This window comes from Pipistrellus kuhlii, unplaced genomic scaffold, assembly GCF_014108245.1.
Source record: "Pipistrellus kuhlii isolate mPipKuh1 unplaced genomic scaffold, mPipKuh1.p scaffold_m20_p_2, whole genome shotgun sequence".
NCBI lineage: Eukaryota > Metazoa > Chordata > Mammalia > Chiroptera > Vespertilionidae > Pipistrellus > Pipistrellus kuhlii.
The window spans coordinates 176,831,876-176,903,964 of NW_023425515.1; the positions used below are offsets into that span (position 1 = coordinate 176,831,876).

At 42.2% G+C, this 72,089-nt stretch overlaps 1 protein-coding gene across 2 annotated transcripts; it reads left to right on the forward strand.

Moving 5' to 3' along the window:
* Positions 1 to 11,692: 11,692 nt before the first annotated feature.
* On the forward strand, positions 11,693 to 41,874 carry PTP4A2 (protein tyrosine phosphatase 4A2). 2 transcript variants are annotated; one of them, XM_036446442.2, is made up of 6 exons: positions 11,914 to 12,306; positions 31,203 to 31,907; positions 34,158 to 34,250; positions 39,104 to 39,234; positions 40,487 to 40,561; positions 41,557 to 41,874. In XM_036446442.2, the coding sequence occupies exons 2-6, from the start codon at positions 31,812 to 31,814 to the stop codon at positions 41,663 to 41,665; spliced, it is 504 nt and encodes a 167-aa protein (XP_036302335.1). In that variant the 5' UTR covers positions 11,914 to 12,306; positions 31,203 to 31,811; the 3' UTR covers positions 41,666 to 41,874. The 2 variants fall into 2 exon arrangements, 1 of the variants encoding a protein (XP_036302335.1); XR_006742224.1 differs by lacking the exons at positions 34,158 to 34,250; positions 39,104 to 39,234; positions 40,487 to 40,561; positions 41,557 to 41,874 and having other exon boundaries at positions 11,693 to 12,306; positions 31,203 to 31,430.
* Positions 41,875 to 72,089: the final 30,215 nt, after the last annotated feature.

The window sequence follows — 72,089 nt, forward strand, 5'->3', positions numbered from 1 at the left end:
TAATAGTTAGTGAGTTCTTTTATCATTGTCAGGCCCTGCTCTGTGGGGTTTTATCTCTGACATTAAGTGCTCTTATCCCATTTGACATGAGAAAGTCGAGAGTTAGAGAGGTGACATGACTTCCAGAAACTAAAAGAGCTGAGAATGGACTGCCACAAGCCCATGTTATTTTTTTAAACTTATTACTATTTTTTACTTATTGATCTTAGAGAGAGGAAGGAAGAGAGAAACATGGATTTGTTGTTCCACTTATTGAAGCATTTATTGGTTGATTCTAGAATGTGCCCTGATCAGGGGATTGAACTCACAACCGTGGTAGATAGGGGCAATGCTCTAACCAACTGTGCTGTCTGGCCAGGACACAAGCCCATGTTCTTTACCACTGTGCCACACTGCCCACTCAGGATGTCTCCTGGTGACCCAGCAAGGCTGTGGAATTGATGAAGATCCCAGGCAAATGGCTGGAAAACACGGTTGTTAAAAGAACCTTCTCTCCAGTTAGGACTCCTACTGGGAAGTAAGGGACAGGATCCTCTGAGCTTGTTCCGAGGCTCCTGGTTACCTGAGACCCCTTCCATGGCTCCCTCCCTTGAGCTTCTAAACTAAGTGATAAAGGGCCTATTCATCGGGCTGGGTCTGGAAGCTGGCCCTGGCACCAATCAGCCAGTGGTTCGTCCCTCCCTCCCTCCTTGAGCCTGCTTCCCCCGCCCCTCCTTCTGGACTCAACACCTGGTATCTCTTTCTTCTGTCCCCGAGCCCAGGGCGCGTGAGGCCCAGGTAGGTACAGTATCACTTTCTTCCTAAACTGTCCCCAAAGCAGGGACAACTTGGTGTGCTGCCCGCTCCTGCCGTTGGTGCATACTTCCAAGGGTTCCTGCGGAATCCAATCTCCCATAAACACCCAACGAGGAGGAAGTGGGCCAAGCAATGAGCCTGCGATTGCATCAGGGCTGACGCACTCCCATTGCCTTTTCCCCTATCTCAGTCTCCTGACGAGCCCCTTAGGACCGAGCCCAGGCCCTCTCCCCTTCATTCAGCCTCGCAGAGAGTCTAAGGTTGAGGCGAAAAAGTAATATTTACACAGTGCCAACCAGGCGCCATGTAACAATAATTAATATCTGACTCAGGACCCCGTAGGCACTGGATCAGCAGGCTTTCATTCTGTAATAAGAAGCAACTAGCATTTTATTGCACACTGGTGCTATGTGGTTTACATGAGCTATCTCAGCGAATTCCAGCAACACTCTTAAGAGTTAGTATGATTTGATTACCTTTTGACAGGTGAGGAAACTCAGACTCAGAGAGGTTCAAGCTCAGAATTATTTAAGATCCCTCCGTTGGGCATTGGAGAGTCAGGTTTTTGGATCTGGGGTGATTTGCTCTTTGCAGCATTCATTAATGTAATTATTAGCTTTGGTTTGTAGATGGGGAAACTGAGGCGCGGGAAAGGGAATCCATTTGCCTGAAGTCAAAGTGCAAGTCTCAGTTCTTGTCACCTTCAATGTGATGCATTCACGCTGAACTATAGTGGGCTCAAGAGGAAGGAATCATTACTGGAGTTTCCTGAGAATGTCCTCAGTGCAGCGTGGGTTTCACATCATTTCTCCCCTCTCCTATCTCTAGGCATCGATAGAATCAACACTTGCCTCTGGGAAGTCCCTTTTCATATTGGCTTGTGGTGGATCATCTGCTGTCCCAGCCTTCCCTCTACACTGCCAGCTCTCTGAGGGCCAACTCTGGCTCTTCGGTCTTCTGTCAGTACTCACTAGCGCCTGACTCAGAGGAGGGCTTAGGTGAATGAGGAAATGGATTCATTAGGAGCTGGGGTTGGAACCTAAGTCTTTTGGGCTCTGCCAGGGCTATTTCCGCTCCCTCACCTGCTTCAGGGCCCTCTCACCCAGGGAGGCCTAGTTACACAAGCTGAGAAACAAATGGCCCAGGCGGCAGGCAAACTGTTTTTAGAATCCTTCCCTCACCTCCCCTTTGCTTGTTCAGAAGCCAAGGGGAAACATGAAAACGCAAAGGTGCCCCAACCAGTCTCAACCCCCAAGTCAAGGAATGCAAAAGGTGAGGAGTCGCCATGGTAACAGCAGCACCAGGTGTGTTGGTGAATACTCAGTTCCTGCAGCAGGCGGGGAGAGCCTGCCCAGAGCCTGTTTGCTGGCTGCAGGGAACTGCATTTCATTTGTTCCTCTTAATGGGACATTACAGGAGGCTTTGCTTTTCATTGCTTCCATTTTCTTATAAGTGAAAGGAGAGGGAAACGACCACTTTCCTTCCCCTCCAACCCACTCAGAGAAAGGCCAGAAAAACACCCGCCTTCCCATCACAGGCTCTGTTGCCGCTGGTCACGAAACCCCATCATCGCTGAAATCACTCCTCTGTTTTAAAGGTCTGTGAAAACGGCACCAAATTGATTTTTCCCATATCACCTCTATCTGTTATTTCTGTGGTTTCTCTCTTTCGCTGCTGCATTTCCCAGGGGGCAGGAGAACAAGTCTATATGGAAACTTGAGGTACTCTTATGTGGTTTGGGAACCAAAAAAATAAAAGTATTTGAGAGGATAGTAAGTTGTTTTCTTTCTTCTACTTATACAGACACACACATATCTATTTTATTTTTTTGGTTAATCCTCACCAGAGGATATCTTTCCATTGATTTTTTAGAGAGAGCGAAAGGGAAGAGAAGAGAGACACACACACACACATCAATGTGAGAGAGACACATATTGGTTACCTTCCACATGCACCCAGACCAAGGTCAGGATTGAGCCTGCAACCAAGGTACATGCCCTTGATCACAGCATGTGCCCTTGACAGAAATCAATCCTGGGACACTTCAGTCTGAAGGTTGACACTCTATCCATTGAGCCAAACTGGCTAGAGTCATACATATTTATTTTTACCCCAAGGTCTGTTGAAAAGGATTTGGCTCACAGATTCCAAACTCAATTTAGCTTCAGCCTTAATCACTTTTTAAAAAACAAGTTTTGTATTCATTTTTAGAGAGAGAGGAATAGAGAAATAGAAACATGGATGAAAGAGGAACATGCCTCCTACATGCACTCCTGCTGGAGGGATCCAGCCCACAATCCTGGCATGTGCCCTGGCAGGGAATTGAACTGGATACCGCTTGGATCAATGCTCAACCAATGAGTCACACAGGCCAGGGTGTCTTAATCATTTTTGAGCAAAGGATCTTATGGCCATACGGATGGGAAGAACTTTAGAAGCTAGCTGGCTCAGAGGTCCTCTGACTTTTAGACACCATCAGCAGTCAAAACTTCAAAAAATGCATAAGGGGCACTGAGATATAGTTGTCAGCTTTTAGTTTGGCCAAACAACATCATGAAAGAAAACAACTATCATGTTGCAACCACTGCTTCATAAAAGGAAGGATATTTTAATACCAAAGAAAGTAAGAAGGGTATACTCTCAAAATGAAAGACTGTCCCTTAAACGGAATAAACTAGTCTATGAAAAGTCACCTCTGCATCCTTACTCTTCTCCTTTCCCCAGTCTGTGGGTGAACATTTGAGAACCACTGGTTTGGTTTCCTGTTCTTACCAGTATTTCTTGGGGATGGTGTCTTGGCCTCTGCTTAGATACCTCTGATGGCCGGGGTGCTCACTAGTTATCTCTTTGGATAACTCAGACTGTTGCTTCTTTTTCATTGCCCCTTTCTTGCCTGCTCCCTCCTTCAGGCTGGTTAATGTCCTTTTCTCTGCTTTCTTATCTCCCTCCGGTGATCATTTTTTAGTGCTTATCTCACAATGTTGTCATTGTCAGGTAACACATTCATCAACAATTAGACTCTCAGCTTCTCGAGGGCAGGGTCTACATCTTTGCACTGTTGGATTCTCAGGCTTCATCACATGGCAGAAGCTCACCAATAACTGTTGACTGAAGGAATGGACTTCTACCCACCAGTCTAATAATATTGTGAAATAACTGTCCCAATAATCATGAAAATAACTAACATATACTTAATGTGTACTAAATTCTAGGCACTTTACATGCGATTTTGATCAGGAATGGGCTTTACGTCAGGCTGTTTAGAATAGTATGCAAATGATAATTTATGAAGCATGTTATTTATTTATTTATTTTTTATTAAAAAAAAGCAGTGGGTTATGGGTAGAGCCGAATCTTGAATGCACCCAAGCCTCCGCCTCCGTGCATCTCTGTGGCGGCAGGGAAAAAGTGAAGCATGTTATTTTAAAAGGAACAGTTTATCTGGGGACTTATCCTACAGAACTCCCCTAAAAGAGTTCCATCATGTATATGCAAATATGTCTACTGCAGTATAGTATTGCTTATAATAGCAAAATATGAAACAATCCAAATATCTATCACTACAGAACCTATTAAATAAATTATAGTTCAGCCAATCTATGTAGGCAGCCTTTAAAAGAATAAGGTAGCTCTGGTAGGTGGTTCAGTTGGTTGGAGCCCTTGAGTGTGGCTCTTCCACAAAATACCACATGCGGGCATGCATGTACAATGAGATTGGAACTTCGTGGCCCATGCGCAGAAGTTGGTTTTCGGCTCTCAAAAGAAATTTCAACTGTTGTACTGTTGATTAGTGAGTTTGCCAACCACTGGGTTAGAGCATCTTTCCAATATGCTAAGGTTGTGGATTTGATCCCTAGTTAGGGCACATACACGAATGAACCAATGGTTCTAGCTGGTTTGGCTCAGGGGATAGAGGGTCCCAGGTTCATTTCTGGTCAAGACAACATACCTTGGTTGCAGACTCCATCCTTGCAGGAAGTGACCAATCAATGATTCTCTCTCATCATTGATGTTTCTATATCTCTCTCCCTCTTCTTTCCTCTCTGGAATCAATATCTATCTACCTACCTATCTATCTAAAAGCATAAGCAACTGAATGACCAGAACGACTGGAACAACCGGCCACTATGATGTGCACTGACCACCAGGGGGCAGACGCTCAATGCAGAAGCTGCCCCTTGGTGGTCAGTGCTCTCCCACAGTGGGAGAGCAGCTCAGCTGAGACCCATCCTGGCGGCCTACCAGCCTGGCAGCAGCCACTAACTCCCTCAGTATCCCTGCAGGTTCAATGGCCAGAGAATGGGCCAGGCACAGAGGGATCCCAACAGCCACCAGCCTCCTGGAAGTTGGCCTTGGGCACTGTGGCTGCTTCCCCTCCCTGGACATACCGCAAGGAAGAAACAATATAAGAGTGGCCACCAGGTGGCTCCTAACAACCTGCTCGAATGTCAGCAGGTGGATCTGAATCCTGCCTGGAGGCTGATTGAGTGTAGGCCCGCCCCCACCCATGCATGAATTTGTGCACTGGGTCTCTAGGATATATATAAAAGGAATCAACCAATAAATGCATAAATAGTGAACAACATATTGATATTTCTCTCAAATCAATCAATAAAAAACTCATTTTTTAATAGATTAAACTATAATTTACATAACATAAAATGCACACACCATTTTTTAAGGCTGGGAGCAGGGGAAATTTTTAAAACACAACTAGAAGGAAAGCCTTCTGACATTGAAGCTAATCTAATCTTTTGTCCCTCTGCCTGCCTTCTGTTCCCTTCCCACAGTGGATTTCCCCTCCCCCCTTCTCAATAGCTCTGCCTGGAAAACTCTTTTGCTTTATCTGGTCCTATAAAAGGAGGGGTTGCACTAACTGACTTCTCAAGTTCTTTTAGACATTACTGATAAGTTGGGTAAGTTCATAGTCCTTCTGCTCTTCTTCCTACCAAATTCGTTTTGGGGGAGGATCTGATCATCTCATTCTCACTACAAAAAAATGACTGTTGAGGCCCAGTTTTATTTTTTCTCTCTCGTGATGTTTGCATTTGAACAAAAGATGAAATATTTTTTGTCTTTAAACCAAGAAAGAAACCTTCAACTTCAGTTTTATATGCACACGAAGCTGAGGACTTTTTTTGGGGGGCAGGGCAACCTTTTCAGTATCCTTGAAAAACATAGCAGTAGGCAAGTTAGGATCATTGGTGTGGAGATGGTTGAGGTTCTATTAGGTAACATGGAACCCACTGTGGAGGAAAAGTCAAGATTCTGGCCATAGCACCTGCCAGAATTAAGACAACTGTGCACCTGCCAGGGAAGGAGTGCTCTCAGTTTCACAATGTGACCTTGATTGCCCCATTTAGCCTGGTGCTTTGAAGTCTCAGTGTGTAGAAACATTATCACAGGCAGAGAGCATATATTAAACATTTATACACAAACAGATCATCTAAGTCACTCTGAGACAGGTTGCCACAATGAAAAGAGCTTAGACTGTTAAGCTAACAACATCCAGGATGTAGGTAGATTGTAACCACATTCTCATTTGAGAAGTAGCAGGGCACAGTGGTTGAGGCTGCGAGTGTGTTTGGGGGGGGGGGGGGTAAGGAAATGGTCCTGGATAAATGCTCCCTGAGATCAAATCCTGCCTCTATCATCTTACTATTTGAGTGACCTTGGTCAAGTTCGCTTAACTGGCTCTCATTTGTCTTCCCATTAGAAAAACGAGGATAATAATTTCCACCTCCTAGGATTATTGTGAACATTATGTTAGTTAATACACATATAGTGCTTAGAACAGAGCTTGGCACGTAGTAAAATGTTAGCTGCAAACATCACTACCTCCTAATCTAGAGGTGTCGAACTCAATCAGAGAAGGAGCCAAAATCTAAAATCCAGCCTAAATCGCGGGCCGAATGGTTTACTGAACAGTCATAAACTGTCATTGTGATGGAAACGCAGTGGAGTGCAGTGATGACAGCGCGGTGCGGGCCACATTGCAAGGCCTGGCAGGACGGATTTGGCCCGCGGGCCTTGTGTTTGACACAAGTGTCCTAATCCCTTCATTGTGTAGGGAGATTTTCTGCTTCACTTCCAAAGGCTTTTGTTTCCGTTGTTAGTAAATTATCTGATATTTTCCAACTTCCAGATGGGGAAACTAAGTCTGGAGGTCCCTCACCAAGCTGTGCACTGAGCTCAGGAGGCAGCCTAGCGCCAGACAAGGAGTTTGCTGCTAATTCTCAGTGCCTCCTAGAGCGGATCCCGCACTCTCCAGCCTCAGCTGCCTTATCGGTAGAGGTAAGACAGGAAGCTGAGCCAGGTTTCTCAACTTTTCCCCTTCCCTCGCTCCCAGTTCCTGAGGTCGTTTCCTTTCTGGATTTCTGGCTGACATCCAGTCGCACCTGACGGAGGTGGAGATGGGATCCCAGTAGCCGATTGGCCGCGGGAAGCATCTCAAAAGAGGTCGCGGCCTTCCCAGAGCACTCAGGCCCTTCGGAGGTGCAGCCGCAGCTTTCCAGCTCCATCCGCACCCGGAGAGGGAACTCTCCGCCCGCGGCCCCACCCCGGAGCGAGCGAGCGCGGAGTCTCCCGGAATTCCAGCTCCTTTCCATCCCCCGCCGGGCTCCCCACCAATTTCGTGCTGGGAGGTTGCTAGGAGCTAACTGCCAGGGTGTGTGCGCGACTCCCAGGGGTTCCCCGCAGAAGCTGATTGGCGAGGGGGGCTTCCTGCAGCTGGCGGCAACCGACGCCCGGCCCCCTCCGCCTCCACCCGGGGAGAGAGGGCTGTAAAATTCCGGAAGAGAGATTAGAGGCAGGGGATGGGTGGGGCGGTGAATCAGAACATTCCTTCCTCCTTGCCTCCTCCTCTCTGGCTATCACTATCACGTTGGGAGGGTTGGGTCCGTTCAGGGCCTTCTCCTGACCACTCCGCTGGCACGGTCCCGGGAAAGCTAAGTAGCTAGCACTGGGCGGGACCCTCGTAGGGGTCTTCCGAGCTCAGCTGAACTTTGTAGAATCTGGATCCCCTATTTTGCAGCTCATGACCCCATTTGGTTTCGGATTGGGGAATTTTGGGTCGTTGCTTCCAACTGGCTCTTTTCCTTGAGAGTGGATCCCACATATCTGAGCAAGCCCCTCCTGGGAGGTAAGGTCTGTGCTGGGTCAGTCAATCTTATCTGCCTAAAACTTTGCAATGTAGGCATGCCCTGTCTCAAGTTGGAGGCAAGGAATCTGAAAGATGAGAGATGTGAGGTAACTTGCCCAAGGTCACACAGTAGCAGAAATCCCTTCATTTCCCACCGTGGCCTCCTTTACTGTAGCACACTGAAAAACAACACTAACCAGGGGTAGGGAAGTGACATGTATGGACCCCCTCCCACGGTGCTAGGTACTTTAAATATATTGTCTTTAATTACTTAGTCCCCCCCCCCCCCAACATCCCCCTGAGATAGATGTGATCACCTTGCCCATATTACACAAGAGGAAACTTTAGAAGCCTGGAATGTAAGGGGCAGACCTGGAATTCCTGTACAGTCGCAGTACAAACCAAGTTAATGTTTGTCTAGTGCTTGACAGTTTATAAAGCACTGTGAAGACCTTCATCTTAGAGCAGTCCTGTTTCACAGATGAGAATAGAGGTTCAATCACGAAGTGAAGCAATCTGTTTGTCCAAGGTCACAAAACTAAAAGTAGCAGAGCCTACAATTTTGAAATAAACTCTATACTGCTAATAGCAAAACTCGTCCCATGTATTTATTTGACAATGCCAGATACCGTTCTAATAATTGTATTAATAGTTAACACTTATTGAACATTTACTCTGTCCAGTATAGTGCTGAGTTACACACTCAAAACTGCATGATGAGCTAAGTTGTGTTACCTTTTTCAGTTTACAGATGGGGAAATTAAGACTGGATTGCCAAAACCGGTTTGGCTCAGTGGATAGAGCACATGTGTCAAACACAAGGCCCTCGGGCCAAATCCGTCCCGCCAGGCCTTGCAATGTGGCCTGCACCGCGCTGTCATCACTGCACTCCGCTGCATTTCCATCACAATGACAGTTTATGACTGTTCAGTAAACCATTCGGCCCGCGATTTAGGCTGGATTTTAGATTTTGGCCCCTTCTCTGATTGAGTTCGACACCCCTAGAGAGCGTCAGCCTGCGGACTGAAAGGTCCTAGGTTCCATTCTGGTCAAGGGCATGTACCTCAGTTTGGTTGCGGGCACATCCCCAGTAGGGGTGTGCAGAAGGCAGCTGATCGATGTCTCTCTCTCATCGATGTTTCTAACTCTCTATCCCTCTACTTTCCTCTCTGTAAAAAATCAATACAAAAAAAAAATATATATATATATATATATATAAAAGACTGGATTAAGTAACTTCCCAAGGTTACCCAGCAAATAAATGGCAATGCCAGGAGGCCAGATGAAACAGTCTGGAGCCCCAGGGTATGAACCAGGGAGCTGGGTTGTGTCCCCACTTCTGCATCAAACCACTTCCCCCAGGATTTTGGTTTCTTTGTCACACCACCATCACTTCTTTCTCTAACTCCTGTGTGCGGCAGGCCCACACAGCTCCTGCCTTAAAGAGCTAAGGCTCTGCTCTATAAAACCAGTCAGGAATACCACCAGTTTGCCTCACATGGGAAGATTGATAAGCTAATGCACATGTGTCAAACACAAGGCCCGCTGGCCAAATCCGTCCCGCCAGGCCTTGCAATGTGGCCCGCACCGTGCTGTCATCACTGCACTCCGCTGCGTTTCCATCACAATGACAGTTTATGACTGTTCAGTAAACCATTCGGCCCGAGATTTAGGCTGGATTTTAGATTTTGGCCCCTTCTCTGATTGAGTTCGACACCCCTAAGCTAATGGCACTTGGAATGCTTCAGCAAAGGCAGTAGATAAGCTCAGGGCACTTATTACGTATAAAACTCACTACTAAGAGTAGTTCACGCTGTAACTAGGCACCTGTTGCCCAACTCCAGATCTGTTTGTGGTGTGCAGTCTTCCTCGGAGACCATTTGGTCATTCATGGTGTGGGGAGTTGGTGATGCCATGATCTCAGGCCTTTTGCTGTCAGAGGAGGGTATTTTCAACATCTCAAAAGGGATTCCAGGTGAATCTGAGGGGCACCAGTGATTGACTGGAGTCAGAGACGAACATCATGTTTATTTGAGCTTTAGAGGAAGACGGCTGGGCTGAATGAATCCTGCTTCTGTCACTTCACTTCTCCGAGTCTCAATCCCTTTTAAAATGAGGATAATAATACCTTTTTCATAGGGTTATTTTGAAGCATACACTGGATAATATATTTTAAAACATCTCACCCATGGCTTAGAATAGGGCAGATGCTTCGTAAATGGTGGCCATTATCGTAGCCATTATTGTTGCCCTTATGTTATTATATTATTTACTGACATTTTAGGGCCAGGCTGACAGCTTAGTTGGACTAGTCATCCGTCAGTCATTAGTTCAACAGTCTACCAGACTGTGCCAAGTAGGTCAGTTTAAGTAGGGGAGAATCAGGAAAATAGGCATTTATAAATGCTATGATAGGAGATTGCATAAGGTGTTTTGAGATTTTAGCGGAAGGATGAATAATAACCAAGAGAGTCAGCAAAAAATTTTTGCAGAGGAGATAGTTGTCTGTTTCAAGTCTGTGCTTGGAGGAAGTGGAAAATGATGCCTGCTGGAGGCAGGTAGAGTGCACACGGCAGCTGAGCCCGAGCTCCTCACCCAAGGGCGGCGAATCTGATCTTCAGTCCCTCTTGCTTCAAGGCCTCTCTACTCCCACACAGCCCTGCCAGCCAGCCTTGCCCTGGAATACCCCCTCCTGGGCCACCTGCTGGTGGTGAACACCCCGGTCCTGTGCTGTGGCTTGATGTGGCTGAGTCATAAGACCTTTCTTTTCACTGCTAAGCTGAATGGAAGCCTTCTGGTCAGAAGCAATGCCCCCACCTTGTGTGGGAGGCCTCAGGATGACTACTGACCCGTGTTTCTCCCCCACCCCCCCAGGGCCAGGTGAAGAGGTGTGCGCTGGAAACCGGAGGAGGGGAGAGGCAGGGACAGCAGTCCCTTCTACATTGGTGCTAGTTCTGGGAAGGGGAGACTTCCCAGGTGGAAAGGAAGGACAGAGCAGCCCCTTCCCCGCAAAGCTTATGAGTGAGCCTCCTCTCTTCGTCCCAACCAACCAGCTTCCATGCCTCTTTCTGGCTGCCACCTGGCAGGAGCCCAGAACCCAGTCTCTCAACTCACCGGTGACCACATTTTCCATAGTCTGACAAAGAATTAAATAATTTCTGGCCGCCTTTCACATGCAGGAGAGAATGGTTTAATCTCGAGGGTAATCAATCCCCATCGTTACAGGGGACATTAGGTTAGAAACCTTGAAATTCTGGATCTCCTCTTTATCAAGCATCTCCCCCCTCCCCCCATAGTTACATCGTTGATATGTGGAAAGAGCCCCGCGAGGTAGCTGATAACGATTTCTATTTAATGTTTGAGAATACTCAGAAGTAACTTGCCCACGATGCCACATCCCGGAAGTTTGAACTTTGGCCCGTCAGGGAGGGCTCTTAGGTCTGGGTGTGCTTGGCGGCAGGGCTGTGGGGGGAGGCGCGGAAACATCCTTTGCAATTGTAGACGCACACGCCATGTATGTGGGGCCTCGAGGAAGGGCAGCCAAGAACTGAGCTGTCCGGGAGTTGGAAATCCCCAAGCAAAGGGCTCGGTCGCTGCCTCACCCCAGAAGGATCCGGCCGCAGCCCCGCCGCCCGGGACGCAGGAAAAAGCCCTTCGACCTTGCAGGTCACCCGGCGGCCTTCGGCCTTCTCTCCGGCCCAGGTGCGGAAGGGCGGGCCGGGGCGTGGGCGGTCGGCTCGCTCGGCCTCCTCCCACGCTCCCCCGGGTCACATGGAAGCGCTTCCGCAGCCAGCGGAGCAGAGCGGAACGAAGGCCGAGAAGCCGCGGGCGAGGCGCCGAGGGCAGTGGGTTAGCGCCCGGCGGGGGCAGTGGGCGGGCCCAGCCGCCCCGCGCCGGCCGGCCAGCCAATCAGCGGGCGCGGTGGGCGGGCCGCCGGGCCCGCGCCGCGCCCCGCAGCGCCCCCTGAGGGGCGGCGGCGGGAGCTGGTTCCGGCTGCGCGCGCAGCGGTGGTGGCGGAGGCGCGATCGTGGGGCTGTAACCGTCGTCCGTCCGGTAGCGGCTGGAGCGGCAGCGGCGGCCGGGCACGGCACCAGGCGACGCCACAGCGTAGCGGCGGCAGCGGGGGCAGCGGCGGCAGCAGGAGACGCAGCGGCGGCCGCAGCAGCAGCAGCAAGACGGACTCGTGGACACGCGCCGCCGCCGCCGCCGCCGCCGGGCCGGGCCGGGTGTCGCGCGCCGAGGCTGGGGGGGAGTCGTCGCCGCCGCCACCGCTACCGCCGCCGCCGCCGCCGCCGAGGTGACTGAGGAGAGAGGCGCCTCCTCGCTCCCGCCTCCGCCGGACGTCAATGCCCAGGCCCCAGCTCGCCAGCGTGAGTGCGCCGCTGCCGGGCGGCCCCCGCGCCGGCCCCCGGGGCCTCGGGGAGGGGAGGGCGGGAGGCGCCGCAGCCATTAGCGCAGGCCCGAGACACGTCCCCGGAAGGAGGGCGGCCGGGCGGGGGAGCGCGGCCGGGAAGCGTGGAGAGGGAGGGTGGGTGCGGAAGGCGGGGGAATGGTGTGTGTAAGAATGCGGGGCGTGTGGGCGGGGGGAGTGTGCGTGCGCGGAGGGGCTGAGGGTGCATGCGGGGGTGCGGGAGGGGAGGCCGGGGTGCCCGGGTGGGAGGGAGGGAGAGTGGGGTGTGTGTACAGGAGGGTGTGCGGGCGGTGGTGTCTGCGTGGACGGTGTGGGGAGAACATGAGTGTCGGAGGAGAGTGACTTGGGGGGCAGCGTGCGGGGACCAGTGAGTGTGGGAGAAGGGAGTGCAGCGTGAGGGGTTGGGGAGAAGGTGAGTGTGGGGAGGGTGTGCTGCGGCCGTCCAGAGGGAGTGTGAGCAGCACCCCGAGGCTCGACCCGGTGGAGGTGTAAGGCGACCGTGAGTCCTGGTGTTCCGAGTTAGGGAGTTCTTTCCAGGAGCGTCTTGTCCCTGGCTTCTTGGGTTCAAGGGTGAGGAAAAGTGTATTCCAGTGGCACTGTCATTTTCTAGTTCTGGGATTTTTGAAAAGAGTGTGCCTTTTCCCCTCCCCTTTTCATGCCATCTACCATAAATTTCTAAATTTGTCAAGGATGTGGTTGTCATCCCATTTTAGTCCGGGGATGTGAGAGCTAACTAAAACTTGTCCATTGCCCAGGATCCTAGGCTTCTGCCTTTATTCAGCAGCAGAGACTCTTGTAAAATATTGTTAGCTTTTCAGGGGAGGTGAAAGGTATTTTATTTTTAGGTAAATTTGAAGTCATATTTTTTAGATTGTGGCTCTTTCCTAATCTTCTGGAGAAGAGCTCTTAGGAAATAATGCTGCTGCTGCTGCTATGATGTAATGATGATGGACAAGAACCGTAGGCTAGTTCTTTATTTTCTGGAATTTGTGAAGAGACATATAAAGTGTCTAGCAGTTCTAGCATCACTGTAGGCGTTCAACAAATGCTGCTTGTTTGTTTGGAGTCACCAAACGACAACCACTGCTGGATTAGGAGATGGTAGTTATTTGCTGCCATACTCTCTATTACAGTAGTTTCAGATAGGAAGTTATGCTTCGTTACATGTGCAAAAAGAAATGAAGGCTATAAAAGGATACTTTATTAAGGTTTCAGAATCTCTTGTCAGTATACCATTGTGTTGGTGAAGATGGTGAGAAGTTGTTTGCCAGTATTCTGATCTTGACATTTTAAAAGTTGTTTCTTATTGGATTGTGAATGAACTAATCACTATCATGGACTTTTCCCAGATTCTTGTATTGTAGAAGTTAGGGGTTCTTCATAAAGAGTGCCTTATATGGGTTTTATACCTTAATGATGAGACTTTTATCAGAAGTTGGGAGTTTTTCAATATGATAACCGAAGAGTTAGATAGTAGACATAATAGAATCACAGGCAAAAGCAGTGATGTGTCAAATTATATTTTTCTTAGAGCATTCTTTTTCTTAATCACTGTCATGCCCTCTGTTTTTGAAAATAGTAAATAATGTTACTATTCAGTGGGGACCTGGATTAATTAGTATTAAATGCCTACTATATACCAGGTGCTTTTTATATTCATTTAATTCTCACGGCTATTAAAAGGTGGTAAGTGTCTTCATTTATATTTATTTGGCACATATTGGTGGCTTCTATTTGCCAGGCGGATACAATGATGAGCCCTCATTGACTTAAAGTGATGAAGAGACTCAAAGAAATAACTTGTTCTAGGTCAAAAGATAATAGGAATTGGATTAAAAACTCAGGTCTTTCTGACTCCAAAGTGCTTGATTTTTCCACCACATAATTACTATCTTCACATTAGGTTGTCTCACGTTGGGGTATTTTACCACACAGTGTCAGCTTGTACAGGTGAGAGATGTTGAAGTTATAGCAGAAGAGTAAATGGATGGAGGCAAGGGGATCATTTAGGAGATGCTGACTCGGAGGCTTTTCAGAATCTAACTAAGCAAGGGTTTTATGTGGGTGGAGCTTATGCCTTGAAACTCTCCTGGGGCCCCAGGATGTGTGCTTTGAGACAGAGTTTTTATGAGGCACCTGGAATATGTCTGGGAGAGGAAAGTCTGGTTAAAGGAACTCAGCAGCCTTTTATGTTTTTTATTTTGGGGGGCTAAGAGTCAGCTAGTAGTAGTCACTTTTTTGTTAAAGTCTTTGTTCAGCTTGTGGGGTATTTTCCTCCCTGAGATTGTGAACAGCAAGTGAGAAAATACATATGAAAGCAGTTTGTTAATTACACATTGAAATACAGATTCAAAGTATTAGTACCATTAAGACTTTTCTACTAAGACAATAGTTTAATTTTACATTTAGTACCTGGAAAAGGCTAGCAATTTAGAATACCTATACAAATGAGAAATTGTTTAGAACTGTTGGACCTGGTATATTCTGACTCAAAATAGCAAAAGTCAAACCACTCCCTCCGTGAGTCAGTCAAGTAATATTTAATTTGAACGAACCAAACTTATAGGCAGAAAACATTTATATCAGTGAACTTTCATGGCATTAGGGAAGAGTAAATGATTTTTGAATACTTATGTACGGTATATAATTTTCTTAAAAGGTCTTGAAAACCCCATATTTATATTTTACTTGAAAAGACATTTGTGTGTACAAAGTAAAAAAGATTTATGTTTCTTAAGAATTTTTGCTGTCTTTCAAAGGTAATATTTCTACAGTAATTACAGAATGCTATGATTTTGAGGCACAAAATTAGAATTTATTTTACAGGATTTGAGTGTACTTTCTTTTTGTTGGAAGTTGTGATTGGTAACTAGTGGAGCCTTGAGAAAAAGCATTACAAATAAGTTGCAGAGGAACAGTACATAAATTTTTAACTGTTGCACTTGGAAGAGTGAAACCTAAGTTAGGCAGATTTCTTTCAGTGCTATACTATTAGTTGTACTATTCATAGAAGTTGGGGATCTTTAAAAATTTTTGGTGACTTGAAATCAGGATCCATAGTTTAATATGGTAGAAGAAGAAGAGTAGTGGTAGAATTCTTGAGGTCTTAACTACTTGTAAAGTCCCAACATTATGTTTAGGTTTCAATATTCCCTTCTTGAGATAATTTCTTTTGTGCTGAATCACAAATCATCTCATTTACAGTTCATAATAATCCTGTAAGTGGCATTCTTTCAGTTTTATAGATAAGGAAATTGGTTTGTAGATGAATTGTTGAATCCCAAGTTTTGGAATTCAATTTAAACAGCATCAGTAAATAAATGGTAGAGAATAAAATAAATTTCCCCTTGGGGCTTAAAGTACTTAATGTAGGCGTTAAGTAGAAGTTAAGGACAGACCCCCCTTATTTTGGCTTGAATTTTATTTTATTTTTTAAAATACATTTTATTGATTTTTTACAGACAGGAAGGGAGAGAGATAGAGAGCTAGAAACGTCCGATGAGAGAGAATCATCGACCAGCTGCCTCTCGCACACCCCCTACCAGGGATGTGCCCACAACCAATGTACATGCCCCTGACCGGAATCGAACCCGGGACCTTTCAGTCCGAAGACCGACGCTCTGTCGCTGAGCCAAACCGGTTTCGGCTGAATTTTATTTTTTTAATGTAAAATTAAAAAATACATATTTTTAATTTTACATTAAAAATATAACCTAGGCATGTACCCTGACCTGAATTGAACCGAGACTTCCTGGTTCATAGGTCAACACTCAAATACCTAGGCATACCCACCAGGCTATTTTTTTTTAAAGGGTACTTCAGGTACTTGCATACATTTTTTACTCTTTTGGGGATGTATTGCTTTGAGATTTTTTCTCAGGACACTGGTTGGGTTACACAGAAACTGATGATTCTCTAAGTTTAAAAAGTAAGAACCTTTGATGTTACAATTCAGTTTTGTACTGGGAATGGTTAAATGAACAGTGGATGCCACCAGTTATAATTATTTTGGGAAGTGGTGATTTGAGTCTATTAATCTGGGATATTAGAAGAGCCTTTTTTCCATTTTCAACTTCAGAACTAATTTATGTGTAGAGGTGTCTGTTAGCTTTTTTTTAGTTATCTTTTTTTTTAATATATAATAAATCTTTATTGTTCAGATTATTACAGGTGTTCTCCCCCCACCCCCCCCATAGCTCTCTTCCACCTGATTTCCCACTCCACCCCATGCCCTTACCCATGCCCATACACCCGCCACTGTCTTCATCCATTGGTGTAAAATTTTTGTCCATTCTCTTCCCAAACCCCTCAGTATCTTTTGTTTTATTGACTAAACATTCTCTAGCTCCTTTGACTTCCTGCCTACTGTAGGGATTTAAAGCCTTGCTGGGTTGCCTGGTGTAGCGTTCTAGTGGTTGTTGTATGTAAATTTGTTGTTCCTTAGAGTTATAGAGGTTTATGCTGTACCAGAAACTGTCACTACTCTATCTAGCACTTCCATTCTATGAAAAAGCTTCACAGCACTGTAGGCTTTATCTACTTTCCACAGTTACCCTGTGGAGTACAGGACCCAGGTGAGAAAGTGACTCTCCTGCAATGTCTTAGGTGGTTTTTCCTGCATTATCTGTTCAATCAGTGTAGATATACTGGCACAAAATCTTTTCCAGAAAAATGACTATGAGGAATTGACACATTATACTACCAGTTAAGTGACTGTAATACAAATGGTTTTTGTTTCCCCGAACAGATTTCTGTCCTATAGTTCCTGTAACACAGCATCCACTCTATCTTAAGTAGCTTAGAAACTAAACTTCATCATTTTAATATAAATTTACATTGCATGGCATTGCCGTTTTAAGCTGTAGAGAATTTTAAGACTAACCTTTTTTTTTTGCTAGTTGAGTCTGTTTTGGAAAAATATTTTGAACATTAGAACAGTCTTTACCTTTAGGGAATTGTGTATTTAATTCCTTTCATAGTATTTTTGGGTTGAAATTTCATTCTTCTCAGAAAATGTTAATTCTTTTGGCATAAAATACACACATGATATATTTGCTTTAGCAGATCAGATAAATTACTTTATATTTTTATTTCTGCAGTGGTAAAAAATGTTGGCTCTGTACTAATGTATCATTTGACAGGAGTTCAAATTTTACAATTAGGTCTGCTTTCTTCTAGTCATCCTTTAGTCTTAGTTGAGATTTAAGCATAGCTTTTTTTCTTGCACTCTTTTATAGGAAATATTCACTAGGTGGTTCCACCACAATGTTTGTAAGTTGTATTTATATACATATATGGATATTTACTGTTTTTTAGTAGCAAAACAAATTGATGTATTTTCTGCTTTCCATTATTGGTGAAAAGCATATCATGAGGGAACAGAGTGACTGGTTAGTGCAGAAGGATATGAGTCATCAGCAGGATTTGTCAGCAAATTGGGAAGGATATGATGGAGAAACAATAGATTCTAGTGACATTATTCTTTCCCACACGAGTGGTTACAAACAAGTTTCCTTTTGGCGATTGGTTTAAATTAAAATAATTTAGGTCTTTCTGGACACAAAGCACTTCAAATTTAAGTCATAGACTATACTTTGAGTTGTTTTTCTTTTCTTTAAAAAAATATTTTTTATTGTTTTCAGAGAGGGAAGGGGGAGAGAGAAAGAGAGAGAGAGAGAGAGAGAGAGAGAGAGAGAGAGAGAGAGAGAGAGAGAGAGAGAGAGAGAGAGAGAGAGAGAAATAGAGATCTAGAAACATGAATGGTGAGAGAGAATTATTGATTGGCTGCCTCCTGCATGACCCCTACTGGGGATTGAGCCCAAAGCCCAGGCATGTGCCCTTGACTGGAATTGAACCTGGGACCCTTCATTCTGCAGGCTGACTCTCTATCCACTGAGCCAAACCAGCTAGGGCTGAATTGTTTTTCTAGTGAGATGCGATTTTCATTTGGAGGTCATACACAAGTAGAATCCTATATAATAAAGAGCTAATATGCTAATTAGACCGAACAGCAGAACAACTGTCTGTACCTGGCGGATGAAGCCCCTTGCACAAATTTCATGCATCAGGTCACTATTTTAGTTAATAAACTCATCTGTTTACAAGGAAGAAGAATTTATCAAGTAGGATTTAATAAGTTGAGAGATTCTTTGTGAGACTTGTTGGTAATTATGGAGTTATTCAGTAGATCAGAAATGCTCACCAATATGACAATACATTTTGATCCTTGAACAACTTGGGTTTGAACTGCCCAGATCCACTTATACAAGGACTTTTAAAAATAAATACCTCACTCTGGCTGGGTGCCTCAGTTGGTTGGAGCATTGTCCCTACACCAAAAGGTTGTGGATTTGATTGCCTGTCAGGGCACATGCCTAAGTTCTTGGTTTGATCCCTGGTCAGGGAACATATGGGAGGCAGCCAGTTGATGTTTCTCTCTTACATCAATGCTTCTCTATAAAAAAATCAATAAAAATGTATAAGCTTGGGTGATGATTAAAATAATAACAAATAATAATAAATAAATGCCTGTACTGTTTTTGATTAATGGTTGGGAGTCTGCAGATGTAGAGGGCTGACTGTGCGTTGATCTACATTTTATATAGGGGACTTGAGCATCTGAGGATTTTGGTATTTGTGAGAGTTGGAGGGCTGGAACCAATCTCCTTCGGATACCGAGGGGCAACTTAAGTTTTTGGGGAGCCAAAAAGTATATACAGATTTTCAACTGCGTATATGTGTGTGTGTGTGTGTGTGGGGGCGGTGGGGGAATATGCCTCTAGCTCCTTGTTCAAGGCTCAACTGTGTTAGCTTTCTCTCAAGGAGCAAAGAGTTGCTTCCTGATTACTATTACACTTTTAATTTCCTAAGAGCTTTTATTGCATCTGAACTGATCTGAAATTCTCAGCATGGTCAAGTCCTCACCAAGATATGTAACCAGAGACTTGAGTCTTTTCCTAAGTTATGCTATGTCCCTTCACTGTTTCTACCAATCTTGTTATAAAAGTTTTACCTTTCCTCAGAAGTCTTAATTAATCCTACTTCATTCGACTCACACTCACTTTGTTTCTTCTAAATATGTAGTATCAGTATGAAATTTTAATGTCCATCATAAAATATTTTTCATCCGTATTAATTGTTTTAGGATCTTGATACTGGATGTTTGTATGGTATGCGCACAGAACTCCACAAATATTTGTAAGACCGATGTGCTGCATTTTAGTATTATTTAGAAATGGTTTGTTGCCTTTCACCTCATTGGTATTTGGAGGAAGAGGACAAAAATGATTAAATTTTGCATTAAACTTTTTTTTATATATATATTTTATTGATTTTTTTACAAAGAGGAAGAGAGAGAGATAGAGTTAGAAACATAGATGAGAGAGAATCATCAATCAACTGCCTCTTGCACACCGCCTACTGGGGATGTGCCCGCAACTAAGGTACGTGCCCTTGATCGGAATCGAACCTGGGACCTTTCAGTCCACAGGCCAACGCTCTATCTACTGAGCCAAACCGGTTTCGGCTGCATTAAAGTTTTTATTTTGCATTCTTTAAGAGGAAAGAGAAAAGGAATACATGTTGAAATTGAATTAAGGTAGTGAGCAAAGGATAATAACCCCTTGACATGGCATTATAGAGTATTTCACCATTTTTGCTTCACATTAACATATAAAACAACTTTATAGTTTTTAAAGATTGTGAATGTTGTGTTTTACGAAATTAAACATCAAGCTATTATTGGGCAAATAATGGGTAGACAGTATATTTTAAAAGGCCACTAGCAGCCCCAAATAGAATGATTTAGGTTCTTGCCTATTTATCTTGTACTATACTCAGTACACAGAGAGATGGCTGTGAAGTATAATGTGATTTATAAGAAGTAAATTTAGGAGAGGAAGTGAAGTGTAATTTTGCCCGGCTTTTGGGGAAACTTGAACCAAAATATCCTAACAGCAGACAAATTTCTGGGGCTTAAACAAAAGAATTTGTGCTGACAAGATGTTATTTGTAATTTTTTTATTTCATATCCTGACATAGAGAGCTTCCTTCCTCCTCTTTTGGTGGTAGATACTTGAACAGGACCAATACATTTTACAAAATAGGGAAATGAAAGAATTAAGCTGACCCTTAAACTGCTAAGTTCTGAAACATATTTTAAATAATGCTAACAATAGCCTGGAAGTTTTTGCTTTGCATGCTGCTCCTGTGCTGTAGGTTATTTTGAAAGGTGACTCAAGTAACCTTTAACCAAGTAGCTATTTTGCAACCTCAGGAAACTTGCAGCTGTTATAGTCATTCAAACTGGCCTGATATAGGTCAGAAAACATTTCAAAGTGGTGTTGACATGGTGAATTCAGGAGCCCTTTTGAATTTTTCCTACTGAATTTGCTTTATTGCAGTTGCATTAAAATTTTTTTTGCATTGAAGTTTAGAATCTCAAATACATTTTTTAATTAAAGAAGTAATTGGTTCAATGGTTCTTGGGATTATGTATAGCGATGTTGGAAACTAAGATGATTAAGACCTAAATTGTTCTCTAAGAAAGTTATATAGCCTTTTGAGATTGAAGACAGAAAGATGGAAGGAAAGAAGAAAACAAACACTAGTGGATTTAATTTTATGGGAATGCAGCTGAGTTCGAGATAATTTGTATTGTATAAAGGAGGCTTATCACAATTAAATTTAAAACAATAATAAAGAAGCTTGGGAGTCTTAAAACAACTAAAGTCTATGGAGAGGATATCATGATACCTTTATCTGGAAATGAATATAACAATTTAATAGAGTCAAAGAGCTTAATTTTTAGAAGAGTCACTGAAAACAATAATATTAATGCCCAATGTTAGGATTGTGCTGTTGAGATTTTTAATGTTATTACATCATTTTTTAGAAAATGAAAACTGGATATAGTGTTGTACCTCCATTTAAATTGACTAATGAAATGAAAAATAACAATTTGGACAAGAGATTTATCTGGAGAATTGTTAATCTGTAAAAGAACAATAGAGAACAAAATTGAAAAATAAATATTTTCAAGGGTAGCAGGAAAATATTTAATGCAATTTTTGTCTTACAGTTATTCGTTGAGGTAGGAGTTACTAGAAAAGGACAACTACTTCTAATCACCAGGGTACATACAAACTTGAAAACCACTCCCTTTTCATTTGAGTGGGAACAGGGCCCACAAAACTTCAGTAAATAACTGTCACTGTTCTCAGAAGCAGGTGTGGTTGTTGGTTAATTGCTTTCCTTTTCCCCCCAGTAGCTCTGAAATGTTAAGATATTTTCTCACCTTCAAGGTCATACTTTCTTTTTATAGAAGTGATTATTGATTTCTGTACTGGAGCTTGATTCTCAAGTTCCCTCCTTAAATGAGGAAGTAGAAAAGTGGGGATAACCAAGAGTAACTATGAAACTTTTTTTTTTTTTTTTTAGCAGTGAAGAAGCATCTTGTGGTTTTTTTTTTTTTTTTTTTTTTTAGCTTGTTTACATATATTTTGGACACTAATTTGTGTAGAGTTTAATGAATACCTCTTTATAAACTTCCATGACTGTAGTTAGTGGGGCAGGAGAACTAACATTAATTTGCATTGTCTAAGTTCAAGAATCCACAATTTTAGTTTGATAAATGCAATTGTAGAGAGATGAAGAAAGATAAGTAGCACAGAGAATAGAGCTCTTGTTTCTACAGGGCTCTGATGAGTTGGGAGTAGGATATGAGAGATGAGTAAAATTTCACCTTGAGCCCAGTTAACCAGACACTGAATGTTTAGTTAGCAAAGTTGAATTCTTTTTAGATTACAAGTCTTAAGATAGTTTTTCTCTCAAATGTTCAAAAAGCAAAGATGCAGTAATACTTAACAGAAAAATTTTTCTACTTTTTTCCTTGATGGTTGGTGAATTTTCTAATCTGTTGTAGAATAGTTTCTGAATATTGTGAGGGATTTACAAGTTCTTATAGTTACTTAGAGCCTTGACTTTTTTTTTCTTCAGACTCCATATCCAGTCTATGGACAAATCTTAAAATTGATTCCTTTTTATGTTTTGTATTTCTACTACCTTGGTCCAAGCCACCATAAGCCAGCATTGTCTTTTTCTGGATTATAACACAGGCTCCTGTCTAATCTCTGCTTGCACCCTTATTACTTCATATAATCTGTCTCCACGTAGCAGCTAGAGTGAGCCTTTTTTTTTTTTTTTAAAATATATTTTATTGATTTTACACGGAGAGGAATCGAGAGGGATAGAGAGTTAGAAACGTCGATGAGAGAGAAACATCGACCAGCTGCCTCCTGCACACCGCCTACTGGGGATGTTCCCGCAACCAAGGTACATGCCCTTGACCGGAATTGAACCCCGGACCTTTCAGTCCACAGGCTGAGGCTCTATCCACTGAGCCAAACCGGTCTTGGCTAGAGTGAGCCTTTTAAGCATAAAATGTCACTCTTGCTTGAAATTGAAATCTTCTCATCTTTTCCAAATAAAAGCCAAACATTGGCCTATAGGCCCTCTTTTTTCTCTGACTCTTCCCTTGCCTTCTTTGCTCTGGTAACACTGCCCCTCCCTGCGCCGCCATTCCTCCCCCCCCCCCCCCCCATTCTAAGAACACTGCAAGGCCCCATCTCATAACCTTTGCAACTGCTAATCCCTCTGCCTAGAATGCTCCCTCAAATATCTGTTTGGCTCACTCCCCCAGGTCTTGGATAAAATGTAATTTTTTCAGTGAGGCCTTTTCTGATAGCCTTATTTAGAATGGGAGGCACTGCAGATTCCCCTGCTGTGCATTTTTTTTTTCATAGCCAGTGGCATATTTTATTTGTCTTTTTCTGCCTATAAAAATATAAGACCCATCCTGACAGCTTTTGTTTACTGCTCTTGTTTGAGTATGTGACATATAGTATAGTGTCCAATAGATATTTTAATTAATAAATTATTTTTCTTATGCTGTATAAACAGCAAACTTTTATTGAGGGCTTTAAAAATTACTGATTTGAGAGAGGGAGAAAGAAAAACATTGATTTAAAAAAAATATTGATTTTTTACAGAAAGGAAGGGAGAAAGATAGAGAGCTAGAAATATCGAAGAGAGAAACATAGACCAGCTGCCTCTTGCACACCCCGTACCCGGAATGTACCTGCAACCAAGGTACATGCCCTTGACCAGAATCGAACCTGGGACCTTTCAGTCCTCAGACTGACACTCTACCCAGTGAGCCAAACCGGTTTTGGCGAGAAACATTGATTTATTTCATTTGTTTACACATTCACCAGTTGATTTTTAAAAAAATATATATTTTATTGATTTTTTACAGAGAAGAAGGGAGATAGAGAGCTAGAAACGTCGATGAGAGAAAAACATCGACCAGCTGCCTCTTGCACAACCCCTACCGGGGATGTGCTCGCAACCAACGTACATGCCCTTGACCGAAATTGAACCTGGGACCTTTCAGTCCACAGACGGACGCTTTACCACTGAGCCAAACCGGTTTCGGCCACCAGTTGATTTTTAAAAAATTATTTTATCGATATTTGTTTTCAACATTTTTTTTTTTTTAATTCTCACTCAAGGGTATTTTTCCATTGATTTTTAGAGAGAGTTGAAGAGAGAGGGAAAGACAGAGAGAAATATCGATGCGAGAGAAACATTGATTGGTTGCCTCCTTGAATTGGTTGCCCTGGAGCCTGCAACTGAAGTACATGCCCTTGACTGGAATAGAGACCGGGACCCTTCAGTCATCAGGCTGATACTCTATCCACTGAGCCAAACTGGCTGGGGCAATAAATTCTTTAGTCAAATTACAAGGAAAAAATGTCTAACTTCAGAGAATGATTTTTTTTTTTTTTTTTTTTTTACTGTTGATCAGTCATACTTTAAGGGAAGTGCAGGTGTCTGTTGAAGTGAAATAAATTTGCCTTAGGAAAAAATTATTGCAAGGTTTTAGTTTTATATACAGTATTATGCTTTCATGTTGCCTGTTTGTAGAAACCAAGCTAACTCAAATTTGCATGACTTCCTGTAGAATTTCTGGTTAAGAAAAATAACATATAATAGTAAGTGTATGCTTATTTGTTTGTCAGACCTTTGCTTTTAGATTTTATTTTCTTAGATCTAGGCTACTTTATTGTGCATTTATATTATGTGCTGTTTTAATTTGGTGACTACTAGCATAACCCATCAAATTAGAGAATTTACTGTATCATTTGCTTTAATTTAGAAATCGGGGTGATTTCTCAGTGGATAATTTGATGTACTAGTAAATGGATTGACAGGATTTTCAAAAGGTTGCCCAGTAAGTTTGGGTCACTTAAATGGGGTTGATTTTGTAAAGTTCCTTCATACCCTTGAATACTCTATTTTTATATTTTAACTTAGAATTACAATTGCCAAAGCAGGACCTGAATTTTACTCAATAATTTAGTATGTTTAACAAAGAACACTGTCTTTCTAGAATTGTTTGTAGGTATAGGCCTGCCTGGAAGGAACAGAGGGACTAGCCCTCTTGAGGCTCTTTGTAATCCCATGGCTATAGCATTGTTAAGAATATAACTAGAGCCGAAACCGGTTTGGCTCAGTGGATAGAGCGTCGGCCTGGGGACTGAAAGGTCCCAGGTTCGATTCCGGTCAAGGGCATGTGCATTGGTTGCGGGCGCATCCCCGGTGGGAGGTGTGCAGGAGGCAGCTGGTCAATGTTTCTCATTGACGTTTCTAGCTCTCTATCTCTCTTCCTTCCTCTCTGTGGAAAGTCAATAAAAATATATTTAAAAAAAAGAATGTAACTAGATTGTACATCATTATAGGTCTTTATCACCCTGGAATAAAAAAAAATTAAGGTAACATGAACATGGAAAAAGGCATATATTATGATAAAGTAAATCATGCTCCAGGCAACCATTGTTACCTCTTATCTTTGTGTAATTTTCCAGATAGTTCATGGATATGGAAACATATGATACTCACAAATATTTCTGTATACAGTGTTACAGACCTTGCTTTTTTTACTTATTAGTGTCTCTTAGCCATCTTTCCATAACAGTTCATATAAATCTATTTTATTCTTTTTGATCTCTGCATAGTTTCCATTTTATGAATGTGCCACAATTAAATGATGGGTGTTGTATTATATATTGTAGTAAAACCTTGATGTAATGGACTTATTTGGGTGAACCAGGTGTCCCTTAAAGCTGAAAATCCATTATATAATAAAGTAGGTTTTCTCAATGCATTATGTTAAAAATTTTACAAATTAGTTTACCTGTTTTTACTTATGTAGACATGTTTATGTAATTAAAATTAGGTACATCAGAAAAGTTTAATTTTACAGAAAAGTTTCCTTTTTGTATTATAGCAATTTTAAATCTACATTGAATAGATCTAGTAAATGAGTACATTCACCAGTCACCATGAGCAAACAAATGCACACGGCTGGCTTAGCACATTTGCTGCAGAAAGTCCTGCCAATGCAACAACAGAATCAGTTACCATGAGAGATATGGTGTGATCATGTGCTAATACTGAACATTGTTTACGAGCAGTGAGCCTTCAATTTGAATATGTAGACTATAGCTGTAGATATGTGAGATTTATTTATGTGGCTGAAAATACTATTACTACAGTGTTTTTTCCAACATATGGCCTATTGTTAAAATTTGTTAAAAATAATAATGAACTAATAAAAAAAACACAACCTGTTAATCTGTAATAATAAAAGTGTAATATGCTAATTAGACCAGATAGCTGAACAACCTTCCGGAGGAAGCTGGGGCTGTGAGGGCCAAGCCCCTTGCACGAATTTCATGCTTTGGGCCTCTAATTATAAGCACATCTTGTTTAAAAACTTTTTTAAATTAACAGGGTGTTAATTTTAAATATGACATACGGACTGGAAATTTTGTTTGTTAATTCTGAAGTCCATTAAATTGAGGTCAGCAAAATCAAGGGCTTACTGTATTTCATGGATTGTAGTTTTTGATTCTCATCTAGGTCAATATTAGCAGTAGAGGGTTGACCCTAGACATTTGAACTCTTAACAACCTCGGTTCTTGAACTTAATTTGTTCTGGAAAGTTCAAAAACCAAAGCATTTTTTCCCATTAGAAATCATGTACATTGAATTAATCTGTTCCAGACCCCAAATGATTCCGTTTTCACCTTATATACAGTACATGTTTAATGTACTATTTAATTTATAAATAGACACCTCAAAGAAAAAGACATGAAATGTAAATGAAAATTTAAAAAGGAAATGAAATGTATAGTAGTAAAATCCTTGTTTGTCACCTAAGAGTAAGGTGGTTGATCATACAGGTATAAAGGTTTGTCGGGTTGAGAAGCGAATTGTTTGAGATCGGAGACGTTGAGAATTGAGGTTTGACTTGTGTTATTCACCTACTGTTATTGGCAGTGCACTCTCAGCTTGGTAGGCCTCTGCTTACTTGCTGTTCTTCCAGCCCCCTCTTTCTTTGTTCTTCTTTCGTTGTTCTCTTTCTTCCTTCCCTTTAAAAAAAAAAATATATATATATATATATATATTTTTTTTATTTTTTTACAGAGAGGAAGAGAGGATAGAGAGTTAGAAACACCGATAAGAGAGAATCATCAACCAGCTGCCTCCTGCACACCTCCCACAGAGGTTGTGTCCACAACCAAGGTACATGCCCTTGACTGGAATCGAACCTGGGACCTTTCAGTCCACTGAGCCAAACCGGTTTCAGCTCCTTCTCTTCTTTCTTAATTTAAAAGAATATTTTGGCACAGACCATCCTTTCTAATCCTTCAGTAAAGTTCTGTGTTTTTTTGTTTTGTTGTTAAAAATGGAAATGTCCCAAATGCAACATTTTAAAAGTTAGGTTCCATAAAAGTAAAGGGTAAAGAGCATTTTTAGATGCATATTTGAATTGGCCACTATTATTTGTCAAGTAAACCAACCTCTTGTCCTAGCTAGTTCAGTGTTTAGAGTGCCAGCCTGCGGACTGGTGGATCCCAGGTTCGATTTCTGTCAATGGCACATACCTTGGTTGTGTGCTGATCCCCGATGGAGGCAACCAATCGATATGTCTCTCTCACACTGATGCTTCTCTTTCTCCCGCATCCTCCCATCCCCCTTCCACTCACTCTAAAAATCATTGGGAAAAATATCCTCCAGTGAGGGTTAACAATAACAAAAAACAGCCTCTTCCATCACCTGGTAAATGAAAGCAAGAATCAATTTTTACTTAAGTAGATAGAGCATAATTTATGCCAGAGAGAGAACTTTAGAAGAAGATTTTTCTGTAAGGAGTACAGGTGCTGAGTTTATGCTACAGTACTTTCCAGCTGCGGTACACTTGTGATTTTTTTTTTTGTAGACTGTTTGCTTTGTATTCTTATGCCACAAGAATTAACATTAGTTATCTGAATTGACAGGTGCAAGAACATTTAACTGTTTATGTGTAGTTGAACTCTTGTGGATGAGGGAAGGAGCAGAAGCTTGCTTTTATCATGTATTTGTTAACTTTGATAGAACATACTGTTTCATTTGGCAGAAATTATTTTGCTGGGGATATCAGTATGGGGTTAAGAATTGAAAATCTAATAATTTATTCTTATCCCTGGAAGTGGTCCTTCCAAAATGAGTTTGGGAGGAATAAGATGGGATAAAGTTTGCTCTGTTTGCTGAGCAGACAAACACTGGAGACTAGGTAGAAAATGTAATGCTAGAGCTGTAACTTTTAAGCCTGGACATCACTACAATGCAGGTCTTTCAGTGCCTTTATTCAAGTGACACCAGTTAGCTGTGATAACATCATTAAACCAAGGGGATTCAAACAGGTTAGAATTTCCTTGTGTTTTGCTCTGTGCTGCATGCAAACCATTGTTCCTTGAGTAGTTACCTTATTAAATAGTTTCTCCCCTTATTATAAGGTCACAGTGTTGCAGATGAGCATCCAAACAAATATTTGAAAAGTTACACTTAATGAAAAAAAAAAAAAGTGTGACTTAGAGGAAACCGGTTTGGCTCAGTGGATAGAGGGTAGGCCTGTGGACTGAAAGGTCCCAGGTTCGATTCCAGTCAAGGACATGTACATTGGTTGCGGGCACATCCCCAGTAGGGGGTGTGCAAGAGGCAGCTGGTCAATGTTTCTCTCTCCATGTTTCTAGCTCTCTATTCCTCTCCCTTCCTCTCCGTAAAAAATCAATAAAATATATTAAAAAAAAAAAGTATGACTTAAATATGTGGATACCTCCATTAGGCAAAATTGAAGGAAAAATAAATAGAGAGTTGGTAGACCTGGACTGTTGTCTTTGATCTGCCTGTTATTTTGACTTCTCTCGAGCCCAAACATCATTTTTTTTTTTTTTTTTTTTTTTAAGGTCAGAGTAGTTGATTCCCTGTCCCTTCAGCTTTAAACTTCCTTGACTGTACAAGGAATACTCTGCATGAATTTTGTAATCTAAGGTGCCTGTGTTTTGGAGTTACAGTTAGAATTATGAGTTGGGAAGAGTGTTGCCCTGGCTAGTTTTGCTCAGTGGTTACAGCATCAGTCTAAAGATTGAAGGGTTGCTGGTTGGAACCGATGCCTGCCTGGAGCATGTGTGGGAGGCAACCAATCATGTGTTGATCTCACTTTATTCTCCTTCCTTCTCTCCCTCTTCCCCCTTCCACTGTCTGAAAATCAATGGAAAAATATCTTTGGGAAAGGATTTAAAAAAAGGGGGGAAGCCGAAACTGGTTTGGCTCGGTGGATAGAGCGTTGGTCTGCAGACTGAAAGGTCCCAGGTTCGATTCTGGTCAAGGGCATGTGCCTTGGTTGCGGGCACATCCCTGGCAGGGCGTGTGCAGGAGGCAACTGGTCGATGTTTCTCTCTCATAAACATTTCTAGCTCGCTCTCTCTCTTCCTTCCTCTCTGTGGAAAATCAATAAAAATATTTTTTAAAAAGGTGGGGAAGGGAAGAGTGTTGTATGTTTTTGTTTTTCTTAGAGTGTAGAAGTTTTGTGTATTTACTGTAGTGGATAACTTTTGAGTTATTGATGTTCATAGAATGCCATTTTGAATTTATCTGTCATTCATATTTCAGGAATGTTTTAGTTTTGTGCGTGTCCATGGTGATAACATCACAAGTATGTAACTTACAAAATAAAATGCCTTTAGACTATCATAAAATGAAGACTGAAGATAGATGAATAGGCTTGAATTAATCTATATTTCAGTTTCTTCCTGAAAATGGTTCTAAGGTCATTATCTTCTATGTCTTTTTCTGTTTGATCACAATTATCTTTTTTAGGGATTTCTAAATAAGCATTTATTGGAGGCTTAAGAAAGAGGCAAGTGAAAGAACTTGACTTTGTCCCTATTTCCAGAGGAAGTTATGATTATGTTGACATTCTGACTGAACCAGCTATAAAGATTACTATGTTTCATAGCAGTGGCCTAAAATAATATTAAAATTCTGCCATTTCTTTTTCTTCTCTTGTTTTTGGTAGAGATTAATACATATTTGGCCAGGAGAATGCTGTGTGAATTGAACTTTAAATGCATTTGTACTTTAGAGGTAGTGATGTGGGAAATAATAGAAAGGTAAACTGGACTAGAAAATGTGAGGATTGCTGAAACCGGTTTGGCTCAGTGGTAGAGCGTCGGTCTGCAGATTGAAAGGTCCTGGGTTCGATTCTGGTCAAGGGCATGTACATTGGTTGCGGGCACATCCCCGGTGTGGGGTGTGCAAGAGGCAGCTGATTGATGTTTCTCTCTCATTGACGTTTCTAGCTCTCTCTCCTTCCTCTCTGTGAAAAATCAATAAAATATATTTAAAAAAAGAAAGAAAATGTGAGGATGGGATTTACACATTGGTTGAGTCAGCTGACCTGGTACAGTGGAAAAAACACGTAACTAACAAAAGACTTGGTTTAGAATTTGGGCTCAACTAATTCATTTACCTTAGACAAGTCACTTTTCTGATCCTCTTTCCTCATTCCTCATAGGTAGTAACATCTCAGAATTGTGAGGAAAAGAAGATAATTTTTTAAGGACGTGCTTTATGGAATAGTATCCTAATTGGGGTCAATTTTAGATAGAAATAATTAAATCCTCAAACTGGAGTTTTGGTAAATGTCCTCTATCCATTTGTAGATTTATCTTATTTCAAACAAAGAGTATATTTGGAAGTCTTTACCATAAAACAGAAAAAGGAGATCATTGTAAGCTTTATGAAGCGTCCTGGAGGGAAGGTTGCTTTAAGGATCTTTCAATAATTTAAAAGTGACTCGTGGTCTTGGCTGGTGTGGCTCTGTTGAGTGTTGTCCCATGCACTAAAAGGTCACAGGTTCGATTCTTGGCCAGGACACATGCCTGGGTTATGGCTCAATCCCCAGGTAACTGGCCAGTTAAAAATAATGTTTTTTAAGAAAATATTTCAATTGATTTTTATAGAGTAAGGGAGAGTGAGATAGAAAAATCAATTTGAGAGCGAAGCATTGATTGGCTGCCTCCTGCATGCTCCCTATTGGGGACCAGGGAATGAGCCTACAACCTGGGCATGTGCCCTGATGGAAATCAAACCTGTGACCTTTCAGCACACAGGATGATGCCCAAGCAACTGAGCTACACTGGCCAGGGCTAAAAGTAATCTTGTAGCCCAGAAACTTGGCTGCTGGGATCCTGTTTTGAAAAAAGAAAGACATGCTTGACTTGAATCTCTAGCTTTTAAAACTCGTGGTATATACTTTTATCCTATTTTTTATAGATGGCAATAATTTAGAATTGGTGACATTTCAGATGTCTTCAGGCTCATAAAGAATGTGTTCTTGACTTTGAGCATTGTGTTTATGAATGTTATCAACCTCCAGTTCATTTTACTTATGTTTTTCTCTTCCAGGTTTTTCGTTGGAATATACGTTGCACATTTATGGCGATTCTGAGTGTGAGGGCAGACTTCTGCCAGGCTCAGCACAGCGTTTTTGCTGACAAGTGAGCTTGGGGGGTTCTATGTGCCATAATTAACATTGCCTTGAAGACTCTGGACACCGAGACTGGCCTCAGAAATAGTTGGCTTTTTTTTTTTTTATTGCAAGCATATTTCTTTTAATGACTCCAGTAAAATTAAGCATCAAGTAAACAAAAGTGGAAAATAATCTACACTTTTAACTTGTCTCACTAGTGCCTAAATGTAGTAAAGGCTGCTTAGGTTTTATATGTAGTTGGATGTTTTTGGAGTCCGAAGGTATCCATCTGCAGACATTGAGGCCCAAGTTGAATTTGATTCAAGTGGATTCTGAATACTTCTGCTTATCTTGAAGAGAGAAGCTACTTAAAGAATAAACACGTTGAATAGAGAAAACACTGATTGATAATAGGCATTTTAGTGGTCTTTTTAATGTTTTCTGCTGTGAAACATTTCAAGATTTATTGATTTTTTTTTTCATTTTTCCCATCACACTCACACACGCACGCTCCCACTTTTTTTTTTTTTTTTTTTTTTGCCATAATGAACCGTCCAGCCCCTGTGGAGATCTCCTATGAGAACATGCGTTTTCTGATAACTCACAACCCTACCAATGCTACCCTCAACAAGTTCACAGAGGTAAGATTATAGTATGGTGTACTTTTGGATTGATATATTGGTAAAATCCCATTAAAATTAACACCATTATAAATAAATCTCTTATTACAAAGCCATTTATTTCTGTGATTGGGATTTGATGGTCATTATAACAGATTTTTAAAAGAATATTTATGGAATTTGAGGAGATCTTATATATTTTCTATATTATTAGCAGTTTTCTGATCATACTTTCAATAATAAAAATAATTAACATTTATTAGACACTTTGTACCCTGCATTACAGTAAGCAATTTCATACAATATGTCATTTATTCTTCACAATAACCCTGTAAGGTATAGGTACTATTATTATCTCTCTCTTACAGATGAGGAAACTGAAATTCAGAGCAATTTAGTAATTTGCCTGAAGGCACACAGTACATAGTAGAACTGTCTCTGATACTAAAAACTATGTCTACCTCAAATATCCTACTTCAAATATTCTAACCATTTTGTTGAAAAGCTACCCCAGAACTACTTGCAATAGTAGCCATCATATACAATACAAGGATTCAGAAACTTAGGGGAGGGAAAGGTATTATAGGTTGCATTTTTGTCAGGTCCTTCATTTTTTCTGTTGTTAGTGGAGAAAGTATGTACTTTACTCAACAAACATGAGTATAAGCTTTTTAATCATTCCCTGGTTGTTCAGTCTCAATGTGATTTCTATTGATGTATTTTATGGAGTAGACTTAGCTGGATGAACTCTTAGGGATTCTAAATCCACTTGTCTCATTTTTCAGATGGCAAAACTGAGTTCAAAAAAGTTTTGACTTGCTTAAGGCCACAAATATTTACCATGAAAAATTATACCATATCTTTCCAATGAATGGCTACTATGAAGTCCATTTCAATGGGATTTTACTTGTATCTTGAAACTTCTTAAAATTACTGATTTAGTTATAATACTTTCCTGAACATACTTTATAAGAAGGCTTTTTGTGAAAAAGAAAGTCCTTTAGCAATTAAAATAACTTTACTCTTTAGATAACCAAATAGGATATCACTGTTCCTGCTTATTTATACTTAATCGGTCCTAAGCTCCTTCACTTTGTGTGCACAGTGTGCAAGTTGATTCTAGGCTTGTGCCCTCAGGTTGATCAGTCACCTTTAAGCCTGGCTTCAATTATGTGATACTATTTTCAGTCTGTGGATTCCTTGGGCATAGATTCCAAAAGTGGCAGAAGTCACTGTCCTCCTGCAACTGTAAAAAGATATTGGTGGTCTCTTGAAGATAGGTAGTCTCTGTATTAGGCATTATTGTAGGAAAGTTTTTAAAGGAGCAAGGCTTCTGGCTATAATTGCTATTATTTTGTATGTTAGTTGGCTTTGTAATATACCACTTTTTCATCTTAATTTCAAAATAACTTTTGTTTCCTTAAATTAAAAAAAGAACAGTAAGTACCAATAAAAGTAAGAAGATACAGATAAGCAAAAGTTTAAAAATACTTAATTGTTGCCCTAGCTGGTTTGGCTTAGTGGATAGAGCTTCAGCCTATGGACTGAAGGGTCCTAGATTCAATTGCGGTCCAGGGCACATGCCTGGGTTGCAAGCTCTTTCCCCAATAGATCAGGAGGCTGCTGATCAACGATTCTCTCCCATCATGGATGTTTCTATCTTTCCCTCTCCCTTTCTCTCTGAAATTAATTAAAAAAATAAAATAAACATTGTTTCTTTAAAAAAAAGAAACCTGTTAATACTTACTTGGCTCCTGAATGTTTGTTTCTGTGATCCTACATATAGATAGGATCATACTATATATTTAAAATAAATCTTCCCCCAACCTCCTTAGTATTATTTTCATAACTGTCATAGTATTCTGTATGGCCGGTCCATACTTTCTTTAACCATTCCCTTGTTCAGACCATTAATTTTGTTTCTAGGTTCTTACCATTCCAAACTGTGGTGAACATGCTTGGCACCTAAATGTGTATATCTTTAATTATTTTGTTAGTAAAAATTCCCAGAAGTAGGATTTCTGGGTCAAAGTATATGTGTTCTTTTAAAGTTTTTGTGTTATGCTACTAATTGCCCTTTATAAACGTGAGTCTTACTGATATTTCTACTGAGAGTGCAAGCGTGTCCATTATATATGTTGTCACAATGAGAATTATTTTGGTTTTTATTGAAGAATGATGTCTCATTGTTTCAATTCAAAAGAGCAAATTTTTAAAGCTTTGGTTGCAGATTCTAAAAGCAAGTTACCTTATATTTGTTTTTCTTTAAAGGAACTTAAGAAATATGGAGTGACAACTTTGGTTCGAGTTTGTGATGCTACATACGATAAAGCACCAGTTGAAAAAGAAGGAATCCATGTTCTAGTGAGTGTGTAGTGTTCTAATTTTTCATTACAAACAAGTTGTACCTTTCAGACATAGATATTTATAAAACTTGGAACTCAGTTTTGCTTTTTTACTTTATACTAGGAGAATACAGTGTTCATAGCAACCTTTAAATTCTTTCGTATTAGCAATTTTGCTCATTTGTGCTCTAAAAGTCTACACTTATAGGATATTTTCAATAAATAAGTAAAATTTAGTGAATACTTATTTTAAGAAAAAGGGAGTTTTCATTTTGTTTTTCCTAGGAAATTAATGCAATAGTTGGCTTTTGTTTCCAGGCTACCAGTTTGACTCTAACAAAGTTTCCCCCCATCAGACATTCTTAAGTCACATGGAAATATCCTCTTACTTTGCAAGTACAAATTAGTTACTTAATATTTTGTAGTTAACTTGTAGGGGACAAAAAGGTGGGAGAAGAGGATAAGAAGGGGGAAGGAGAAGGCAGCTTGCTCCACAGTTTTCAGCCTAGTTTCTGACATATTTTTTTAGGTTTCTAAGCTTTTATTTAGATTAGATTTCTTTGTTTAGTTTGAACAAAAAGTGATTAGAATTACTTTAAATTGAAATACTCCCTAGTCTCTATATATGCTATTATACAAAGCAGGAGCTTCACATTAGGTAAAATTTTATACCTTTTTTCCCTAACTATTGTAGTTATTTAAATTGCCGGACCATGTAATGAAATGACCTTGTAGTCTTAGGTGTTTTAGAGCTATTTGATTTGATTGTGGGAAAGTAGTGAAGTAGGATGAGAACTGGAGATTTTTTTAGTAGTTGATGAAGAAGAAAATAAAGAAGATATTGGTATCAGGTTATATTCCTACTTTTTATTGAGAGCTAGTTTTGTAGTTTTATTGCACTGGTTAGTAGTTGGGAAGGTTGTTGATGCAAAGAAAATACATGTCCTGTTGGTAAAGCAGTCATCTCTTATCCATAAAGTTTCCTCACCTTCATTTAGGTGAAAATAGAAGAACTAAATAGCCAAAACATTATGCTTTTTAAATAATACTATGTATTCAGATGTATTTGAGTAGTATGGCATAGCAGTAATTTGTTTACATTCTCATTCCTAAATGACTTTAAGTTCTCCTGGCTGGAAATCACTGGGGATAAGTATAAACATGTGTAAAATGTAGCATTGGTTTAAGAAAACATACACACACACACACACACACACACACACACACACACACACACACGTCAGTCAGAGAAAGACAAGTATCACATGATCGCACTCATATCTGGAATCTAAGTAACAAAATAAACTGATGACCAGAGTGGCTCTAGAGACATGGAAGCATGGAACAGAGTGCGGAATCTCAGAGGGAAAGCGTGGGATGGTGGGTGGGTGGGAGGTAATCAACCAAAGGCTTTGTATGTATAACCCTTGGACACAGACAATAGGCTGATGAAAGCCTGGGGGTGGGGGTTGGGGGCTGGAGGAGGTTAATGGGGGGAGAAAGGGGACATGTATAATACTTTCAACAAAAAAGAATTTATATGTATACATACAGAAATACAAAAAATTTAACTTCTGCTGTAGTCCTGTGTTTAAACAAAACAAAACTTTACTTCTGAAGCTAGGCTGAATTACAGGTTTGTTCCCCCTGTAAGTATAGTGGACCCCCTTACCTGAGGTTTTGCTTTCCACAGTTTCAGTTACTTTGTGGGATCAACTGTGGTCTTAAATTATTAAATGGAAAATTCCAGAAATAAACAATTGATACATTTTAAATTGTGTGCTATTCTGAGCAATATGATGAAGTCTTGCTTCATCCCACCCAAAGTGCAAAAATAGTGATACTGGCAATTCAGACATGCCAAAGAAAAGCTGGAAAATGCTTCCGTTAACTGAAAAGGTGAAAGTTCTCCACTTAATAAGGAAAGAAAAAAGTAGGATGAAATTGCTATGATTACAATAAGAATGAGTCATCTTTGTGAAAATGTGAAGAAGGAAAAATAAATTGATGCTAGTTTTGCTGTGCACCTCAGACTGCAAAAGTTATAGCCAGTGTATGTTATGATGGAAACAGCATTAAGTTTATGGGCGGAAGACATGAACAGAAAACATCCCAATTGACAGCAAATGTTGCACCAGAAGCCTTAAGCCTATATGAACACAATGGATGCCCAACAAGTAAAGAGATGGTTACACAGATTCAGGAATAGGCTTGGACTGAAAATATAAAAATTATTGCAGAGAGAGAGAGATACCACATTTGCATAACCTTTATTACAGTATAATGTTAGAGTTCTATTTTATTGTTAATAATTTACTGTGCCTAATTTATAATTAAAATTTAACAGGTTTGTACATATAGGAGAAAACATAGTATATATAGGGTCTGTACTATCTGCGGTTTCAGGCACCCACTGGGAGTCTACTTTATGTTCTCCATTGGTTAGATGAGAAATTAGTTTGTTTTGACAGATGCCAGGGTAAGAAAATGAACTGTGGATTGACTGTAGTCTGTTTGACTCAGTAATGTTGATAAATATCTTTATGAAATAGAAATGAAGTAAAGAACTTGAACTAATTTGTAGAAAATGCTGGTAGGTCTGGAATTTATTCCAGGCCTTTAAATCTAGGCTTTTGTTTTAAATAGTTATGATTAGATAAAATTAAAGGGCTAACAACTTAAGCTTGAAAAAACAAGGACAGACAGTTAAAATTAATCTTGGAATTCCTTTACTGCTTGTCTGAATAAATGAAGCATGCTTTGTGTTACTGTTTCTTAACTAGGCGCATTTTAGGGAGTATTATTAGAGGAAGTAAAGTCAACTAAAGTACTTACTGGTTTTATAGCTATTTACAGTTAAACTATAGTGACATTTATAATGATAACACTGACAGCCCTTTAATTATGGGGTATAGTTGACAAATCAAACATAATGTACTGTCATGGCTAATGGACTACATGAAGTGTTTTAGTGGTGCCAATAATGAGTGCAGAATCAATTTAATGCTCTGTCACTTTTCTCTTTTTCCTTCTCTAGTATCTTAAAGTGTCCTTATCCAATTTCATTAGAATAGTCTTATGTTTAAAAATATATTCCTAGTGTTTTTCCATTTCTGTCCTTGAAGCTAGTTGTAAAAGAGGTTATGAAAAATGTGAGTCCTCTTTCTTCAAAGCTGATTTGTGTTGGTTTCTTAAGACCTCTTGCAAGGTAGCAAGGAAGGTAAACACCTGGCTGCTTTTTAAATAAGACCAACCCATGCATATCTATCTATACTTATAATATCTATACTTACAATAGGGTAATATATAAATTGGTTGGGACCCTGTCGTGTAATGACAGATAAGCAGGAGGGCAGTGCAGTGAGCTACAAGTGGCAGAGAGCTACAGGAGGGTGGGGCAGTGAGCTACCTGCAGTGAACAGCTATGAGCAGCCGTTGGCAGGGTAGCCAGCTGAGGCAAGTGGCAGTGAGCTACTTATGCACGGATTCATGGGCAGGGTCACATATGTATAAAAGGCTAACATGCAAAATGTCCCCTCAGGAGTTCCACTGGGAGACTGGGAGTTCGATCACTTGCTATGATGTGTGCTGACCACCAAGGGGCGGTGTGGAGTGAAGGAAGGCCCAGCTGGCAGCCGGAAGGCCCCAATCGGCCCTGATCAGCAGCCAGGCCTAGGAACCCTATTCTTGCACGGATTTCATGCCTCTAGTGATGAATATAAAAAGAGAAAGGGCCGAAACTGGTTTGGCTCAGTGGATAGAGCGTCAGCCTGCGGACTGAAAGGTCCCGGGTTCGATTCCGGTCAAGGGCACGTACCTTGGTTGCGGGCGCATCCCCAGTGGGGGTGTGCAAGAGGCAGCTGGTCGATGTTTCTCTCTCATCGACGTTTCTAACTCTATCCCTCTCAATTCCTCTCTGTGTAAAATCAATAAAATATATATTAAAAATAAATAAATAAATAATAAAAAGAGAAAAGGATACTTGAAAGAAAGGTCTCCCTTTGCTTAGGGATCCTATTATATGGCACTGTGCTTGTTCAATGAGATACATATTATTTAGGCAGAGCTTTAAAAATATTTGCTACATGGCTTTTATTTATTTATTTTAAAATATATTTTACTGATTTTTTTACAGAGAGGAAGGGAGAGAGAGAGAGCTAGACACGTCGATGAGAGAGAAACATCGATCAGCTGCCCCTTGCACACCCCCTACAAGGGATGTGCCCGCAACCAATGTACATGCCCTTGCCCGGAATCGAACCTGGGACCCTTCAGTCCACAGACCGACGCTCAACCACTGAGCCAAACCGGCTTCGGCGCTACATGGCTTTTAAATATGTATAGTTAAGCACAAAAATGAAAGCATGCTTCTGTTTGGTATGCTAACTATTGGAGCTTTCTTATCAAAGATCCTTTCTCTAAAGAAAAGACTTTATATCTTAGAACTGTTTGGATATTTGTAGAGACCAGTTATTGGTATATTTCTTTGCCAGAGTGGACTTTTAAATCATATCGACAGGTGTATCTTCTCTTACTTGTCTTGGCTTACAGTTTTCTCTATGTTTGTTTACAGATTGATTCAGACAAAATATTTGAGGAATACTAATTTCTTATGATTATCATAAGAGATTTCCATAAGATAAAATTAGATGCTGATTATACTTCATTGAAGAAGGCTAAGTTATTTGGCACACTTGAATTTCTATCTTGGGTCATTTTACAGCATTGACCAGAATCCTGTTATTAAGAATAGGTATATATGGTATAGTTAGTTCAAGTAGGCCCAGTCTGTGTATTGTTCAGCTATTCAGTATTAGGATGTTAATCCTGGAGAAAATACCAATTTAATGTACAAGATTTTTTTCTTTCCAGGATTGGCCATTTGATGATGGTGCGCCACCCCCTAATCAGATAGTGGATGATTGGCTAAACCTGTTAAAAACCAAATTTCGTGAAGAACCAGGTTGCTGTGTTGCAGTGCATTGTGTTGCAGGATTGGGAAGGTAAGGTCTTACCCTTTCGTCTGTGAATTCATTATAAAATATTTTACTTGGGTAGAAATTTTCATTTATTACACTAAATATTTAATTGCCGGAAAGGAAAGGAAATGGGAACAAAAGCTGCTTTTGTGTTTCATTGGTTGTCTGATTCTGATGCCATACTAGATTTAGTGGGTATGGTTCAGTTCTGAAAATGACTTAATGTAATTGTCTAATCTTTGAGCTAAAAATATACTCTTAATTCAGTTTTCTTGCTGTATCAAGTAACCAGAGGTTCAGGTCTTTGAAATGTGCAGTAACATTAAAAAAATATGTACATGTGTAATTTGGGATTGAGATGTGTGGGAAGTTAGAAGGTGGAGAGCAGATGGCTGAACTTTAAACTCCTGAAAGGAGATGTGGAGTTTAATGGAGAATGAAAGTGATTTTGATTTTTTTAAAAAACCTTTTTCCTTGAGCATTGCTTGGAATGGTGTTGCAACACTCTCATCAACAGAAGGTTAAAGGCCAATTTATGATGTGTACTTTGACTCAGAACATTAGTGCAGGCAGTGGTGACTCAGGTCCTTACCTCTGCTTAGTCCTTTTGTTTGTTGTTTTCCTTTTTTTTTTTTTTTTTTATAGCTTAGTAAAGTTTCTAAGTTTCAGTTCTTATCTTGAAGAGCAAAGGTAGTATTATTAATTTGACTTGGGTTAATTTAGGTAGTCTAAAGTCAGTGCCCTGTAATGGACTTTAAAAAAACAACAACTTAATTTCCTTTGTTACATTAAAAAATACATACTTATATTGAGACATCCTAATTATCAATTTTCTGACCCTCTCTCCTAGCTCATGAAAAGGATTTTGTTGGAAGTGTAGCATTATTTTAGTAATTGATAAGGAAATGATACTAAAATTGATTTGTAACAATCAAAGACAGTTTTGGTAACATGTAATCTGGATTTAAAAAAAAAAAAAAAAAAAGAATCTAGCCAAAACCGGTTTAGCTCAGTGGATAGAGCTTCGATCTGTGGACCAAAAGGTCCCAGGTTCGATTCTGGTCAAGGGCATGTACATTGGTTGCAGGTACATCTCCAGTAGGGGGTGTGCAGGAGGCAGCTGATTGATGTCTCTCTCATTGATGTTTCTAGATCTCTATATCTCTCCCTTCTTCTCCGTAAAAAAATCAATAAAATATATATTCAAATAAAATAAAATAAAAATAAATTAATTATAAAGATGTGTGGGTGTTTACAATTGAGTTTCTTTCTGCAGGGCACCTGTGCTGGTTGCACTTGCTTTGATTGAATGTGGAATGAAGTATGAAGATGCAGTTCAGTTTATAAGACAGTGAGTATGAAATTTTATATTCAGAAATATATAAAGCAAGATTATACAAGAGGAAGGAATTATGGAAAATATCATTTCTAGTCTGGAATAACTTGCTGTCTTTGGCTTTAAAATGTTGTTTGTTTGAAGATTGATTATCACAAAAAGCTAGTGATAAAGAGACTCGTAAAACTACTGGCTCCCAGATTTAAAGGATATCTAATTTAGGCAGCAAATACGGACATTGTAGAATATGTCCAGTATATGACTTGAATATCTAGGCATCTTTAAAATGAATAGCTAGGTAGAAGAGTGATCTTGTGTCTCTCTTAATAGATGTCCAAAATATCTTTAAAATGCAATTTCTATGACCAAAAGGCAAACCAGAATCTGTAGAGGAGCAGTTACTCACCTGGCACTCATAAGTGACCTGTTCAGGCATAAAATCAAGATGGTAGTGCCAAGACAGAATCTTGGCCTCAGTCTGGAGTGATAGGCCATGATATTTTGCTGTCCAGAATTTTTTGGCATTTATTTTCTTAGTCTGTCCTCTTTTCTTTAAAAAAGAGGAGAAAGAAAAGAACGAAAAAGGATTGTTAATGATGGCATGAAATGAATGGTAACAGCTCTAGGAAGGTAACATATTTCAAGAAATACCATCTGTGCCTTCTGCTTCTTGTAAATTCATGCATCCTAAATACTTGCTACCAATTCTAATCTGAAGATTATGTTAAGCTAATTGGTAAAGAGTATAGTTAGGTATCTCTGGATAAATCATTCTGATGTTTATTAAATGGTTAACAGAGTAGTAAGAGTCAGCAAAGAAGATTTGTCTATTCCTTTTACTCAGAAGGCACAGAAAGTTCTTACTTAAACTTAAGAAGTGATGTTGTATGGGAAATGTTGATTTTCGGCTTTGTGGTGTTAGAATGGCCATAGGCCATAAATAATGCATTTCTGTGACTGAGGCAGCTCTTTTTTGTACACTATAAAGTTTGCCATTCTTGTATTTTCAGAAAAAGAAGGGGAGCATTCAATTCCAAACAGCTGCTTTACCTGGAGAAATACCGACCTAAGATGCGATTACGCTTCAGAGATACCAATGGGCATTGCTGTGTTCAGTAGAAAGAAATATAAACGAAGGCTGACTTGATTGTGGCATTTAGAGGGAACTCTTGGTACCTGGAAATGTGAATCTGGAATCTTGACTGTGTCATCAAAGTGGTGATGGATTCAGTACTCCTCAACCACTCTAATGATTGGAAAACAAAAACAAAACAAAACAAAAACAGATCCCTCTGTAACAGGAATGAAATGTTTAAGAAAAGCAAAAGGTGAAGAGAACAGGGATCGCTTCAGTGGAGAATGGCTCTGCCCTCAGTGTTGGCGCTTGATTTCCGCCAGGATTGGATTATTTCAAAATCTGTCTTTTTACACTTTTTCAAAATAGGTCTCTAAGGAAAACCAGCAGAACATTGGTCTGTGCAGAATCTTCTCTCTGGGGAGCACACTCTTCCATTATGCTTGGCACATAGATTTATCTCCCAGTTGTGGAATTTCTTTCTTTTCTCTTTCTTTCTTTCTGTCTTTCTTTCTTTCTTTTTTTGTTTTTTGTTTTTTTGTTTTGGGTTAAGGGGTGGGGGCTACAATTTTTCTCTCTTCTCTCCTTTTCCCTATCCCTCTTTTCCCCTGATACTAGTTGTAGATGGAATAAGAGAAGCCCTTGTTGCTGTATATGTGCGTGCAGTCTGGCAGCCTTAAGCCCACCTGGGCACTTTTAGAAAAAAACAGAAAACATAAAAAAAAAAAAAAATTAAAAAAAAGGCAGTGGCATATATATATTATATGATCCAGGTGATTTTTAGTTTTTACTGATGATGGGTGTTCATGTTAGTTTCTTTCCTTGAAAACTCTATACAACATTAGGCAAAATAGCCAAGAGCCTTTGGTTTGAGTTTTTGTTTTGTTAAGTTAGTGGGGACATGGCATTTTAAGAGGAGTCTCTTTTTTTTCAAAGAACTTAGCTGAGAGTCAAATTCTTCTCTTTCCAACCAATGAAGCTAAGTGGGTATTCCAGAAATGTTTGTTTTCTGAAGGGGAGTACTCCAGTTCATCACTAAAGATGTGTCCAGATAGAGTTAGCACACTTTCTACACCTTGTAGAACTGTGGGCTGTATGTAGCATTACTCTGCTTTTCTGTCTAATGATGTCAGAGAATGCTGATAGTTAAAAATGTTTATTTTAGGACTTATTTGTATTCTGAATTTTCAGGAACAGGTAGTGGGATAGCAGCAAAAACACAATATTTTGGACTTGAGAAAATGCCTGTTATGGATATTTTCCAAACTGCCCCATATATGTACAGTTCAGTTTAACCACTGATTGCCTTGTTATTTTCTTACTAGGTTCTTTATGAGATAAAACCAACAATGCCTAGTGAGTATGTGTCTACAGGCCTAACAGGGTAGGAGAGAGATGTAAAGCAGCCCAACCAGTAGCAAAGGGACTGTGTTGCTAGTGAAATTGGTGTAGTGTCATTTTTACCCATTCTTTGTGGGGTTCAATGTGCTGATCTAGAAATGTGCTCTTTTGTGCAAGGCAATTGTGACCAGGGTGTATTGACAAAGCAAGTTAAAGGACACCATCAGAGCCTTTTGCACTCTTTATTTAAATATTACACACTTCCTAATGCTCTGCTTTTAAGAATTTGAATAAAGGTCATCTTGTCCTGCTGGAATTTGCTATACAGAGCCAAAAACTTCCCATTTTGTTAGGATCAGCTGTGCCAGTAGGAATGGACCGGGATTTTGTCGTTGGTGATACCTCAGATGCTGGCTGGCGCTGTGAACTGCCTATCTCCTATTCTGGAGTTGTTTGAGCTCTTTAAATGAAAATCTGTAGATGCTCTCTTCCCCATCCCACAAAACAAAACTAAATAATGCTTTTTGGAATTGTTTCTAGAATTTTAAAGTGGAAAATGATGGTCCTATCCAAAATTCTTTATTTCAGAACATGACAATAGATTCCTTTAATATAGGCTCAAGATCAAAACAGAATATTCTCTAAGCTCAGATAGACTGTTGACTCCAAGGGTTTTGATCAATATCATACCAAACCTTTTTCCTTTGACATGCTCTGATTTTTGTTGTTTTTGGGGGAAGGGGAGACAGGGAGAAACAGAAAAACAGGTGTGTGTGTGTGTGTGTGTGTGTGTGTGTGTGTGTCTGTGCGTGTGAGTTGTGTGCGTGTGTGTGTGTGTGTGTGTGTGTGTGTGTGTGTAGTGTCCACCGGTATCAGTGCCTGCCTGAGTTAGGAAAATTACATTCCTGGTTCTGTATGAGGAGAAGAGTGTGTAAAACAACATGAAACATTAGCCCTCATTTTATTTTAAATTGCAGACTAATGTTAATTGTTCTCAGAACTGGATTTTCTTCCTCAAAAATTAATTTTATCTTTTGGACTTAATGAAGTATTGCTAGCTGAAGCCAGTTTGACATTGTGAGAGAGATGTCAGACTGATGAAAGGTGTGCAGCCTGATTTAAAACCAAACCCTGAACCCTTTTAAAGAACAATAAACATATTTTACATGCTCTTTGTGCGTTTGTTCTCACTCCAGGTTGAGTTTCATTTGCTTCCCTGGAAAACTTGGTATTCTTAAGGTCTGCTTTAGGTCCTGCTAATTTCTGCAGAGAGGTGAAATACAGGTTGGGAAGTTCAAAGATTTCATGCCACCAGGTTTCAATAAGGGCATACATCTACATTTTCTGGTTCAGTTCTTGGGCACAACACTGGAGGAATTCAGCATCTTGTCTCATTCCAAAGGACTTTCTTTATACCATAGGTTTTTTAAAAAATATATTTTATTGATTTTTTACAGAGAGGAAGGGAGGGAGAGAGAGAGTTAGAAATGTCGATGAGAGAGAAACATCGACGAGCTGCCTCTTGCACACCCCCTACTGGGGATGTGCCCCCAACCAATGTACATGCCCTTGACCGGAATTGAACCTGGGACCTTTCAGTCCACAGAGCGATGCTCTACCGCTGAGCCAAACCGGTTTCGGCTATACCATAGGTTTTGATGAAGCGTTGCAGCTTGCACTCTTAAAAAACTGAGGGAGGAGAAAACCTATATGTCATAGGATTGGAGGTAGGCAATTTCCCTTAAACCATTGATAAGCATTTCACCCATCCATTTAGGTAACAAACTACATGTTCAAGTACCAAGAATGAAAATAAAAGACACTGATGCCACTTTGAAATACCCATCTACAAGAGGAGTTAGCCATGCAGACATAAACAGAGTGAGTGATGACAAGTACTGTGTGACATAATTCATTGACCCATTCATTTGTTTTTAATTTTCCAGTTCATGTGCATTATCTAGCTTAGATTCAGTGTCCCATGGTTAGGTACAGTCACTTGGCTACACAGATTGCTCCATCTCGTTTCATTATATGGACTTGCCTGGCTCAACTCCCTTTTTGGTTAAGTTTAGCATGCCACTTATGCACTTTGCAATTGAATTTGCTGGCTAAAGTCATGACCTCTGTGTTTATTTTTTATTTTTATTTTATTGATTTCAGAGAGGAAGGAGGGAAAGGGGGAGAGAGAAACATCAATGATGAGAATCATTGATTGATTGCCTTCTGCATGCCCCCTACTGGGGATTGAGCCCACAAACCAGGCATATGCCCTTGACTGGAATTAAACCTGGGACTCTTTAAGTCTACAGGCTGATGCTCTATCCACTTAGCCAAACAGGCCAGGTCATGACCTCTGTGTTTAAGTTAAGTAGACCTTTGTACCATCTGCCAACCCTACTACATTTCTCTGTCTTATATTTTCATGCTCCTTGAAAGCTTACACTTTCCCACTTTGTCTCAGCTTTTGACATTAAAAAAAAAAAAAAAATAGAAACAAGAAAATGTCCACAGGTTCCTATTATCACATCTACTCACCCATTTATATTTGCTTGCATGCTCTGCCTTTCCTCCAATTGTAGGGCAAGCTCTTCTACTTGTATTAGATTCCAACCCCCTCTTAGTCATTGGGCCCAGATTTAGCCCTTCTGTTAATTTCCCTCTACTAGGTCAGTCTATAAACATGCTATTTATTCCATGTTTGACCCACACCCATTCTTTAGATACCATCCCCTTTTTCTTTATATCAAAACTCCGTTATCCACTCTGCTTTTCTCTTTAAAAAAAAATTTTTTTTTTATTGATTTTTTTTTACAGAGAGGAAGGGAGAAAGAGAGCTAGAAATGTCGATGAGAGAGAAGCACCGACCAGCTGCCTCCCGCACACCCCCCACCAGGGATGCCCCTGACCAGAATCGAACCCCGGACCCCTCAGTCCACAGACTGACGCTCTACCACTGAGCCAAACCGGTTTCGGCCTGCTTTTCTCTTTTGAACCCACTTTGAATGAGAATATTGACTCCACAGAAACTGCCTATATAAAGGTCACCATGACCTCCATGGTACTTAATTCAATGGCCAGTTCTCAATCCTTAGGTCTTTTTTTTTTTTTAATTGATTTTTTTTTTAATTGATTTTTTTTTTTTAACATATCAGCATATGACAATTGATCACTCATTTGTTCATTTACTGTGTAGGCCGTATAATGCCCCCTCTGCCCCCTGCAAGGTGTTTACATTTTTAATCCCGGGGATCTTACATGGCAAAAGGGACTTTGTGGCCATCACTATGTTGAGACCCTCGAGATGGGGAGATTATCTGGGTATCTGAGTGGGCCTGAGATAATTGCATGGGGCCTTAAAAGCAGAGAATTTTGCCAGGTTGAGGTCAGGAGGTGTGACTGGGAAGAATGGTTGGAGTGGTGCAGTGCTGCTGACTGGAAGATAGAGGAAGGTGCCTCTAGAACCTGGAAAAATGAAGGAAATGGTCTTCCCTAGAGCCTCCAGAAGGAAGTCAGCCTGCCAATACCTTGATTTTAGTCCCACCTGGGACTTCTACACAACTGTGGGATAGTAAGTCTGTTTTAAGCAGTAACCAAAAAGGTTAATTTATTACAGCAGCAACAGGAAACTAACACAGATTTTTGCATGTTCTGTCACCCTGCTATGCTTTAGTTTCCTTCATAGCACCATCATTTCAGGCTTAAATTTCTTTAAATTGAATTCATTAGGGTGACATGGGTTAATAAAGTTATATAGGTCTTGTGTGTACAATTATAACACATCAGTATATTGTGTTTAAACCTCCCCCCCACACACATTAAATTTCCTTTCATCACTACTTAGCCCCCATTTATACTCTCTTCTACCTCCTCCACCCCTTTTCCCTATGGTAATTACCATATGGTTGTCTGAGTTTTTTCTCCTTTGCTCAATTCACCTTTTTCACCCGGTCCCCACTCTGACAGCTGTGAGTCTGAATCTTTATGAATCTGTTTATATTTTGTTTTGTTCATGAGATTCCACATATAAGTGAAATCATAAGGGACTTGTCTTTCTCTGTCATAGACTTTATAGTCTCTCCCCATCAGAATAAGTTCCACAAGGGCACATGTATTCCCCCCCACTATATCTTCACCTAGAATAGTGCTTGACATGTAGTCAGTGCTCAGTAAATATTGAATGAATGGGCACTAATAGAGGCATAAGTGATTGTACTGTGGAGAAGGGAGTTATTAAGCCTACCCTGGAGCACCTTAGGAAGTTCCATGGTGATCCTGTTGGAGCTGAACTTTGAAGTGTAAGGTAGAAAAGGTTGATGCACAAGATAGAACTTCACATGCCTGAGGAAGGCTATAATAAAACAGATGTGGACAGTAAGTCTTGGCAAGGGTGTGGGGAAACTAGTCCTTGTACATTGCTGATGACAGTGGGGAGTGGTGGAGCTGCTTTTGAAAACAATCGACAGTTTCTCAAAAAGTTAAACAGTTGTCAGATTACCCAGCAGTTCCAGTATGTCCAGTATTCAACTTTTAAAAAATATATAAATTTTTATTGATTTCAGAGAGGAAGGGAGAGGGAGAGAGAAACATCAATGATAAGAGAGAATCATTGATTGGCTGCCTCCTGCATGCCCCACTGATCAGAAATTGAACAGTGATCTCCTGGTTCATAGATTGAGGCTCAACCACTGAGCCATGCCAGCTGGGGTTCAACTTTGATGTATCCTGGAGAGAAATGAAAATGTTAGTGGTTTCCTGGGGGGGAGATGGGAATAGAGAATGACTGCTAGTGGGTGTGTGATTTCTTTTTGGGGTGTTAAAAATGTCCTGGAATTAGATAGTGGTGATGGTTACATGACTGTGAATGTGCTAAATGCCTCTGAATTGTACACTTACAAATAGGGGTGATGTAAGGGCAGTAAACTTCAGGCAGAAGAAATAAGTTGTGGAAGTTGAAGGAGCTGGGTATGCTTGGGCTTATTTGGTCTCTGGAGGGTATGGATTTGTGCCAGGCAGGTTTGGTCCTCATTAGACTCTAAGATAATACATTCCTTCCTTGTGCCTCCCTCTCCACCCGCAAGGCCACAACTAATTGGGTCAGAGATACAGTTGGCCCAAAGCTAACCAGAGGCCAGATTCTCAGTTTCAACTCAGGGAGACTCTTAGCTGTGAGGAGCCAGTAGGGCCAGGGCATGTGTTGAGTCATATGTGACACGAGTAAACATGCCAGAGGGAGGAGGAGGGAGCAGCGGCCTGAGCAAGCAAAATGGAGAGACCATGCTCCAGCCAAATTCCGAGCTCCACTTTCCCATGGGGTCTGATGTATGCTTTTCCTAGAGTCCTTTCAGGGGGCTCTGCCGCCTCCCTGGCCCCTTATTTAAAGCAGTTTGAGTCACTTTCTTAATCACCGATAGAACCTTCGTTTGAAGGGATGATACAAATCACATGTGAAGTACGGTGCCTGAAGTACATATAGGAAGAGTGATGACTGACTTGGTGAGTATTGGAGCACCTGCCACATACTGTACACTGTGCTAGGCACTGAGGATATAGTGGTAAATAAGACCAAGTCTAGCCTTGTAGGGCTCAAGTTCTAGTGGAAATAGAAAAGTGGAAAAGAATAGACAGCCAAAGCAATAGGCAATACACTTTGAGAGTGATTAGTGCTAGGAAGCGAGGAAGAAAGGAGTCTGTCGGGCTAGTGTATGGAGTCAAGGTCAGGGAAGGTCTCTGAGGAAGGGGAAAGAGCCTACTATGTACAAATGCTATGTGAGGGTGGAGGAAGCACGTTCTAATCAATGTGCATAACAGTATGAATAACTTGAAGGATGAGCTTGGCATATCAGGGAGCAGCAGTGGGTAGTATGGCTGGAGTGTGGAAAGGAGTGAAGGTGAAATTTAGGTAGAGGCCAAATTGATTTGGGGCAGCTGGGCAGGTTGGGGTCATACTGCAGAGGATATTATGTATCTGAGCAAGAAATTTGAAAGTTTACTTAACTGTATCTCAATCAAGAGGAAACATCAGAGTTAACTGATTTATTCAAACTGTATGTCCAGGCTCACGAAGGCCATTCTGAATCAGGGTCTCCAGTTGGCAATATCTGCTTTGGGCAATGGGGAAACACAGGAGCTATTAATATATGGTCAGATCTGTGTTCACAAAGGTCATTCAAGAAGCTCCTTAGGCCAAAACCGGTTTGGCTCAGTGGATAGAGCGTCGGTCTGCGGACTGAGGGGTCCCAGGTTCGATTCTGGTCAAGGGCATGTACATTGGTTGTGGGCACATCCCCGGTGGGGGGTGTGCAGGAGGCAGCTGGTCGATGTTTCTCTCTCATCGATGTTTCTAGCTCTCTATCCCTCTCTCTTCCTCTCTGTGAAAAATCAATAATTATACACACACACACACACACACACACACACACACCGTATTTTCCGGCGAATAAGACGACACCCTAATTTTACAGTTAAAACATAGGTTTAGGCCTATATTCGCTGTATAAGACTACCCCCCACTTCAAAGAAAAGACTTACTTTGCCGTCAAGATCTGCAGGTAATTTTTGTGCAATTTTGGTCTTTTGCCCCCGATTTTCGGTTGACTTTTTCGGTTCAAAAGTCGTCTTATACGCCGGAAAATACGGGATATATATATATATATATATATATATATATATATATATATATATATATGAAAAAAGCTCCTTAGATTAGATGTCATACCAGTTGTGCAAACTTAGTGCCTGATTTGTGCTAGGCATGCCATAGACATCAGTGGAATGAATCAATGAACTGTAGAGAGTAGAGGCTGATGGCACAGTGGGTTGATGAAGGCTCGCAGTAAGCAAGCGCAGAAGTGTTGGGGCCTCAACTAAGGGAGCAACAGAGGAAGAGGGTAGAAGTCTGTCTTTCCTTTCAGCCCGGAGAGCCCAGGTCCCATGAAAAGGTGGCCAGGAGACCTGCATTGGCACTCGAGGGACTAGCTTACCACAGCTGGGGTATCTGGCCAGTGCCGGGACAGAAGCAGTGAGAATACCTCCCTGATGCAATCTTGCCAGCCACCCTGGGGGAGTTCACTAGCAAGTGTGACAATGTGACGCCTCGGTCTCCTCTGCTGTTTGAGGGTCAGGGCTGTCGGGAAGACGGAGGAGTAAGAGGCTAACCTTAGCAGAAATGTGCTGAGTAAGGCTGTGCTCAGAATTTAATGATGGCCTTATCATCTCCTTTCATCTTCATTGGCTTCTACACGTTGCCATCCCCATTTTGTAGAGGAGGAAACAGAAATGAAATAACAAGCAGGTGGCTGGGCTACTGTTGGAATCTGGGCCCATTTGATCCTAAAATCGGCACTTACCTGCTCAGCTGTATGGCAATAGGAGAGTGGAAAGATGTTATGTTCAGGATGTTGCTGTGGGTTTTTTGCACACAGTAGGAGTCCCTGTTAATTGAGCTGCATCTCTATGTTAAGTGTGTGTGTGTGTGTGTGTGTGTGTGTGTGTATGCATGCCTGTGTATAACAGTTCTGTCTAGTCAGTGTGAAAGGGAGCAGCAATAGAATTTGGGGAACCAGCTAATATTGTAAGAAATACTGATCATGGTCTGTTAACCGTAATTATTTTATTCTGATTAGAGAAGGCACATTCTACCCTGGCTAGAGATGGCCCGGAGATGCCGCCCTCCTTCCCATTTGGAGCTGCCTGTTAATCATGAAAAGATTAACAACTTGGCTGCAGAAAGCAGGATCCCAGCCCTTTGAAGATCCCCAGGCCTTTTTGCAAACCTGCAGGCCTTCCCAAGCCTCCAGCCTGCTTACCTGTTAATTGCCCATCTGGCACTCCCTTTGGCTGTTTCCCCTGCAACCCCAGCCCTTGCACATCACTAAGCCCTTTGAAGACCCCTAGTCCTTTTGCATATCTGTAAACTGCCCTTTCGCCTACTTTTCCTTTGTGCTTTCACTATATAAGCCACTGGCTTACAGTGGAGTGGAGAGCAGATTTCTGTGGCTGACCTGCTGCTCTCCCGTACTCCCGGCAGGACTGGAATAAACGCTCATATGATTCGACCCTGGCTCTGCTCCATTGGCTTCAGTAGTGACGGGCAGCCCGGACCCATTGTTTGTTCGGTTACAAGTGGATTTAACTTGTGCAAACTGTGTGTAATGGGCCCTCCCAGTAACAAACCAGGTCATCTGAGCGGAGTGGTTTATGACTTATAATTGGCTCCCCATTGCCGTTGGCTGGTTCTCCCGCACACAGAGTATTACTCCAGGATTGGTGTTTGACTTAAGAAATGTTCAAATCGATTTTATCTTCAGTGCATTAACGTGTGGCCTAAATTCCTGCGAGGCTTTCGGGAACCTGCCTGCGCATGCTTCAGCCAGCAGCACTGGATCGGAGCTGCCAGGCTGCAGCATTCACTCAGCACAGATAAATCACATCTCTGAAAACACTTCTCCACCTAAGCCCCGTGACTTACCTTTTTAGGGCCACTCAAGTGTAGGCCCCTTGGAATTGGAGTATATTTTTCACATCATGCTAAAACATACAAATGGGAATTGGTTAACACCAGTCGATTGAATCTCTACTGTCCTGTTGGAACAGAACACATAAATATTCGAGGAAAGGTGTGGAACTCGGCTCATTTTCTAGAGTGCCCAACTGTAATGCCTTTTAAAGTCGGGAAATGGGGAATGCGACCCCCAAATGAAAATGCTACCAGTGTAGCTGAGCACGTGAAAAACAAGAACATTTTGCAACTTCCTAAGAGTTCGTGTAGGTAAATGTTTTTAGTGAAAAGTTTGTTTTCAGCTCTCAGAGTGCAGAATAGATCATTGCTGCATGAAAATACCAATTAATCATCTTCTAATGCTTTTATGCAAATGATTACATTTGACGTTCATTTAGAGTTGCCATTAACACCTGGGACCCTAAGATTGATCATAGCTAAAATTTTAGTAAATTGCATAAGTAAGAGAATGTTAGGTGTTTAGATGAATGTATCCCACCTTTATTCATCACTACCAATCCTCTTGAAATGTAGAAGTCAGAGGATGAGACGCAATAGAGAAGCCTTTGAACTTATCAATGTTTTCAGTAGTAAAACAGGGTGACTTGGAAATGCTAAATTCTGCAAGTGCTTTTTTCTGCCTTTTGCAATAATTTGCCCGTGTGAGAGGCCTGTGTGCACCACAGAACACTTTATTTTCTAATGCCTGGAGACAACACTAGTTAATTTTAAATTTATATTTAAAAAAATATATATATTTTATTGATTTTTTTACAGAGAGGAGGGGAGAGGGATAGAGAGTTAGAAACATCGATAAGAAAGAAACATCGATCAGCTGCCTCTTGCGCACCTTCACTGGGGATGTGCCCTCAACCAGGGTACGTGCCCTGGGATCTTTCAGTCTGCAGGCTGACGTTCTGTCCACTGAGCCAAACCAGTAGGGCTTTTTTTTTTTTTTTTTTTTTAATGATTTTCTTTGCTATGCATAATCTTTGCTTTAAAAAATACTCCCCTCCCCCTCACCCCCCAGAATGAAATAAAAAATAGGGTTTTGGAGATGTTTTGGGAAATACAGAGGAAGCGAAGGAAAATCCCTCATTGGCTGCCATCCAGGGACAATTGTTATTAACATTTTATGTACTAGAGTAGGGGTGTCAAACTCAATCAGAGAAGGGGCCAAAATCTAAAATCCAGCCTAAATCGCGGGCTGAATGGTTTACTGAACAGTCATAAACTGTCATTGTGATGGAAACGCAGCGGAGTGCAGTGATGACAGCGCCGTGCAGGCCACATTGCAAGGCCTGGCGGGACGGATTTGGCCCGCGGGCCTTGTGTTTGACACATGTGTACTAGAGGCTCAATGCACAAATTCATGCATGGGTGGGGCCTGTCAGGAGGAGGAGATGGCAGGAGGTTGGCTGGTCAGCCCACACCAATCATTAGGCGATCAGTGCTGGGCCAGTCGGAGGTGGGGGGTGGGGGGGAGGGACTGAGGGTGATTGGCTGGTAGGCCCTGCTCCCGATTGGGGTGGGTGGCCAACTGGGGGCTTGGCTGGCCATGGGGAGAGGCTGTGGGTAGGCTGGCCGGCCTGCCCCCAAATGGGGTTGGGGGGCCAATGGGGGTCAGCAGCTGGGGGTTGGCTGGCCAGCCCCACCTCCAATTGGTGTGTGTGTGGGGGCTGGTTGGGGGCGGAGCTGGCTGGCAGGAGGGGCCATGGGCCAATGGCGGCGGTGGGGACCCATTGGGGGCAAGGCCGGCCAGGGGACATAATGCAGGCGGTTGGCTAGTCCACTCTGCACCTGATTGGGGTGGGTAGGACTGACCTGGGCTAAGGCTGGGCAGGCGGAGGGGCTGCGGGAGGTTGGCCAGTGGCCCCACCCCCCATTGGGCGGGTTCACTGGCCATAGTGGGCGTCATAGTGACTGGTTGTTCCTGTCGTTACGGTATTATGATCACTGGCTTCATGTATATATATATATTCCTTTCCTTTTTGCTCCTCACCCCCAGGTATAATTGTAGTTACAGAATTATGTCTCTTACTTTTTCACTAAAATAGCCACAACAATATTGACAACTTATTGAATGTTTACCAAGTGTTAGGCACTGTGCTTAGTGTCTTAAGTATATTATCTTTGGAGTGGTAGGTGGATTAGAATAGGAAAGCTCAGAAATGCGTAAGTAGCTTGCCCAGTATCACACCTCCAGTAAGTGGCAGAGCCAGAATTCTAGCCTCAAATGTGGAACTTAGAAACTCTGATGATGTCACTGCTCTGTACTCCCCTTGCATTCACTATGTGGGAGCTGCCCTAACGAACTGAAACCAACTTGTCCCTAGAGCACACTGCTTTCTCTGGCCTCAAATATGGAGGCTACTCATTGTCCCATCACCCAGGTTCCACAAAAGCCAGTGGGAGATGGAGTCAGCTCTCCAGGGCCACAGCTAGACCATTGCTGTTCTGTCCTTGGGTGATACCAGCTTAAGACAGTTATCACCAGGCTGTTACAACCACTGTCCTTTATTGCTTCTGTCCTCCACCACCCTCCCGATCACTCAATGCATGTAGTTCCTTGGGCTTTGAAGGCCCACCCCTAGCCATTCCCTCTTCCTGGGCACATTCAGTGCCTCTTCTAGCTCCTCAGCTTTGAAAGCCTTTGTTACCTTAACCCCAATGATACATTCCCATGAGAGTGACTGCTCTGCTCTGATGTAGTCAGGAAGTTGAACAATGTCTAGGGGAAAACAATTATGTGTGTCTGTGTGTTTATATGCTTATACATACCCACATATTAGATTACTATAAATTTTACGGGTAAAAAGGATGAGTAACATACAATTTAAAAATAATAAAATGTGCATTACTCTATTGTAAATTCCATATAGCCAATTGATTCTTACAGAATGCTTTGGTTGATTTTTGCCAAACTCTTATATCCTAGTCAACTTATAGTTTCAATAGACAAATCCAATACAAATGTTGCTTGATATTTTCCTTTATGGTAAAGACTCGAAAGTAAAACAAGGAAGACTTCAGTTAGATCTTAACGCGTTTATCAATATGCGACTTCTTTGCAGAATTGGATAATAGTTTTTGAATACTGGAATGCTGTTTCCTCATTTTTTGGGGTGCTGTTTATAATGTAATGGTTACAGGCATGATGCAATTTTAAGTTTAATATGCATTACTAACATTTTCTCCATTACTTTCGTAAGGGTGGATGGTCAACAAAACAGTAAATCAAGCTCTGGTTTATAGCATTTGCCAAGTTCCATGGTGTATGTACGCCTGCCATGGCCAATTTCAAGCTGTCAATGGATGTTACTGAACACAGAGTTGGGAAGAGATGTGCAGTGGGACACAATGACGATATTCCCACCGTACAAAGACAATAAATAATAGAGTAGATGGCGGTGGGGGGAGGTAGAAGCAGGTAAAGGGGGGCAAATGGTCTTGGAAGGAGACTTGACTTGGGATAGTGAACACACAACGCAATGTACAGATGATGTATTTTAGAATTGTGCACCTGAAACCTATGTAATTTTATTAACCAATGTCACCCCATACATTCAATTAAAAATAATAGTAATAGAAAAGAAAAAAGCACTAGAGAGAAAGATAATAGCCCAGACAATAGTAAAATAATGAGGAAGTGATGAGTTTCAAGAGCTTATGACCTTTGTCTTGAAATATAATTTATTTAATTGTAAGTTTCAAATAATGACTGTATTGAATCCCTCTGAACTTTTAGGAGAATCTCTCCGTGTCTAGTCCCATCTTTGGGTGGTGTGTGGGCAATCTCTGGCATTCCTTGGCTTGCAGCTGCATCATTCCATTCTTTGCCTTCGTTCCCACAGGGCATTCTCCCAGGGTGTCTCTGTCTTCACATGTCTGTTTTATGAGGACACCGGTCAAAATGGAGTAAGGGTTCACCCTATTCCAGTGTGACCTTATCTTAACTAACGACCCTATTTCCAAATAAGGCCACATTCTGAGGTACTGGGGGTTAAGACTTCAACATATCTGTTTTTGTTGTTGTTGTTGTTGTTTTTTTTTTTTTTTTTTTTTTTTTTTTTTTTTTTTTTTTAGGGTGGGGAGCACAGGATAACCCATAACAAGCTGGAACTATGACATAGAGATTATGTCTGATCCCTGACCTTATCTCCTCTCTCCCTGTGTTAGTTCATTCTGTCTTGTTGTTACACCTCCTGGCTAGACCGTAGTCTGGCCCCACCACTGCTCGCCCTCCACATGGCTGTCAGAGTGATCTTTCCAAAACATGAAGTTGGTCATGCCACCTGCTTCCGTAGCTCCCTGAGCATTTCGGTAAAGGTGTAGCCCCAAAGACCCTGCGTGCTCCAGCTTCTTCCCGCCTCTCTACACCAAACCTTACCCACAGCCCAAAGGCATCATTCTCCTTCACAGCCCTGGGCAAGGCATTCCTTCTGCCTGGCATAGGCATCCTTCCGTTTCCTCACCTGTCTGGGAGACTGCTGACATCTGTCCAGCCTTCTCTGAGCTCCTTGGTGACCTGAGTGCTCCCTGAACTTGGGGCTTACTGAGTTAATGGTTTTTCTTGTGCCATGCTGACAGGACAGAGCGCCCTGTGAGGACAGGGACTGTCTTTGGATCCCATATTAGTGTCGTGTTTATCTTTTCACTATTATAAGTAATACTAGAGGCCCAGTGCACAAAATCACATGAGAAACACCCCCCCCTGCGCTGGTGGGACCCAGACCCTTGCTGTGTCATGAGACCCAGACCCGCTGCACCACAAGACCCATCAATGAACCTCCCCGTGACCGGTCATTTGGTTGTTACAGCATTCTCGTGTTACTGTCACTGGCGTTTTATAATATAGATGTGATGAATAGATTCCTGTTGCAAATACTTTTTTTAAAAATTTAAAATGATTTCTTTAGGCACAACTCAACAACAAAAGACAGACTACCCAATTTAAAAAATGGACAAAAGATTGAATAGACATTTCTCCAAAGAAGATAGACAATAAAACCATGAAAAGAGACTCATTGTCAGTAGTCATTAGGAGAATGCAAATCAAAATCACAATGAGATACCACTTCATATTCACTAGATTGGCCAGAAAAAAACTTTTAAACAAATGTTGGGGTGATGTGGAGATAGAAAATTGGAACATTGCTATTGGGAATGTAAAATGGTAAATGGTGTGGCCGCTGTGGAGAAACAATTTGGCGGTTTCTCTATGGCTTTTCATATAATCCAGCACTTTCCTTAGGTATATACTAAAATAACAAAAATTTATATGCAAATGTCCATGGCAGCACTATTCATAACAACCAAAAGATAGAAATGGCCCTAAGCGGTTTGGCTCAGTGGATAGAGCGTTGGCCTGTGGACTCAAGTGTCCCAGGTTCAATTCTGGTCAAGGGCATGTACCTTGGTTGTGGACACATCCCCAGTAGGAGGTATGCAGGAGGCAGCTGATCGATGTTTCTCATAAATGTTTGTAACTCTCTATCCCTCTCCCTTCCTCTCTGTAAAAAAAAAAATCAATAAAATATATATTTTTAAAAATAAATAAAATATATTAAAAAAAGATAGAAATGACCCACATGTTCATCAATGGCAGAATGGATAAACAAAATGTGGTACATCCATATACTGAAATATTCAACCATAAAAAGGTATGAAGTACTGATACATACTACAATATGGTGAACCCTGAAAAATCATGTGAGAGGTTAGATAAAACAGTCACATAATATATAATTCCATTTGTATGAAAAGACAGAATACTTAAGTCCATAGAGACAAAAAGCAAACTGATGGTTGCCAGGGACTGGGGGGGGTGGGGGTCGGGAGAATAAGAATTAACTGTTTAGTGGGTACAGGTTTTATTTTGGGGTGATGCAAATGTTTTGGAACTAGATAGAATGGTACTTGCACAATATCATGAATGTGATACATGCCATTGAGTTGTATACTTTAACATGCTTGCTTTCATGTTATGTGAATTTTACCTCAACAAAACAAGACAAGGAATGAAGTACTAATACTAGTACATGCTACAACATGGATTAACCTCAGAAACCTTATTCTGAGAGAAAGAAGCCGGACACGGAAGGTGGCATGTTGTAGGATTCCATTTTTATGAAATCCCCAGAGGAGATAACCTCACAGAGACAGAAAGTAGATTAGCGGTTGCCAGAGGCTGGGGCAGAAGGGAGCTGGGGGAGTGACTGATGGAAACGATGTTTCCCTTCGGGGTGATGAAATGTTCTGGAACTAGATAGTGGTGGCAGTTGCACAATATTGTGAATGTACTAAATGCTACTGCATTGCACATTTTAAAATGCTAAATTTCATGGAATGTATCATTTATCACAAAGAAGAGAAATGTCTCCTTATGGAGGGTTTTCTGAAGTGCAGTCAGTCAAAGAATTATGTGTAGCACATTGCTGAATTTTTTTAAAAAAATATTTTATTGATTTTTTACAGAGAGGAAGGGAGAGAGATAGAGAGTTAGAAACATCGATGAGAGAGAGTCATCGATCAGCTGCCTCTTGCACACCCTCTACTGGAGATATGCCCGCAACTAAGGTCATGCCCTTGACCGGAATCGAACCTGGGACCCTTCCGTCCCCAAGCCGACGCTCTATCCATTGAGCCAAACCGGTCTCGGCGCATTGCTGAATTTTTATCGGGAATAAAAATTCTGCCCTCCCACCAACAGTGTTTGAGAGAGCCTGATTGTGTCTTCTCTAGACTAGGGCATTGTGAGGTATACATCTACTCAATCAATCCTCACCTTAGGACATGGAGGATATTGAGTTTTAGAGAGAGTGGAAGCGAGAGGGAGAGAGAGAGAAACATCGATGTGAGAGAGACATATCGACTGGTTGCCTCCTGCATGCTGGGATTGAGCCTGCAACGGAGATACATGCCCTTGACTAGAATTGAACCCGAGACTCTTCAGATTCTCTAACCACAGAGTGTCACTCGGAGTCCTGTTCCTCTTCTATCCTGGAATAAAACTCACAGGAAACCCACCTAAAGTCGAGGTGATGTTGCCGAAACCAGTTCAGCTCAGTGGATAGAACGTTGGCCTGTGGACTGAAGCGTCCCAGGTTCCATTCTGGTCAAGGGCATGTACCTTGGTTGCGGGCAGGAGGCAGCTGATCCATGTTTCTAAATCTCTCTCTCTCTCCCTTCCTCTCTGTAGAAAATCAATAAAATATATTAACAAAAAATAAAGTCAATGTGATGTAGTGCTTTAGACAATATGAATTTTGGAGCAAATTTTCTGGGCTCAAATTCTTGCTCTGCTGCTAATTAGCTTTGTGAATTGGGGTGTTAGTCTGTGCCTCAGTTTCTTCATTTATAAAATGGGGCCAATGACAGTTTTCCTCATAGGATTGCTTTGAGAATTAAATTAGTTAAGGATTATAATCTCAACTGTAAACAAAGGAAGAAATAAATGGAAAGTCATTTATAATACAATGCATTTTAAATTTGTAAATGCCTACACATGGTCATGCAGGAAGAGACTGAAATAGACGTTTACACCTGCACGCTGCAGAACCACCCTGGATGCCGCAGCTGAGAACGGAGACCCACGCAGGTGTGCTGCACTTCAGAAACCATGAGCACTGATGGCTCTGGGCGATAGGCTCTTCCAAAGCCAATTCTTGGGCACCTTTCTAAACAGATCAAATCCCCTGATTTTTCACTTGAGTTGCATTCCTGGGAAGTATTTTTAGAAATCATGCTTCTATGTGAAGTGGAGTTAAATTCCAGGTCAGATAATTTTACATTTTCTTCAATTTTATAAACGGGCTACGAGGCATTCAAAAGTGGGACATGGGACCTGTCTCCGTTGTGTGGGGGTTCCTACACGTTCCCAGGTGTCTGGGATCCCTGGTTTTCTCCTGGAAATGCCAGCGTTCTGCGGTGGGCGTTCCGCCCCCACTGAGAGCGGCCGGAGCTGTTCCAGCCCCTCCCGCGCCTGACCAGGTCCCTGAGGCTCAGAGAGGGAACTGAACATGGACACGCATTACTTTCACGGTTTACCCCATCCCCACCTTCAGTCATGTGGTCATGGTGGGAGGTGCTTTGTTAGTAAACAGGACTGCAGCCATGTATCCACTCTATTCCTTTCTTTTCCTAGGCACCCTCCCTCTCCCTCTCCCTCTTTCTCCCCAACACTCAACCTGAAGCATCCATCTTATATAAAAACTGCTGTTTGAAATTTTAACCCTGCTACTTGGCTTCTGTAAATGCTTGCTTGCTTAAATAATAAGGAAAATAAGACCACTCCCACTTCAGAGAGGCCATGAAACCTTCCCTGGACAAAGTTATCAGTGCTGGCGCCAGGCCAGGCCTTTGGTGGAGGTCTGAAGACCCCAGCACATAGGGGCTCTTTAAGAACTTGCAAAAGGGGCTGGAAACACCCCATATTTGGGAGACAAAGAAGGGAAAAACATATAAATAGGGAAAATTCCTCCATGTTGGGGCCCAGAATTTGAGAGACATTTTCCTCTGGACCCGCGTAATAAATGTAACTCCAAACTCTCTGGCATTGTTTGATTATTCTGGTTCTCTGTAACAAACTGTCAGCCAGTCCGGTTGGCTGCACTTTCAAGTGCCTTTTGCTGGTTCCCTGCCCCCACTCTTGCCCCACTCTAATCTGTTCTTTTCATAACAGCCCAAGGAGATTAAAAAAAAATCAAACACATCAAGCCAGCCCTCGTTTCAGCTGCTCCAGAGGCTTTCCAAGTCCCTGGAATTAAATGCAGACTCCTCTCTGCCCTCCAAGGCTCTATCTGATCTGGCCTCGTCTTTCATTCTCCCCACGGCCGGCCACGCTGCCCTCACGCAGCTGCCTCGGGGTCTCTCCCCTGCTGTCCTCTCTCCCTGGCCCTGACTTCTCTTCAGCCAGCTCTTTGGAGAGCGAACCCCTCACACAGGTCACCTCCTTTCAGACCATCCCGGGCCATCGGATCTAAAATAATCCCATTTCCCATCGCTCGGCAGCACCTCACTCTTGTCTGCTCTTTAGACCACGTACCAGGATGGAGTGAGCGTGTGGCTGTGCTTGCTCCGTCCTCCTCTGGGGTGGAAGCATCGTTAGTCTCATTCTCCACGGGATCCCAGGGCCCAGCGCAATGCCTGCAAGCGCTGCTCACTGTTTTATTTATCCCAGTGGGTGAAGGCCTACCACACAACTCCAAACGGATCAATCAGAATCCGCATGGGTTTTGCAACTTGACTCAGAAGTCTTTCCCTCCCCACTTCTTTTTTTTAATGCCTGGGCCTTGGAGCTCAGAAAGTATTGGCAGCTGAATGTCTGCCCTTGGGGCCAGAGAACTGGAAGGGAATACATCAGAGGGAAAGTCGGGGAAAGAGAGTAGAATGATGCAGGCAGAGGGAGAGAAAAGAAGATGGAGAGAGATCTCTGCACAGTGGAAGGCGGGCACCAGGTGTTTGAGGTCCCGCTGCTAACCTGTTCTCTTTGGGTATATGTATCCGTCCCGTTCGTTAAAGATCAACTTCATAAAGGTGTATTATGCAACAAAAATCACCGACTTTAGGTGTGCACTCTGATGAGCTTTAATAACTGTATGCAGTTGTGTAACTACCAATCAAGATACAGAACATTTCCTTCAACCCCAAAAGCATAGCTTCTTTCTTGAGATGCCCCGCGATTCTTTTGTAAAAAGTAGCTTTTTGAGGCATATATGCAGTTCACTGCACATATCTGAAGTGTGTGGTTTGGTAAGTTTTGACATTTGTGTACTGGTACACCTGTGAAACCATCACCGCATCGAGAGAGCAAACATCTCCTCACCCCTCAAAGTTTCCGCCAGCCTTGTAGGCCCTCCCTCCCAGTCCATTTTACCCCGAGCTGCCACTGATCTGCTTTCTGTCACTACAGATTAGCCTACATTTTCAAGAGGTTTACATAAATGGAATCATATAGTATGCACTCTTTCTCGTCTGGCTTTTTTCACTCAGTGTAATTATTTTTAGATTCATCCATGTTGTTGTCAAGTAGCAACAGTTCATTCGTTTTTACTGCTCCTCAGTATTCCACCAGCTGGCTCGCCCACCATTTGCTTATCTATTCACCTATCCATGGACATTTGGGTGGTTTCCAGTTTGGGATTATGACAAGCAAAGCTGCTGTGAACATTCGTGAGCATCTTCGTGTGGGCATATTTCTTTTTCTCCTGGGTACGTAAATGCCTAGGCATGGGACGACTGGATCCTATGTTACCCTTACTTAATTCTTTTAAAAAATATATATATTTTATTGATTTTTTAAATTATATTTTATTGATTTTTTACAGAGAGGAAGAGAGAGAGATAGAGAGTTAGAAACATCAACGAGATAGTCATCGATCAGCTGCCTCTTGCACACCCCCTACTGGGGATATGCCCACAACCAAGGTACATGCCCTTGACCGGAATCGAACCCAGGACCTTTCAGTCCCCAAGCCGACGCTCTATCCATTGAGCCAAACCGGTTTCAGCATATTTTATTGATTTTTTTATAGAGAGGAAGGGAGAGGGATAGAAACCTAGAAACATCGATGAGAGAGAAACATCCAACAGCTGCCTCCTGCACACCTCCCACTGGGGATGTGCCCGAAACCAATGTATCGATACGTGCCCTTGACCAGAATCAAACCTGGAACCTTTCAGTCCGCAGGCCTACACTCTATCCACTGAGCCAAACCGGTTTCAGCACCTTCCTTTATTCTTAATAACATCTCTCTCTTTTCTGCAGAAGCCAATCAAGTTAGGATTGCTCAAGGCCCCTCCCCATACTCCCTCTGAGCTGCCCCTCTCTGCCTGCTGCTGCAGAAGGCCAAGGGTGCACCTTGGTGTTTGAGCCAAGTGCTGGCTCCCATAAGCACCCAGGCCTCCGGCTTCTTGGCCGAGTCTGGAAGCACGGAATCTTTTGCAAATGTGCGCTTGCTGTCCCTGGATCGGAATGCTAAGTGCCGGCGGCGTTGTCTGGCTTAACAGTCTCAGTACAGTATGTCTGCGACGGACACAGCCAGCTATTGACTCTGAGGCAGGAGGGCCGCAGACGAAAAGCCCAGTCTGCAGAACGGGGCTGCAGGGCTGAGCTGAGAGCGAGGTGCACTCAAACCGCGTAAGGACAGCGTTTCCCTGGCAGCATGCTTTTACATTCGAGCTCAATTCTAAAAAAGGCATGCATTCTGATGGTTCAAAACTCAAGAGCGAGGGTGGGTGTACAGGACTGTGAAGAGTCTCTTACCCAGGCCCCAGCCACTGAGTTCCTCTCCCTGTCTGTTCTTCCGGAGGGATTTGCACATACAAGTACATATTGTAGAGTGTGTGTGTGTGTGTGTGTGTGTGTGTGTGCGCGCATACAAATGCTAGCAGGCTGAACACATTGTTATTTTTTCACTTTTGCCTACCTTAGAGCTTGGTCCATAGCACAGTGGGAAGAGCCTGCTCATCCTCTCTTTAGATTTACACCGTAGTTTTCCATGATATGTATTCAACCCGCTGAGGCGGCATTGTTAGGACACTGGTATTGTTAGGACAATGGGGTGTCCTAACAGGACAAATGACTAGTTTGCACAATAGATAAAAACAAAGTTACAGGTGGATTCTCTTGGGTGAGGCAGACTGAAAGGGAAGGTAACATTTCTAAGCACTTCACATGCCAACGGATGCATAAGGAGGCGGTTCTTACAGTGTGATGTCTGTAAGAAGCACCAGGGGAACTAATTAAGAGAGAGGCTTAGCAGCTCCCCCTCCTCCACCGCCCCAGACATTCTGACTCAAGGCAGCTGGTGGAGGGGGGAAGCAGGGAATTCTTTTTAAAAAAATATATTCTTATTGAGTTCACAGAGGAAGGGAGAGAAGCAGGGAATTCTTTTTAAAAAAATATATTCTTATTGAGTTCACAGAAACATCAGTGATGAGAGAGAATCATTGATCAGCTGCCTCTTGCACACACATACTGAGAAACAAGTCCACAACCCCGGGCAGATGCCCTGACCAGGAATCAAACCGTCCTCCTGGTTCATAGGTCGATGCTTAACCACTGAGCCACACTGGCCGGGCAGGGAATTCTAATAAAGATGGTCTGAAGACTTGACTATGAGGAAAACCATGCGCTGCAGAGGGAAAAGAGCTTTCTTCAGAAGGAGTACCTCGGCAGTTCATTAATTCTAATTATTAATATAATCTCTGTCCCATATTTTTCAACAGAAAAGAATTCATGAATAAGGAAGTGATTTTTTCAGACAGATCAGAAGGATGTGCAGTCTCCCCACCCGCTCTCCCCAGTTCTCTCTCTGGAGAGGAGAGTTTCCTGTCAGGCACTATCTGGGAGCACAGGGGTCCCCACCCCTGCAGGGAGCACCTCTGTGCCTGAGGGAGCGGGCCTTGTCTTGAGTGAGAGGCAGTGAGATAGCTGGACGGAGCCACTCAGGATTTGGGAGTCCTGGGTCCAAGGCCTTGTGAAATCTCAGGACCCACTCCTGTGTGCTAGCCACCCGAGCTCAGGATTCTACATCAGTTACCTCCGTTAATCTTGTAAGGACCCATTTTACAGAGAGCAACACCAAGGCTGAGAGGCTCAGTAATTTGCCTACGGGGGGCGAATCCCTCAGCGAAGGGGATGGGACCAGGATTTGGGTTCAGGTCTGAAGCCATTGCTCTTCCATCTGTTGGAAGTACCCGCCTCTTAGTGACTGGACAGTTTGGGGACAAGCTCTCAGGTTCTTGGGCCGCCGCACACTCTATGGAAACTGCGCATTCCCAGTCTTTGTTGTCAATGTGAGCCTGTGAGGACATGTCTGCACTTTTCCCCTCACCTTCCTGTCTGGGCGGACAGTGGTGCTTTCAACCTCCTGCAGTGGGGTTTGGGTAGGCAATCCAGGGAGGGATAATTCCCATACGTACTGCAGCCCTTCAGCCTGTTACAGTTTTTTCAATGACATTGATTTCTTTTTAATCCTCACCTGAGGATAAGTTCATCGATCTGAGAGAGAGAGAGAAACATCCATGTGAGAGAGCAACAGCACCAGGTGGCCTCCCATACGTGCCGGACTGGGACTCAGGCCCACAGACTTTGGTGGACGGGAGGGTCTCCAACCTACGGGGCCACTTGGCCTGGGCTAGATCCCTGTAATTTTTAATCAGTGTTTCTTCATTATAGATTGACATATACCCAATGCAGGTCAGAAATTCATTTAAAGAAAAATGACCTATATATCCATAATGATATCACCAGAAAAAAAACTCCTGACCTTTCTTTAATCTTTGCTGCTTATATTTTATATAGGTACACATGTATAATACATACATAATATGTACAATATATGTTATATATAACACATATCATATATGATATACCCAGAAAACATAGGCAGGCAAAATCCTTATGCACATACAGTTTATATATACATATATAATTATATGTACAATATACAGAGAGCACATATGTGTGAATATGTATACATGTATATCTCTGTATGTGTGTGTCTGTCTCTCTCCCATGTCCCCTCTGTAAAATGGGCTGAACAGTCTCTACTCCAGGGTTCCAAGGAGGGGATTCTCGCCAGCACAGGCCAGGCACTCGGCTTGCTTTTTCTGTACGGCAGGGAGAGGATGCAGCGTCTCAGGGGATGAGAGAGGCCCAGGCCTGTCTGTATCCCACCAAGGCTGCTGGGTGTGCATCACCCAGTGGCCTGGGGACAGCAGGCTCCTCAGAGGCCTCCCCCAGGAGACGCTGTGCTCCCACAGGACCCACTGCGTCTGGCTCCCTGCGGCCTCTCCGATGCTCACGGTAAACAAACATCTTTTTTTTTTTTTTTTTTTTTTTTTTAAAAAAATATATTTTATTGATTTTTTACAGAGAGAAAGGGAGAGAGATAGAGAGCTAGAAACGTCGATGAGAGAGAAACATCGACCAGCTGCCTCTTGCACACCCCCTACCGGGGATGTGCCCGCAACCAAGGTACAAAAACATGCCCTTGACCGGAATCGAACCTGGGACCTTTCAGTCCACAGACCGACGCTCTACCACTGAGCCAAACCGGCTTCGGCGGTAAACAAACATCTTGACCTCCACTGGTCTGTTGTTTCCTCCGAGTTTGGCTCAGGTGGGTCCGTGTTCTGGGCGTGGAGCACTCCGGGCTCCGGCAGACTTTGGATTCTACTTTCGCAGTCTGGACGCCGACGGAGCACCTGTGGCTCCGCTGACGGCTCCGCTGACGGCTCCCCGGGGGCTGCAGCGGTGCCCAGACCACTCGCTGTTTCACGTCCTCGCCCTGTCGGACAGGCGTGGTCCACGAAATGTGGGTGTAAAGGACCGTGTCACTCCTACTTTTTATTTTTATTTCAAACGTATTTTTATTGATTCCAGAGAGGAAGGGAGAGAGAGAGAGAAACATCAATGATGAGAGAGCACCATGGATCGGCTGTCCCCTGCACGCCCCCGACTGGGGATGGAGCCCTCAGGCGGGCGTGTGCCCTGACCGGTCCGCGCTCAACCGCTGAGCCAGGGCGGCGGGCAAGGGCAACGTGTCACTTCCAAGCAGATGTGTGAAGAGCTGGCCTGTGGTTGCTTATCTTTCTCTTCTTTCTCTGCGGTGAGGACAGCCACGTCCTGGAGAGGGGCTATTCTGTCAGCCTGGAATGAAGATAATATGGAGCAAGACAAGCTGACCTACGGTGACATGAACGTGAATGAGAAAGGTTTTTTTCCCCTGAGAAAAACACTGTCTCTGAGATGTTGGAGTCACTTGTAATTACAGCCTCTCTGACACACTGGCCTTGGACATGTTGCCTGACCTTTCTGAGCCTGAGCATTCTCACCCGCAAAACAGTGATAACGGTCCTCGCTTCACGGACAGGGTGGCTGTGAGGACACACCTAACACAGTGGGAAAAGCACCGAGCCTGTGCCCACGCCGCTGGAGCTGTCACTGCTTAGTACCTGTTAGCTGAATCACAACCGAATCAGCAGTGGGAGAGAGGCCACACACGGAAGGATGTGCGACGACCTTCCATGAAAAGAGGATGCAACGCCATAGCACCATTCACAGCCCAAATGCCCATCCATGGATACATGGATGTGGTAGAAGCATCTAATGACATAGGTTCAGCCTTAATGGGAAAAAAATCTGGCACATGCTTCAACATGAATGAACCCTGCAGACAACATGCTAAGTGAAAGAAGCCAGATATAAAAGAACAAATAATGCATGACTTTACTTATATGAGGGGCCTAGAGTTGTTAGATTCAGAGAGACAGAAAGTCACATGGTGGTGGCAGGGGCTGCGGGAGGGGGCGGTGGGAGTTATTTATTGTTTAATATATGTTTTTAAAATATATTTTATTGATTTTCTTTACAGAAAGAAGGAGAGAGGGATAGAGAGCTAGAAATGTCAATGAGAGAGAAACATTGACTACCTGTCTCTTGCACACCCCCTACAGGGGATGTGCCTGTAACCAATGTACATGCCCTTTACCGGAATCGAACCTGGGACTTTTCAGCCCGCAAACCAACGCTCTACCACTGAGCCAAACCGGTTCGGCAATTGTTTAATATATTTTTATTGATTTTTTACAGAGAGGAAGGGAGAGGGATAGAGAGTGAGAGAGAGAGACATCAATCAGCTGCCTCCTGCACACCCCCTACTGGGGATGTACCCTCAACCAAGGTACATGCCCTTGACCGGAATTGAACCTGGGACCTTTCAGTCCGTAGGCTGACGCTCTATCCACTGAGCCAAACCGGTTTCGGCGAGTTATTTATTGTTTAATGGGGACAGTGTTTTGGTCCGGAGATGGATGGTAGTGGTGGCTGAGCGCCATGTGAATAGTCTTAATGTCACTGCACAGTCACTTAGAAGTGGTTAAAATGGTATATTTTATGTCATGTATATTTCATCACAATAAAATAAAGCTGGATAAAGTTTTCTTTGCACATTTTTTTTTTAACCTTGCTTGGAGCTCTTTCTTGATCTGGACCATAAATTTTAATCTTTTTCTTTATTAATATTTTTATGGCACACATCACACATAGTCGATGTTTAAAAAATTAAAAAACAGATAGGCACTAGGAAAATCTATGCACGTACTCACACTGCAGTGACTGTCAGATTAGTGGTTTGGTGTATCTCATTCCAAACATTTTCCTAAGCATCTACACCTGTTATTCCACATATATCTGTATACACTAACACAGACTTGTGTTTAAACAGGTTATAAACTGGCATAAAATCAGGTGATAGCATATATTCTGATATAGAATCTTCTTTTTTCCTACTTCATGATAAATACATGAACAGCTTCCTACATTAACACATACAGCCCTGACTGGGGACTAAACCCAGAACCTAGCTATGCACCCTGACTGAGAATCGAACCCACAACCTCTTGAAGTATGGGAAGAAGCTCCAACCAACTGTGCCACCTGGGCAGGGCCATCGTTGTCTATTTTATAATGAGAATGTTTATATTGGCATTAAGATGTTTTATGTTAACCATGTTAATGCCAATATGTTCCAAGTGTCTAACCTCATCGGCTTGCTACTATAAAGTTGGGTTTACGGAACAGCAGCAGCCAGACATGGAGAAGCCAGGCCCGGAGCAGCAGCAGCCAGGCCCGGAGCAGCAGCAGCCGGGCCCAAAGCATCCAGGCCTGGAGCAGCCAGGCCCGGAGCAGCAGCATCCAGGCCCGGAGCAGCAACAGCCAGGCCCAGAGCACCCAGGCCCAGAGCAGCATCCAGGCCTGGAGAAGCATCCAGGCCCGGAGTAGCCAGGCCTGGAGTGTTGTGGGGTCGAACCCTGGGTTCAAAATGAAAGGAAAGAATTAGCAATGCAGCCAATTCGGGTACCACTCTGAATCACAATGGATTCAGAGAAGCTCCTGTGTCCCTTCACCCAAAAGGACTGAGAGTTGCCCAGAGGACAGCAAAGTGGGAGAAGAAAACTGAAGGCTACGCAAGGGACTGAGGTGCCAACATGGAGTCATCTGAAGAAATTAAAGACTGAAGTGGAAGCTACTTCTTTAATCATGTTCCTGCTCATGATAGCATCTGTTAGCTTCCAGTCTTCTGCAAAATCTTGTGCAGCAAGTCCAAGGACTCTGAGTAAATCTACACCAGCAACAAAAGAGACTCAGTTAGTAGCTAAAAATAATATGTCCATAATTCTGATTTCTCATTTTGTTGTTTTGCATTGGCATTGTTGTTAATATTTAATAGCCAGAGTTTTGCTCTTGAGATTCAAGTTTTGAAAATAACATGTATGTGGTTTAGTTCTTGCAAAATAAACAAACAAACAAACAAACAAATAAAATAATAATAAAAAAATAAAGTTGGGTTTAGTTGTCAGATTATTTTTTCATACTCAGTTTATAAGGACTTCACATTCCATTCCTGTGATGACGAATGCTCCGTTTCTCCTCGGAGTCCCTCCCCCAGGTATTTCTGGGGGTCCCCAAAGCGGGCTCCGGGGAAAGGTGTGCAGAAGCCGGCGTGCAGGCTCCCACGGCTGGTTGTTAAATAGTTAAGCATTCTGTGAGCTGGTTGTTGCACCGTGATAACTAGAAATTGGCCACAGCGGGAGTATTTACACCATGGAAATCAGCAAATGCTGCAAACCAGGGTGTTTTTTTAAATCAAAGAAAAAAATGTTGGAGCCAGTTTACTGGCGCAAAGCTCCCCAAACTAATTAGCAAACTGCCGTCCCCAGGTGGCAATCAGTTCTCCTCCAACCGAGGCCCGAGGCCCCGTCAGGAAGGCCCTGGAGAAGCCGCCCGTCACTGCCCCCTGGAGGCGTGTCCCGCGGAGGCTGCTGGGCCACAGGCTCCGAGGGCGCCAGGAGGAGTGACGGGTGAGCAGGCAGCAGATGGAGGTGCAGCGGGCTTTGGAGACACGGGGTTTCTCCACCATCTCCTTCTGCTCCTCAAGCAGCAGGTTTCAAAGCACTTAGACTTCTGTTCTCCTTTTATTTATTTATTTTATTATTATTATTATTATTATTATTATTATTATTATTATTATTTTATCAGGGTGAACATGGCCAGGGAGCATGACCTTCTTTTAATGCAAAGGAAAAATGCAAGGGCAATGGACAGGACACAATGGTACCAGATAGGTTTAAAAACAAAGTTACCAGCCAGTGTGGCTCAGTGGTTGAGCCAAGAGGTCCCTGGTTCGATTCCGGGGTTGCCCACTCCATCCCCAGGAAGGGGCTTGCTGGAGGCAGCCGATCGATGCTTCTCTCTCATCCATGTTTCTATCTCACTACCCCTCTCCTTTCTTTATTAAATAAAAAAAAGTATATATTTTTAAAAAAGTAAGTGAAACCTCATGAAAGAAAATTTAAAATCTTGAAGAGTAGAGTAAGATATTGAGAGTTAACATACTACCACATAAAAAGTCCTCTCACGCTCAAGAGAGAGAAAGAAATGGGCCAGTTCCAGGGTCAGGAGTGGACTTCTGCCGCAGCTGCATGTGGGTGAGGTTCTCACGCTGTTGGGGTCGATGTTTTCTTCTTTTATTTTTTATTTTAAATATATTTTATTGATTTTTTTACAGAGAGGAAGGGAGAGAGAGAGAAACATCGATGAGAGAGAATCATTGATCAGCTGCCTCTTGCACACCCCCAACTGTAGGTGAGTCACAGGTACATGCCCACAACCAAGGTACATGCCCTTGACCGGAATCGAACCCGGGACCTTTCAGTCCGCAGGCCGACGTTCTGTCCACTGAGCCAAACCGGTTTCGGCTTCTTTTAAAGCAAAGCTCCGCAGCGGCGGTGCCAAGGTGGCTGGGGCACTGGATCCTCCCGGTGGAAGGCCCTGCTCCCTGCCTTTCCCGTATGCACCCCCCACCCCCCGCCTCCCTCCCTGGGCTGTGATGGCCGCAGCGTGGCAGAGCAGGAGAGAGAAGACGCCACCAGGAGGGCCCTGGAGGCAAAATAAAACCCCTTCCTCGCTGCAGCCACTGTGGAGGCTTGACTGCTGCTTGAAGCAGTTCCTAACCGAAACCCTTCTCTGTGAAGCCCATCGGCTCCTCCCCGGCATCAGGACTGCCCACTGATTTCCTGGTTGCAAGCTTCGTGGGGTCCCTTAGACTTTAGGAGCAGCATGCCTGTGGGGGAAAGAGAGGGGGAAGGAATGGCGGAGGCTGGTCTCCAGAGGGAAAGCACGCTGGGTCCTGAGTCTTGAGGCTTTTTTTCGTCCCTGTAGGCGGGGATCTCAGGAGAGGGTTTCAGCAGCCTGTCCATCAGCTCTCCGGGAGTGCTCCTGAGCGTGTGGTCTCCACCGCGGTCAGCGTCAGGGCGAGGGTCCTTAGGGATGCCGCTGGTCCTGGCATCACCCACCTGGCTCTGCTGCTTTTCTGGGTCTGGAGCTGAAATACACCTGAGGCCTGGATGTTATTTCCGGGAGGGACCTTCTGCATCGGCTGTGGATGGCTCGGTCCGTTTGCTCAGCTGTCTGTCTCCGCTTCCCTATTCCACTTGTCCTGGCTGACTGGCTGTCTCAATATTAACTTTAAATAATGACTGTTTTGCCTCCTTTTTTCCTAATATTTGAACCTCTTTTTCTGTAGTTTCATAATTAAATCAAAGAGAGCTTTCAGAACTATACCATCTAAGAGTTGTTCCTTACCTAATGGGTCTATTTCTAGTTTCCTTGTGAAGCATAATGCTTAGGGGAAGTTTCAGACATTTAAAAATATAGTCACAAAGAAGGACATTATTTCTATTTTACTAAGACTTAAAAATGTAGTTATGGATATTAAATTCATCAAATGAATCTTTATTACCTTTTAATAATATTTCATGGTTTTCTTTTTGTACTTATTAATAAGATAAATTATATTAATACGTTTTCTAGTATTGATCTATTTTTCTTTTTATTCCTATAAAGAATACCACTTGGTGGTGGCATATTTTTCTTTTAAGCCATTATTGTAGTCTATTTCTAGAACAAATTATATTAATAGATTAATTAATATTGAACTATCTTAACATTTAAAAAATAGATAGCACTTGATCCTGATGTATTTATTCCCTAATACACTATTAGGTTTGCTTTGTTACAGCGTACAGATTCAATTGCACAAGAAATGCCACATTTTTCATTCGCTCATAATTTTATTCGGTCGTGTTGCATCAATATGAGTAAGCGAGCTTGGTCTGTCTTTTTCCTTTTCTGTACTATCCTTGAGTTTGAGAGACAGGATCTTCCTAAAGAAAGCCAGGACTAGGTTCTTCTGTCTTTGTACCTGCTGACCCTGTGAATCCATGTAAACTGCCCAATATGTAGGCTACATCATGTTCATGTTATACCAGAGGAGACTGAAGTTTAGACCTGCCAACACTAGGCCTGGTGGCAAGGTCTCCGGGAGGTAAACTTTCTCAAGAAAGGCCATGTAGCCTGGTGGTTAAGAGTTTGGGCTCTAAGTCTAGGTCAGTGGTCGGCAAACTCATTAGTCAACAGAGCCAAATATCAACAGTACGACGATTGAAATTCCTTTTGAGAGCCACATTTTTTAAACTTAAACTTCTTCTAACACCACTTCTTCTAAATAGACTCACCCAGACCGTGGTATTTTGTGGAAGAGCCACACTCAAGGGTC

Excerpts from the sequence above, each read along its gene's own strand:
- PTP4A2 (XM_036446442.2), top strand. The coding sequence starts at position 31,812 with ATGAACCGTCCAGCCCCTGTGGAGATCTCCTATGAGAACATGCGTTTT. Across the intron at positions 34,251-39,103 it reads AAGAAGGAATCCATGTTCTA|GATTGGCCATTTGATGATGG; the intron begins GTGAGTGTGTAG and ends TTTTCTTTCCAG. Across the intron at positions 39,235-40,486 it reads TGTGTTGCAGGATTGGGAAG|GGCACCTGTGCTGGTTGCAC; the intron begins GTAAGGTCTTAC and ends TTCTTTCTGCAG.